The sequence below is a fragment of the Dama dama genome, chromosome 10, assembly GCF_033118175.1.
Source record: "Dama dama isolate Ldn47 chromosome 10, ASM3311817v1, whole genome shotgun sequence".
Lineage (NCBI taxonomy): Eukaryota > Metazoa > Chordata > Mammalia > Artiodactyla > Cervidae > Dama > Dama dama.
This window is the reverse complement of record NC_083690.1, coordinates 42,641,970-42,702,500: the sequence shown is the minus strand read 5'-3', so window position 1 is coordinate 42,702,500 and position 60,531 is coordinate 42,641,970. Positions and strand designations below refer to the sequence as shown.

General features: G+C 40.5%; 1 protein-coding gene across 1 annotated transcript; it reads left to right on the top strand.

Annotated features, from left to right (window-relative positions):
• Positions 1-17,097: 17,097 nt before the first annotated feature.
• LOC133063261 (patched domain-containing protein 3-like) lies at positions 17,098-54,217 on the top strand. The gene is made up of 6 exons (XM_061152376.1): positions 17,098-17,112; positions 17,199-17,693; positions 41,624-42,616; positions 43,698-43,819; positions 50,103-50,248; positions 52,713-54,217. Exons 1-6 carry the CDS (start codon positions 17,098-17,100, stop codon positions 54,215-54,217), a joined length of 3,276 nt encoding a protein of 1,091 aa, XP_061008359.1.
• The last annotated feature ends 6,314 nt before the right edge of the window (positions 54,218-60,531 follow it).

Below are 60,531 nucleotides of genomic sequence, written 5' to 3'. Positions count from 1 at the left end.
ATGGCTACACACAATTCATTCAGTTTTAGGAACTACCAATGAATAACCTCACAAGGAATTTAAAGGCAGATGACCATTTCAAATGTCATTTTCAGGATTTAATAGCTTTGATGTATGAACAAGACTGTAAGACAGAAAATTTAGAAGTATGACTGAAATAAATGAAGTAAGTCCTCAATAGATATGAAAACATCCCATGGTAGTGAAATTAATTAACATAGTTATTAGGACTTTAATGAACAGACACATTTCCAGATTCGATGTGATCAGAATTAACATCTGGCAAAAAATACAAAAGCTGATTTTAACAATCATATTATTCTCCTTTGTACCCCGAAAAGGAAAACAAACATGAAAAACTAAATCGAACTTGGAAACTCACATTTCCCAATGTCCCGTGTCAGTATACAAAGCAACAGCATGTCAAACTTTGTAATACTACCATTAACATATGCATGTAAATGAAATTGGATGAAATACCCCCAAAATAAACACATACTTCTAGACTCAATGTTTGACTAGCCAGATAACATTCAATGAATGAAACTGAGAGGGTTACAGGAAGGAAGGCCAGGGGTCTCCAAAGGGAAGAAATAGGCTGCAAGTTTCGGACATTTTTTCTCTCTCGCTTCAGAGTCAGGAGGAAACAAGCTAGTGTTATCTTCTTTCCCCTTCTCTATACAAATTTAAAAAGAGGTTTTTTCTTAAAATTCTGTGTTGCTATAATGACACTTGGTTCCACCTGAACTTAACTTTTCTCAGATCTTGAGCTAACCAAGGCATTTTTCTTATGGAAATGTTTGCCTTAAGCTATGTGAATGTACTATGTATTTACCCTAGACTCTATCTTCAAGTAGGTTCTGCCTAAAGGCTCAGAACTGACTTGACAAGCCAATATGCTTTACTCATAAATTCTTCTCCTAATCTATGTTAATGAAGCTATATATTTGCTCATGTCAATCGTTTTATGGCCCAGTTTGACTCACCTGGTGCCATCTCCATGTATCTTGTGAATGAGCAGCCTGCTGCCATTCCTTTCTCTAATTACTAGACTGCTAGTAGCTATATAACATCCAGCTAAAGACGAGTAGGGGGCACTCTTTCTGCCCCCTTCTGATGTCTATGTCAGAAGCTTTCTCTCTTTTATACTTTAATAAAACTTTGTGATACAAAACCTCTGAGTGATCAAGCCTCATCACTGGCCCTGCATTGAATTCTTCTCCTGAAGAGGCCAAGAATCCCAGCATCTTTCATGGTTAGGCAACAACCTTTCAAAACAATGGTCTTCTCAAAAAATGATGAAAAGTGATCAGCATACATATGCATATGAATGAAATGGGACCTGTGTCTCAAACCACATAAAAATAAATCTTCCCTCAACATAAATACAACACAATCAGCCCTTCATATGCATAGATTCTCTAACTATGAACCCATACAAATATGGACATAAAATATTGTAATAAATTCCAAAGTTTAAAAGTGGTGAATATTGACTTTCACCTGCTGGCACTTCTTTCCGTGTCATCTCCATTATATTAGCTATGACAATGAATCACGTGCTGTAGTAAGTCACTTACACTGTGTCCAACTCTTTGGGATCATATGGACTAGGGCCCACCAGGCTCCTCTGTTCATGGGATTCTCCAGGCAAGGATACTGGAGTGGGTTGCCACGCTCTCCTTCAGGAGATCTTCCTGCCCCAGGGATCGAACCCATATCTCTTATGTCTCCTGCTTTGGCAGGTGGGTTCTTTACCACTAGCACCACCTGGGAAGCCCCAAGACACATGAACATCAGTGGATTTGGGGATCCACGTGGTATATACAGAACCATTCCTCAAAGAAAACTGAAGAATGACTTTAAAATCTTAAACAAAACATGACTATACGTGTTTACAACCTTCGTGTAGCAAGGGTTTCTTCAACCTGACAAGTGCCATGGGCCGATGAAAGACTATGTGAAGAATCCTTCAAAGTCGATTTGGCAAACACAGCCTAAGTGGGCTATATTCAGTCCTCAAATGAATGAGAATGTCATTAGTAGTGGTCGTTTCAAATAAGTAGCATATGAAGCTATTTACACTTATTGTGATTCGCGGTATACCACATTCACAAATTTCAGTAACATTTGTGCAAAAACTATACATCTCACTGGAACCTTCTACATGAACTGTTGAGATCAGAGCTCTAACTCATACAGGCAGACTTTTACTTTTTAAATGATCCTGCGTGATAATCAAACAAAACACTGCATTAAGACCTAGACAGTGTTTGAGCTCTGTACTAAATGATTTTAAAGCTACTAGATGGAATGAGCTGATGAGGAAGACTACGAAGGAGTCATCTTCTTCAACTTCGTCAAACTGCTGACAGTCATACAAGTTAATGAAAAGTTAAGCCTGTTCTCATTAAATCAGTTTAAAAGAAATAGAATAATAAAACAAATTAGTAAATCTTGCTTTCTTCATAAACACTGTATTATTTCTGCACAGCTGTGTTACTGGCATTAATAGAATATCTTCAATAATAACTTGTCACAGTGAAATGGATTCACATTCTATATCTATTCACATCTATAATTGATGCCATAGCTGTTTGATACTATTGCTTGAATGAATACAACTTATGTGACTTCACAAACTACAAACTACTACTAACATAATAGGTATTAAAATGCCTTGAGTGACATAAGCGTTAAGACTTAGTAGAGTTGCTCTCATGAATAATGACAGTATTATTCACTGCAGCCATAGTACTGGAATCTGTACATTAACACCCCTGCAAAGGAAACTGAAAGGATAGAACAATACTAAAGGAACTTCATAACTATAAATTTAATCCTACCATAATCATTCAACATTGTATGTTTTCTTTTAAACTAACTTTCGTATTTGGTCTACTCTAACTTCTTCTGCGTTCACGTTATGCTATACTTATTGCTAACAGTAAAATTACCACAGGAGCTCTAATTATTTTTTTTTACTTGTAATGCTAGTGATAGAACCAAAGGCCGATATCTACATCAAACAGGAGAAATGTAATGGAAACTGTAAACAATTTTATGTAATAACATTGCCGTGCTCCTATACAGTCAAATGGACATTCAAAAGGACGTGATTTTTCTGAATGTTTATTTCAGAAAGTTAGAATTGGATAACTGCAAACAATAAAACTAATAATATATTAATACATAATATTAATACTATACAGTTGGTCATTCTTTTCCCTATTCTACCACAGCTAACTGACTGGAAGTCAGTTTAAGTAACTACTACTAACATAAGACCCTCACCAATAAGTGAAGATATATAGGAAAATCCATAATAGATCTAAAAACCATCAAAGATAAAATGATGATAAAAAAAAATACAGTGACATTTTAGTTGGTATAAGAAACACGATGATTATGAAAGCAAAACCAACAATCATGTACAGGCCTTGGAAACCTGTGTCTGTCACAAGTGTTGACTTTTATCCTTCACCTGAGGTTGTAAAAAGTGCTTTGTAAAATCCTGAGGTTTGCAGCAGTTGTAACCTCCTGAAAAGACTGCAATAAAAACGGTTTCCAGAATGTCCTGACGATTTCCATCTACTAGGCTGTGGCAAGCTGAAGGAATACATACTCCAGAGGATAGAAGACAGACAGGTTGGGAAGACTTCTACTGCACTTAGGGAGAAAGGGCATGTTGCTACTCAGCCTAGTACAAGTGTAGAAGCAACACCTCAGTGATTAAACCTTTAAAGACTCGACAAATATGAGAATGACTGGTATGAATAAACCTTCAGAAGTGCCTTCTCAGACCTCCCGTCATAAGCACGACCATAATAAAACACTGAGTTTTCATGGTCTCACACAAAATTAGACTCACTTATGACTTTGCTTTGAGAGGACTTGAACTACTCATTGTTAAAGAAAAATGATCCTTTCTTCTCTGAATATTTGTTAATCATTCAGTTGGGTGTGGTGAATAAAATACTTAAGGATCTAAAACATAAAAATGCAATAGGCAAACCACATAGAATTTTTGTTCCCTTTCTCAAAGGATAGAATATTTTGTATTTGCACTGCTTTTATGTCTTGACTCCATGTACAATTATATATTGATATTTTCAGTTGAAATACAATAGGACTAAAAATATTGATATAATACTAATAAATCATGTTCGTATGTGTGATTGTCACATATGATTCACAGGAGATTTAAATTCACAGTTGTCAACATAAAGAATTATTGTTATTTAGCTTCTTCATTAATCTATACCATGAATGAGGGGCTTTTCTCAAAATATTTCACTGACGGAACTACAAGGATGATAGGCATAATACTATGCTTCAACTCATGGATTTCTAAGTATTGCTCACAATACAGATCTGATTTTCAACATGAGGGTTCTCTCAGTGTCCTTAAACAGCATTTGTTTTTCTGTATACAGAAGGCAAAAACTCATGAGTATCCAACTTGTTCACGTAAAACAAGTGTATGAATTGTTATCTTCCTGATGCAGGGATCAAACCCACATCACTCCCATCTCCTGCACTGGTAGGCAGATTATTTACCAACTGGACCACCTAGGAATCAATATACATTTCAGTAACCGCTGCCATCAACTTCTACTGTTCATGACCGAAGTAGGAGAAAGAACATTGGAAGAAGTACTCATAAGTCAAGGAACTGTTATACTGGGTACTCCAGTTATTACTGGGACAAGTCACTTCCTCTAATGATGATGGGTATAACTGAAAAATTATTACAAATTCATAGGATGCGAGGTCTACATGATAAACGTGTTCCTCTTATGCTACTGCTTCAGGTATGCCTACTTCAGCATGAAGGACTGAACTTAAAGAGATGCCTACTATTCCAGCTCAAGCAACAGATAGTGAAGTGCAGATCATTGTCCTTTGTTGGAAACAATCAGCAGTTTGTCAACATGTAACATGCCAGAGCAAGCCTTGGGGTGGAACTCTAAACACAGGTTAGGCTCTCTTTTTGCCAAGCCCTGCAATAAAATACAAATCAAAAAAAGAAAAATAGCAACAATTCTGTCAGGACTTCCTCACCTTTTCTTTCTGGATAGCAGGAAGCAGACACTGAGGCCAGATGACTGCAGGATTTAATTGTCAACTAAAACTGGGTGGGGTGGAAGCTCATCACTCTAGTAAGAATGTGGCTCAATTAAACTACTTGACTTACATTCACTTCATGTACATAGAGTTCTATAATCCTTCATTAACGAATTAAATAAGTTATACTTCCTTACACCTTCACAATCTCTTGGTTTACCCTAATGTGAATTCCTAGTCCAGCATTTATACAATGAGTGTTACAGGTAGGAATAGTGCATAAATGATGATGAGCAATAACAGGAAGTTTATTCTCTGTTTGAATTCTCAATTTTTTATATAATCAATCAGTGAAATATACTTACAGATGTGAATATTTTAGTGGCATGTACAAATATACATTGAGTAGTGCTATGATAACTCATAGTGCTGGCACAATAATTATCAGGACTATTATGTCTTTTTCATATATTCCTTTTGAGATTCTATTCCATTATACATTATCATAAGATATGCAATACAGTTTCCTAAACTGTACAGTAGGTCCTTGTGGTTTCTTTCATATATAGTACTATATATTTGTGAATAATTCAAACAAAAACTGGTACACAAATATTCATAGTGACATTATTCACAATAGCCCAAAGGTAGAACCCATTCAAGTGTCCATCGGTGGGTGAATGAATACGCAGCACAGGGTATATTCAAAAGCTTGAACAGTATTCTACCGTACAAAAAAGTAAACTGAAATGGCTCGGCCACTGTGCAAGACATTACAGAAACTACTCCAAAACTAACACATGGAATAAATACATAGTTCAAGTCTAATTCATGCTATGTACCCAAAAGGTTTGGAAAAGGGGGCTGAAAAAATACATATTTCTGCAGTCATAGTCACAACAGCATGATTCACACTGGCCAAGAAACAGAAGCAATCTAAGTGTCCATGGCAGCCAATTCCATAAACAAACTGTGGTATACACACAATGGAATATGATTCCACCCTTAGAAGTTGGTAATTCGGACAATGCTACAATGTGGACAAAACTTATCATCATTATATTAAGTGAAATAAACCAGACCAAAAAAGAACAAACATTCTGTGATTCCACTAGTATGAGATATCCAAACAATTCAAATCCAAGCCCAGAAAAAGCAGACAGTGATTCCCAGGGATCGAAGACTGTTCATGTTTCATGGACCCCATCCAGTTTCCCTTGGGGAAACTGACTTCCCATGACATTTCCAAAACCAATTATACAAATAATTGGAAGCCATATCCAATCAAACGAATGTAGACATAATTTTACAATTTACACCAACCTCACTCAAACTTCTCAATAGACAAAAAGCAAAACTGTATCTATGATACCTCAGCTTTGCTTAAAACTGTATCTAGAATACTTCAGTTTTGCTTATGAAATTTAACAACAAGGAATCGGGTGGAGAGGGAGGTGGGAGGGGGGATCGGGATGGGGAATACATGTAAATCCATGGCTGATTCATATCAATGTATGACAAAACCCACTGGAAAATAATAATAATAATAATAATAATAAATAAATTTAAAAAAAAAAGAAATTTAACAACAACAACAAAAAGAAAAAACACTAAAGTCTATCCAAAAAAGGATATAAAACATATATAACATGAACCTTATAAAATTAGAAATTTAAACTGTGAAAAACCTTATTCACAAAACTTAAACACAAGCCACAGAAAAATATATTTCCAAAATACCTATCTGATAAAGGATTGTACTCCAACTATACCAAAAAATCAGGAACAATCTCATTAAAAATGTATAAATCTGAACACCTGGCCAAAGGAAATATACAGATAGTAAATAACCATATCAAAAATACTCAAAATCATATGTCATTAGGAAATTACAAACTAAAACAACAGTGAGGTAGCACTGCACACCTATTAGATCCAGTAAACTCAAAAAAGGCGGGGGGGCACTTTTCTGGTGACTCAGGGGTAGAGACTCTGCCTGACAATGCAAGAGACTCAAGTTTGATCCCTTACCCAGGAAGACCCCACATGCCAGAGAAACTTAGCTGGATTCTTCCACAGCTAAACAAGGCTCACCTGTGACCTGCACACTACACATCTAGCACTTGGTAAACACCTTTGAAAAAGCGTCCAGACAAACACTATCACACAACTACACACAACAGCTCTACCTGTAACAGCTGAAACCTTTCAAATACCAGGATGTCTTCGGTAGATGACTGTGTAAACAAATTGGGATACAGCCAAACTGAAGGGGAGCAAATGCTACCCCAATACATGCTGCTTCAGCATGAGAATTTGTTGGACCTAAGTAACTTTTTTTCTAAGAGGACACATAATCATCTCTGAAACCCAAGTACAAGATGGCTCTTCTTTACCAGAGAAATCTCATTTCAAAGGAATCCTGGGTATATATCAGGCAAAAGGATGACAGTCTTGCAAAACTCTTTTTTTTATCAATATGAAAAGCTAAGACGTAAATCTGTACAACAACCATACCCTTCCTTTCCTTTGGTTTTACTTTTTTTTAATATTTGTTTTTTTATTTGGCTGTGCCAGGTCGACCTTCGTTGAGGCAAGCCAGATATTTAGCTACAGCATGCAAACTCTTCGTTGTGGCATGGGAGATCTAGTTCTCTGATCAGGGATTGAACCTGGGCCTCCTTCTTTGGGAGTGTCCAGTCTTTGCCACTGGACCACCAGGAAGGCCCTGTTTTGTTTTTAGAAGATGGTATCTAAGGTGATATCTTGGGCCATTTCAGTCACTGACTCAGTTTCCTGAGTTTCTCCAAAGCACGCACAAGGTACACATTATTAAACTGGTTTGCAAAACAAGTAAAGGTTGTTTGCTACAACATTGTATGCTTACAAATATCTAAATGGTAAATAGCATGTTATTTATTTTTAATTACTATGAGAGAAAAAAAGAATGCAGTATTCATACATGTTACAGCATGAATAAACATTAAAACCATCTTTAGTGAAAAAAAAATACATATAGAAAAGGCCACCCAAATCCCATATTCACCATGTGTGCTTTAAATCCATCAAGTGTGTCCAAATAACTGAAAATCTCAGTAACACTCTAAAAAAGAAAAAAGGATGAAGATGGAAAAAAGATATATTCATACAATTGAACAATTGCTGAAAGTGGAAGTGGTGCTGTGGATTACATTATAATGTACAAACCACATGATTTCCTGATTTTGGAGGTTATGTGCTGGTTCTGCAGGAGAATGCACACATTTTGGATAAAACACATAGAGTATTTTAGATGATGTGGCAAATGTGAGTGCTTTTTCCCATTGCTAGGAGTACGCTGTCTGCACATTTTAAATTACTGGAAAGTAAATTATGTTTCAAAACAATCATGTCAATACCACAAAAGAAAATCACATTAGACAGGCACGAAACTTTCTTATACAGGCCAAGACTTACACAGACAAAGTGCAAGGGAAGCTGTGATGCTCACCGCCCTTGAAGGAGTCCACATGGAATGATGAAGTACTGTGGGAAGTCTACTAGTAACCACCATGTCTTCAGTCCTCTGGATGACCTATTGCAGGAGAAACAGATTTTACAAATAAAAATTTCCACATCACTTCACAAAAAGTTTTTAGACTACATTCAGTAAAACTGAATCATTTCAGATCAATTTACAATCATATAAAATACTACAATCTACAATCCCAATCAATATAAAAAAATCAGTTGCATTTCTATACACTAATAACAATCAGAAACAAAAATTAAGAAAATCCCACTTATAATTGCATCAAAAAGAATAAAGCATCTAGCAACAAACTTAACCAAGGACATAAAAGACCAGTAGTCAGAAAACTAGAAAGCACTGATAAAGAAACCAAACAAAACACAAATAAACAGAAAACTATTCCACGCTCATGCCCTGAAACAATGAGGAATTAAAATGTCCACTCCATCCAAAGCCATCAACAAATACACTGACTGCAATCACAGAATAACATTCAATGGCATTTTTCACAGAAATAGAAATACTCCTAATATTAGGCTGCTAATATTGAACAGGCCCTTAAACAGCCAAAAAGACTCTGAGAAAGAAGAACACAGCTGGACGCATCTTCCTCTCCGACTTCAAACTACATCACGGAGCGGTAGGAAGCACCACAGTGAGGATCTGGCAGGAACACAGACACGTGGACTCGCGGAAGACATAGAGAGCCCAGGAGTGAAGCCACATGTACGGGGTCAGTTCATGAACATCAAACCGGGAACGAGCGAAGAGGAAAGGACAGTCTTCTCAAGAAACAGTGACAGGAAAACTGGCCACCTGCACTGAAGAACATCACTGGTCATCCTCCAGATCATCTAACAGAAATCTAACTGAAAACCCGCCGTTTTGCACATGGAGCTCTCCCCCCGCGCCCGAGTCCTCTGAGATGGCCCTCCGGTCAGCGCTCAGCTGGACACAGGAAACGTCTACTTCGTCCTCGTTTTTCCCTCCTGCAGCGCCTCCCTGCTGGGGCACTGAGGCAAGCCCGCTCCTCTCAGCCTGGACGCAGCCCCGTTTCCAGAAGCCCGAGCCCTGACGGCCCTGAGGAGAGAAAGCTCCCGCCAGCTGGTCCCCCAGCCCAGTCTGAGGGCAGAGCGTCCTGCGCCCGCGGGTCAGAGGGGGCTTTGGCGCCCCCTGCGGGCCGCCGGACAAGAGCGGGCAGCCCCGCGCTCACACAGCCCAGAGGGCTCCCCCAGAAGCAGCTCTGCGGGAGCGCTCACACTGGAAGCCCAAACCCAAATGGAGCCGAATAGCTCCACGACCCTCCTCAAAACACGGTAAGGAACAGTCAGAGCCTGCATGGAATGCGGCCACAAAAAGGATCACATTTGAGGCACTTCTAATGAAGTGGATGAACCTAGAGCATATTAAACAGGGAAGTCAGTCAGAAAGAGAAAAACCTGGACTCTGGGAGGATGGTCCTGACAAATCTGTTCACGTAGCAGCAGTGGAGATGCAGACATAGAGAGCAGACTTACGGACAAGGATTGGGAACAACAGGGAGAGGGTGAGGTGAACGGGGAGAGCAGCACGGATGCATGCACACCAACCTTGGCAACTAGACAACCACTGGGCATTCGCTGTCTGCCTCAGGGAACTCAAACTGGGGCGCTCTTATAGCCCAGAGAGGTGGGAATCGGCGGGACGTGGGAGGGAGATTCAAGAGCGAGGGGCCACACGCACCCCTACGGTACATTCATGTTGATGTATGACCATCAAACCAATATTGTAAAGCAATGATCAATCAACTAAAAATAAATGTTAAAAAAAATATGGAATAAAATGAACATAAATAAAAACTTTGCAACACCGTAATTCCATTTAAAAAGCTATAAAAATATTAGAAAACAACAAAAGATCTACATGACCTTTGGTCTGGTGATCAGTTCCAACACACAACAAAAAAGCCAACTTACCAATTATTAATATAAATTATTTAAAACATTGACTTTTATAATTTTATACATTTACTCTGTGGAGGACCTTACTCGAGAGAACCAAAAGACAAACTGTTAAATGAACCACTGACCACCCACCCTTGCCAAGCAACAGAGAAGAGAAAACATTTGCAGTAATCATCTTACAAAAGGAGGTCCTGGTAAGGAACGAGGAACTAACAAGCTACCACCACCAACCAGAATTCTGGAGAGGTCAAAAGGAGATGGGAGACTCCAGTCCAGAGGTCCTACCAACCTCCCAGGATGCTCCTTGATGGAATCCATCTCCACTAAGTGATGTATGTGCCCCCAGGAAGGATCCCAATTCAGAATGACTGGCAAGAGACAAGCCAAAAACGAGTCCAATGACCATAAACCCTGAGATTATGAGGCACGTGGCAGACCAGTTCTCTCCATTTCCCTCACCCTCCTGCCCTCCATCCCAGCAGCCCTTCCCAGTAAAGCCTCTCACTTGGACAGCACTCCTCTCCTCGGACCATTCATTTCCAAGTGTCAGACAAGAACCCACTCTCAAGCCCTGGAAGGGATCCCCTTTCCTTCATCAAAACCACAATCCAGGAGAAAATACCTTCAAAATGCTATCTTGTAGAGAAGGAAATGGCACCCCCTCCAGTATTCTGTTCTCAGAAATCCCAGGGACAGAGGAGCTTGGTGGGCTATAGTCCCACAGCAGGGCATTTCTGAGGGGAGGAAACAGTCCCAGGGAAGTTGAGGCGCTCGCCAAAGGCCCCAGAACTTTTGATGGCACAGCCAGAACTGTGGCTGACGATTCCCAGGTGCCAGGCCTGTTGATCCCGGCCTCTTTCACCAGATACATGTCTGGAAAACTAGAATCTAAAATATGCCCTGGTGGCTCCGTCGTAAAGAATCCGCCTGCCAGTGCTGGAGATGCAGGTGTGATCCCTGGGGTGGGAAGATCCCACATGCTATGGAGCCCGTGTGCCACAACTGCAGAGCCTGTGCGCTAGAGCCTGGAAGCCACAACGCTGAGCTGACACACTGCAACTCCTGAAGCCCTGAGCTTGTGCCCCACAAGGAGAGGAGCCGCTGCAGTGAGAAGCCCGCACACCACTAGTTACGGCCCACGCTCACCCAAACTAGGGAAAAGCCCACACACGAAGACCCAACACAGCCAAAAATAAATACAATCATTTCCCTAAAAAAAAAAATGCATGTCTGACAAAGAATCTGCACTCAAATTGTCCAAGAACACTAGGGCAAACAAGCCCATTCATAACTGGTAAAGATTGAAATAGACACCTGGCCACGGAGGGTATACTGATAGTAAACTATCAGACAAAAACATACTCGAGATACTGGTGGAATGCATGCACAGCCCCCTTTGGAAGACAGTCCAACAGTTTTTTCAGTAACCACATGGGACAAGCACTGAATTCTATACATGACAAGTGGTGGAAGCCAGGTATCTTACCACTGGAATGGGAAGTTACAGGTAAACAAAAGGAAAGGCTACAATATCCATGTCATGGTGGATCAGGTTGGAGACATCATCACAAATTACCTTTAACTGAATATGTTCAAAGGTAAGCTGGGGGGGGGGGTGGGGAAGGTAAGCTGGAATTCACGTATATATTTCCATGTATTGTCAGCTGAACATATTTAGCTCCTACATGTATGTTGTAAATATCGTTCTCTAATAAAAGGGAACAGGAAATGTCCCTGTTGACCCAGTGGTAAAGAATCAGCCTACCAATGCAGGGAACACGGGTTCAATCCCTGGTCCTAGAAGATTCCACATGCCCAGGGGCAACTAAGCCCCCATACAACTATTGAGGCTTGCACGCTCCAGAGCCCAAGTTCTGCAACCAGAGAAAGCACTGCAATGAGAAGCCATGGCACAGCACATAGAGGGCAGCCTCTGCTCAGTACAACCAGACATCTAGCAACAAAGCCCCAGCACAGTCAAAACTAACTTAATGGTAAAGAAATAATAAAAGGACAGAAGTTCTTTGAAGAAATGACTGAGACTAGGGGTGAGACAGTAAATATATGAGCCAGGGTAATCTTAATTTATGAGAAAGTAAAGACAACTATCAAGCTGTCCAAACTGATAAAAATGAATGATTACACAGTTTTATCTGTATACACTAGCAAATAACAATCTGAAAATGAATTTAAAAAAACAATTCCCTTTCAATAATGTCAACATTAATAAAATACTTTGCCATGGATGTAATGAGGATGACAAGACTGGCACACTGGAAATTATACACGATTGCTGAAAAATATCTTAAATACATGCACACATATTCCATAGTGATGGAAAGACTTAGAATGACAATACCATGGAATGCATCCTCAATCTGAAATGAAGATTCAATATGAATTACAAAAGACTGAGTTGATGCTAAACCACAAATGATGCCAGGATTCTTGGCCTCCAGAGGAGAAGCATTCAATCCAGGGCCAGTGATGAAGCTTGATCGCTCACAGCTTTTGTGTTGTAGTTTTATTAAAGTATAAAAGAGATAGAGAAAGCTGCTGACATAGACATCAGAAGGGGGCAGAAAGAATACCCCCTGCTAGTCTTTAGCCAGATGTTATACAGCCACTAGCAGTCTGCTAACTAAAGAAAGGCAATGTCTCAGAGAATGGCACCAGGCCCCTCACGCACAACATGCATTGAGATAACATTGGCAGCAGGTGAGTAATCCCTGGCCATAAAATGATTGACATGAATCTTGAAAAAAGGCAGATTTCCAAGCAAATATATAGTTTCATGAACATAGATTAGGAGAACAAGGTATGAGTAAAACATACTGGTTTGTCAAGTCGGTTCTGAGCCTTTAGGAGGAACCAACTTGAAGACAGAGTCTAGGGTAAATACATAGTACATTAACATAGCTTAAGACAAACATCTCCATAAGAACAATGCATTGCTTAGCTGAAGGTTTGAGACAAGTTAAATTCAGGTGGCAGACAAGGCAATGGCACCCCACTCCAGTACTCCTGCCTGGAAAATCCCATGGACGGAGGAGCCTGGTGGGCTGCAGTCCATGGGGTCTCAAAGAGTCAGACACGACTGAGTGACTTCACTTTCACTTTTCACTTTCATGCATTGGAGAAGGAAATGGCAATCCACTCCAGTGTTCTTGCCTGGAGAATCCCAGGGATGGGAGAGCCTGGTGGGCTGCCGTCTATGGGGTCACATAGAGTCAGACACTGAAGTGACTTAGCAGCAGCAGCAGCAAATTCAGGTGGAGCCAGGAGTCGTCATGGCAACACAGAATTTTAAGAGAAACCTCCTTTTAAATTTGTATCGAGAAGGGGAAAAAATGTAACACTAGTTTGTTTCCTCCTGCCTCTTAAGAGAGAGATTAAAAAAAAAAAAAAAGTCTCACACAGCCCATTTTCTCTGTCCGGAGACCCCTGGCCTTCCTGCCTGTTACGCTCTTGGGGCCTTTAGGAAGCAATACACAAGCTGACCCTGACATACACATGGAATGACAAGGGACTCCAAGGAGCCAAAACAATCACGAGTCTGCAGCTCAAAGGTCCTCTCGTATGCTGCACTAAGTCGCTTCAGTCACATCTGACTGTCAGAGCCCATCAGGCTCCTCTGTCCATGGGAATTTTCCAGGCAAGAATACTGGAGTGGGTTGCCGTACCCTCCTACAGGGGATCTTCCCAATCCAGGGATCGAATTCCTGCATTGACAGCTAGGTTCTTTACCACTAGCACCACCTAGGGCAAAAGTGCCTAAATGGAGATCAGGGAAACCCAGTTAGGACAAGGGACTCAGAGCAAAGGAAGTGAGGGAAGGAGACTCTTGGTCACATTCAGAGAAGCCCAGCAGGTAGTTCTGCAGGTGGAGGAGGAGGAGGAAGCAGGCTGGAGCTGTGTAGAACATGAAAGAGGGAACTAAAGCAGGGGCCAACCTCTATGATCTAATGCCTGATGATCAGAGGTGGAGCTGATGAAATAATAATAGAAATAAGTGTTTGGTCACTCAGCCGTGTCCAACCCTTTGTGACCCTACGGAATGTAGCCCACAAGACTCCTCAGTCCATTGAATTCTTCAGGCAAGAATACTGGAGTGGGCTATCATTTCCTTCTCCAGGAGATCTTCCCGACCCAGGGACTGAACCCGGGTCTCCCGCATTGCAGGCAGACTCTTTACCAACTGAGCCACCAGGGAACAGAAAGAGAAATAGAGTGCACAATAAATTGACTGCACTTGAAACATCCCAAAACCTCCCTTGTCTGTCAAAAAACTGTCTTCCTAAGAAACTCCCAAGGTCAAGGAAGGAACTTCAAGTGTACTCAGCTGTCCCAGGTTGCTGGCTTAGGGAGATGCTGAAGCAGGGGTGTCCCAAGAGGTAGAACCTCCCTTGCATGGGGTCCTCAACAGACCTCCGATAGCCTTGGTGATGATCGGAGAGATATGTTTCATTTTTTTTTAATATCCTTGTGGGATAAACTTAAAACTTAGCAATTCTTTTACAGTTTTCCTAAGAAAAAGTTTTCTTTCTTTACTGATCCGTGAAGTACCAACTGTGATGATCACTGTTCTAATATACCTCATAGTGTTGCTGACACTATGGATATAATTATGTGAAATTGAACTTATTCAATAAAAATCACGAAGCATCTGCCCTGTGCCCACCACTTTCCAAGGGTTGGGGAGTATAATGAAAATACTCCATAAGATGCACAGCTGGTAGGCACATTCTTTAAAAAAGCCTTTTATACTTCCACCAATAGTTTATTCTCAATGTCAACACTTGCCAATTAATGACCATGCTGGGCAGGAAGCTCATTAAAAACCCAGGAGCCAGGTTTTCCCGGAAGGATATCCCATTCTCCCTTGGACAGTCCTCCAGCCTCTCTGGGTCTCAGTTTCCTCATCTGAAAAATCATGGACCACTGACTATAATTCATTCCTGGAACACAAGCCTATTGACAGGGATGGGAAATATTACTCCAAGGCCTGGATGACAGACCAGATTTAAAGAAAAATATGTCATTGCTGCTTTTCACTCAAACACACAAATACAATGAAGGAAGGAGCCTCTGGCCCTGTGGGATTTGCCTAGGGGTCTAGTCTGGGAAATTATTACACATCAGGAGATGGCTCTGGGCTGGATTTCTACAAACAAGAACATGCATGCAGAGGACAAGCCTGCAAAGCTCTGTGCCCATCGTTCACAAGAGACTGCCTCCCAAAAGCCAGCAGCATTTACAAGTGACCTCCTAAGGCCTTCGCCAAACTACAGGGGCACCTCTGGGTTTTCTGTTTCGCTCACTTTTCTGACTCTTTTCTTAAAAAAAAAAAAAAAAAAAACCACAAAAAACGCACTTTTCTTCATAGAATGCCACAGTGGAAGGAAAATAGGCTTTCAATTCTTAGACCTCAATTTGCAAAAAACTTGGATTTTTTTTTTTTTTAAATTAAAGCAGCACATAATTTAAAAATTTTACACGTTCTAATTATTCAGTTCCAAAACACCACACTTATTGCACAGGGTCCCCATGGAAAGGCCCCCTCTCAGCAGGACAGCCACAGATTCCACCATGAAAGGGCAGCAAGGTGCTCTCCTCCCTTCTTTTCTGCCTGGGTAGCCACCAGGTTTTTAAATCCGTGCACCTTGCAGGTGATTAAGGGCCCGCTGGGCTGCAAACTGCCAGTAGCAGGGCTGGGCCAGCCGGCCAGAGTACAGATTGTGGAGTCCCAGCAATCAGGACAGGATAAATCGCCTGGACTTCCTGGGGACCTCGCTGCTTGGGAAAACGGCGTGGGTCTGAGCTTTATGCCAAGGGGTAAAGTGGTAAAGGCCTTGACCCCAATGGCGAGGCCTTTCTGCGACCTCCAGGTTGGGGGGCTCCGAGACTATGCCAACAGAGAGGGCGGAATACGTGGTTCCCTGCTCCACACTACGCCACCAAGTCCCAGTTCCCTTACCTGTGGTCCGTACCCCTCCGCTCCGCTCACTGGATGCTGATAGATGGGGATCCAGGAGCCCACGAAATGGGCATTCCCAGTTGCACTGGAAGACCCCTGAGACCTGGGACCCACTGCCTAGGAGCTCAGAGGAGGCGCGCTCCACCCCCGAGGCGGGCCAGGTGTGCTCCGCCCATACGCCCACTTCCAGGAGAGGCCTGCGGGCCTCCCTACTGCAGCCAGGTGAAATCCATCCAGGAGCAAATCCACCCCACCCAGGCAACCCAAGCTTTTTATCAGCTGTGAAGTGAAGTCGCTCGGTCGTGTCCGATTCTTTGTGACCCCATGGACTCTAGCCTACCGGGCTCCTTCCTCCATGGAATTTTCCAGGCAAGAGTACTGGAGTGGGTTGTCATTTCCTTCTCCAGGGGATCTTCCCAACCCAGGAATCGAACCGGGATCTCCCGCAACTGCAGGCAGACGCTTTACCATCTGAGCCACCAAGGAAGCCCCATGCTAGGTACCTGGAAAGGGGGAGGCGCGCCCCGCGGGCCACTGCCGGGACGTCGACCACCACCGCGTCCCCGCCCGCGGGCCTCGGCGCTGCCGGCCCATAACGCATGGGGGACACCGCCGTGAGCCGGTCGACCGCCGCCCGGAGGTCCCCGCCGACGCCAGACGACCACCCCCACATCCCCCCCCCCACCCCGAAACGGGGCAGAGCCCTCCCCCACCACCTCGCACACCCGTACGGCCGCACCACCGGACCCCGTCCTCTCCTCTCAACCACCGGGGCCCCTACCCGCGCCCGCGTCCCAGGCACCCTTCTCCCCCCACCACCAAGGGCAGAGGAAAGGGGCTCCGACGGGAAGCGTGGCGCCAAGTCGGCAGGGGACACGACAGAGGAGAGAGAGCGAGAGAACCGGACAAGACAGCCGCGGGAGGCGTGGGGAGTGGGGGTTGGGAGCAAGCCGCGAGGCTCGGAGGGCGTGGGGAGGCGCCTGGCGACGAGCAGCGGGCGACCCGTCGGTCCAGGCACTCGGTCCAGGGCCAGCGGCGGGAGGCGACGGGCAGGCACGCGGACCCGCAGCGGGGAGCCGCCACCCGTCAGGCCGCACAGCCCGCGAGACGCCACCGGAGGATCCGCACCGTGCGGTCCGCGGCCGGGGGGAAGGCAGTCGTGGCCGGCGCCACGGGCAAAGGCGCGTGGGGTGCGGTGGGGGCGCGCTGAGCACCCCCTCCCCCCCGCCTCCCGCAACCCTCGGACCCAACCTCGAGGGAACGTGGCGGGGAGGTCGGGGAAAGAGGGACACCGGAGAACACGCCACCCGGAGCGGGGCAAGGGTGGCGGGACGCCCGGCCGAGGATGGAGGGGCGGGCGGGAAGGCGGAGGAGAGCCGCCTTTCCCACCCGACCCCCACTCTGCACGCCGCCCCCCACCTTCTCGCGCGGCCCCTCTTCCCCTACCTCCGGAAAGGCCACCAGACCCCACCGCCCGCCCGGGGCGTGCCGCCTTCCAGACGTCTTTCCCTCCCTTACCTTCCCATCCGGCGCCGCCGGGGTGGAGGAGAGGCTCAGGAGCCGGGCAGGGCGAGGCGAGACCACCGCGCCGCTCTTGGAGCCAACCACGTTAATGATCCTTCCGCAGGTTCAACTACGGAAAACTTGTCAGCTGATCTGTCTATAATTCAGGGATAAAACTATGACTACAGAAACGAAAGATGACCTGACCTAGGACGGCCATGATATTCTATAGAACCAGAGAAAATTGGTTAAAATAAAATTTTTTCTTGGAAACTGTAAAGCTGGTTCTTTTGCATATGCAATTAAAAACAATTAGCTTGTTAAAAAAGGCCAGCCTAGGGCAAAGCTTGAAGTTAATCCTTTCCTTGAAAAACACTGCCCACTTTGCCTGAGACCTCAGCCTTGGGAAAATGAGAACTTCAAACCCCATCCCCCCCAAAAAAGGAGGTCAAAGAGATATTTTAAATCTTAGGCGGAAAACTATATCTCTATCTGTCTGTGTGGATTTATGTATGTCTCAGTGTGAGTCTTCTGTTTTTTTATAATATTGCTGAAGTTGTGAGTTCTTATTTAAATAATCTAAAGAAAAGGAAGCCCTTACAAATCAAACAGTTCTAAATACAAGAAAATATTGACCTAAATGAATTTTGGATTCATGTGAACTGGGAAATACTCAATATTAAATATCTAGTATTTATTTTTTTTCACTACTCTAATATAGACATGTCTAAGAGTCATTAACATTGAGCATAAAATTTTCAAAGTGCCTAGGTTTATTATAAGTTAAATATTGCTATATTGTTATATCTGTCACAAACTTGTCAACAAAGAAAGTACCTCTAAAAACAAACAAAAAAAACTCCTAAAAATGTAGATGCGATATGACCTTTTAGAAAAACTATTAAAAATAATTATACTTTAAAATATCTGTCTATAATAGTCTCGATTGAAGGCAGAGGAGAAGGGGACGACAGAGGATAAGATGGTTGGATGGCATCACTGACTCAATGGACTTGAGTTTGAGCAAGCCCCGGGAGTTGCTGATGGACATGGAAGCCTGGCATCCTGCAGTCCATGGGGTCGCAAAGAGTCAGACACCACTGAGCAACTGAACTGAACTGAACTGAGCTGACAGTAGTTTCTCCAGATTTTGGTTACCTGAATTTCTGTCGTTGTGCTAAACTAAGTGATGACAGTGTATTGAATAGCTAGGTCATTTCCAAATAAATTAAGGTTCTGAAACATTCACTACTTGACAGGACCTTCCTCTTACACAGAAACTAAAGAGATTTTGACTATCCATGAATAGTGTCTGGTGCCATCCTAAGATGTTCACTATAAGAAAGCAATTTTTTTTTTAGATAGTATCACTGATAAGTATGTTCACCAATCTATACAATGCCAATATAAAAGTCACTTCTTGGTTGCTTAAGGAAAATGTATGTCTTGTTATTAAAGAACGTATGAGGGATGAAATTGCATTTTATGAAGGAAAACGAAGTAGTTCTGACTTACAGGTGGCAGTTTCAGGATGGGGGAAGCAAAGGAATGGGTACAGAAAGGGATAAGGAGGTTTTATGGAAAGTGGACCCCCAGAAAAGAGTTTTGTGCCTAGTACAAGCTTTCCTGAGATGTTGAACTGCCTTTGCTAATGGATTTTAAGTTTCTTTACCTCCTAAATGATCCGTCCTAGGTTTACCTTTGAAATCTTTTGTTAACTTTGGCTAAGTGGATAAGTGTTGTTTCACAGCCTACCTGACTGTTATAAACCCTTTTGATATTTATGAACAAACCTTCCTAAATAATTGACTTCTAGCTAACTTTGGGATGCTTCAGAGGGCCCCTGAGACCTCCCAAAGAGAGATATTAAACAACCTGAGTTCATTTGGCATGTTAAACTACATGGGAAGTGTTGTCAGAAGGAGTGATTGAATCTTCTCAACTTATATTGTATGGTTGATGATACTAATATAGATATCCTAGAAATTATGTGACATTCATGAAAATATGATATGTTCTGATAAAATGCTGTCAGTTATAATTCGAGTTACCATATTAAAGTGTTTCAAATCACAGCAATGACCAGATTACTTTGTCAATTTCAATTTAATCACATTTTAAACATACCTTCTATGGTTTCACACTGATGCCTTTGCAAAAATACTGCTACTTCAAGATGTATGGAAAATACTTTTCCAAGCTTACCCGTAAACAATTTTTTGTTTGTTTGTTTATTATCTGGTAAGCTGGTACCAGGCTGGAATTTAATCTACTCTCTAGGTTAAGAGAACACACTTTTCTTAGAATGCAGCTTTCAATCACAGATTATTTATTTCTTTACCTTTAAGTGATTTATATTTGTTTTTATAATTTTTTTTTTACTTCAGTAAAGTAAATAAGCATTATTTAAGATTATGGTACATGTAGGATGGACCAAGCTTTCCCCACTCCTGCAAATTCTCTTAACCCCTCATCTTCTTCTGATGGGACCAAGGTCTCACTTCCCTCCAGAGGGACAATCCAAGCTTTTTATCAGCTGATCTGCCCCTGATATCAGAGTCAATTTGAGCACTATTTGGTCTATAATTTAGGCATGAAACTATGACTACATAAAGGAGAGATGACTTTTTGATGCAGGATGGCCATGATGTTCCTTGGACTTCAGAGAAAATTGGTTAAAATGAAACTTTTTTTTTTTCCCTCGGAAACTGCAAAGCTGGTTCTTTTAGCATATGCAGTTGAAAACATCTAGGTTGTTAGGTCAGTTTTCATTCCAGTCCCAAAGAAAGGCAATGACAAAGAATGTTCAAACTGCTGCACAGTTGCACTCATCTCACACGCTAGTAAAATAATGCTCAAAATTCTCCAAATCAGACTTCAACAATACATGAACCATGAACTTCCAGATGTTTAAGCTGGATTTAGAAAAGGCAAAGGAACAAGAGATCAAATTGCCAACATCCACTGGATCAAGGAAAAAGCAAGAGAGTTCCAGAAAAACATCTATTTCTGCTTCACTGACTATGCCAAAGCCTTTGACTGTGTGGATCACAATAAACAGGAAAATTCTGAAAGAGATGGGAATACCAGCCCACCTGACCTGCCTCTTGAGAAATCTGTATGCAGGTCAGGAAGCAACAGTTAGAACTGGACCTGGAACAACAGACTGGTTCCAAATAGGAAAAGGAATATGTCAAGGCTGTATATTGTCACCCTGCTTATTTAACTTATATGCTGAGTACATCGTGAGAAATGCTGGGCTGGATGAAGCACAAGCTGGAATCAAAATTGCCAGGAGAAATATCAATAACCTCAGATATACAGATGACACCACCCTTATGGCAGAAAGGGAAAAAGAACTAAAGAGCCTCTTGATGAAAGTGAAAGAGGAGAGTGTAAAAGCTCAACATTCAGAAAACTAAGGTCATTGCATCTGGCCTCATCACTTCATGGCAAATAGATGGGAAAACAGTGGAAACAGCAGCAGACTTTATTTTGGGGGGCTCGGAAATCACTGCAGATGGTGACTGCAGTCATGAAATTAAAAGATACTTGCTGCTGCTAAGTCACTTCAGTCGTGTCTGACTCTGTGCGACCCCACAGACGGCAGCCGACCAGTCTCCCCCATCCCTGGGATTCTCCAGGCAAGAACACTGGAGTAGGTTGCCATTTCCTTCTCCAATGCATGAAAGTGAAAAGTGAAAGTGAAGTTGTTCAGTCGTGTCCGACTCTTAGCGACCCCATGGACTGCAGCCTACCAGGCTAGTCTGTCCATGGGATTTTCCAGGCAAGAGTACTGGAGTGGGTTGATATTGCCTTCTCCGAAAAGATGCTTATGACTTGTGCCTTAGCCAGACTACTCTGGGTTAGAGGGTGTTTTTGAGTAGATCAAGTGGGGAGCAAATCAGAAGGCTGTTGTAGGTGTCCTGGTATGTGACCTCAGGACCTGAACAAGGATGGCAGTGGGGATGGAGAGGAGCTGCAACGGAGAAAGATTTTAGTGAATATGACTTTACAACTCAGTAGTTAATATGAAAATATGGGGAAATATGAGCAAGAGGCAAAGAATGATGGCAGGCTTCTAGCCTAAGGAACTGACAGCAAAGCCTGGAACCATACTTGCGTGGTTGAGATTCAATCAATGAGTAACTTGTGCTCAAGCAACTTTCTCCAAGGGGAGTAATTCCACCATAAAACTGTAGAAATACTGTTCCTGGGCCCTCATACGTGCAAGTCCCTGAGCACTTTGCATTTCATGAGAATGACAATCGCTCTTTATCTGGTCATCCAGGAAGGGTGTGGGTTTAGGAGCGGGGATGGGCTTGTTTTAAAGGGTTTTTAGAGCCTTGCAGGATCTTGGGCAATCAAATACCTTCCTGAGCACTGACATTTATTTCTTAATTTTTAAATTTACAATTCATCCAAATCTTGCAGTCCAAAAAAAAAAATGTGAAAACATCACAGAAAAATAATATCTGAAAATATCTGATTGCCGTGTGATTCATAGGGGATAAGCCTAAACTGCCCTTGAAATTGAGGGACTAGTGAATATTGGCCCTCAGATCTCATCATAATCAACGATGAGCAACTTTTTAAGAATTGCCAGAAGTATTTTCAAGTTCGGTGACTTCCCCTGAAGTCAAGATTGCCAGCTGTAATGATTTAAAAATCACTAATTGATAAACACATCAATAAAATTTATTAACATCCACATAGCCAGTTTGTACAGAGCCAGGCATAACAGAGTCTAAATTAATAAGATGGGATTCCTATTTTGCAGTGCAGTTGATGAGACAAGTTACACAAGATAGGGGATAAGATAAATAAAAATTTAAGCTATATGAGCAGTGCTTTGGGGAATAAATACTGATATATAAATCATCACTTCAGCAAAGGATTATTTCATAGTTCCGGCCTATGATTTCTTAATCTGCTCGTAGAAGTCAGTGTTTAAATAAGGGTCTTTACTCCAGATGAAGCAAAGTGTGAATTTTCCAGATCAGTCAAATTTAATCCTTCAAGAAACAAATAATTTTCTGAGTCAACTTCTGTTTGAGATCTCTGAAAATTGAATTCTACATTACAAAAAATTCTAACATTTCTGCCTGAAAAATCAGAGTATATGGAGCTGTGGTACCCATTAGGAATATTCCTAAGTACTCAGCCCATGGAGGACTGCACTTCCCCACTCCCTTGGAAATTAAGTGTGATCACTGACTATCTTTGGCCAATGAAATATGAGTCTAAGTGTCTCTGTCGCTTCTGTTAGAAGCCTCAAGGGTCAGCGTGTAAGTAACACATTCCCCTCCTCAATACTGTACTTATTATGCAAACTGTGTGTGCAAATAAAGCCTCCCTCAGACTGGGTCTCTGAGACATGCAAGGGCAGAGACCCCTGCTGACCCACACTGACCAAGTAACATGAGCTAAAAGTTATCTTTAGTTGTTTCAAGATCAGAGTTTTGGAGGGGTTGCTTATTACTGAAGGAAAACCTAGCCTGTATTATATTGGAATTCTATTTAACCATTAATGGACAGAGCAAGGTCATTAACATCATGGTGGTGTTTGAAACTGGACACTTCACATTAAAATCTAGATTTCTGGCGCCTGTTGACAAAAACCCTGACATGTTTATACATAGTTGATCCCTTGAGCACATCAACAAGCAGGTATATATTCTCCAGCTCATGACAGCCCTCGTGACTCACTATGACCATACCTGAGCAGTCTTCCTCCCTGAGGAGGGTGTAGATATTTGACTTTCATCCTCTATCCTAAACGGTCTAAGCATCATACACGTACTGTGCTGGCTGTTGTCTACTAGAAATGCATCTCATTTCCAGTTACAAACTTCAGTGATACTTGTAGCAACACAAAAAAGTACAAATATCATCAATACAGCACAACAGTTAAGAAAATAGATTTTGGAATTCAGCTTCCTAGGTTCAAATACCAGCTCTACCATTTTCTATCTGTATCATCAGGGCAAATCATTTAGCCTCTTCAAATCCCAGTTTCCTTATGAACAGAGTAAGGATAATGACTATCCCAGCTTCAGAGTGTCTGATGAGCTAACACAGTCAAGGGCTTAGACAGTGCCTGACCCCGAGTAAGCATCCAGTATGTGTTGGATGGTATTCTTTTTACTAGAAACAGAGTGATTTCTTCATTTATCCAGTCATCAAGGAATTCAATAAACCTGAAAGATACAGTGGAATTGTTCTGCAGATCTGATTCCAACCAGGTCCTGTTTCTGGTAAAAATCAGGGCCCCAAAGCAGAAGCAAATTTCATTGAGTTTTGTTGTCTCATGCTAGATGCTGCGCTCAGACTCCTGGTAGGCTGTTCCTAGGAGCACGGGGACACAGGCATGTAAGAGAGCAAACTGGAAACACACTTGCAAAAAGTGTTTGTAGCCTCTGCCAAGTGAACATCAGGACTCAGTTCACTGATCCCGAGGCAATCAGAGAGGACCACACAGCTTACTTTCTCCCATTCTGACAACTGTGGATGGCCACAGCCACACTGTCCAGAAAAGGGAATTTATGTGAACATTACCCTGCTGAAGGAAAGATACTGAATTCAACTGAGAAGCTTGTGAGTCACTTCTGAAGAAACGCATACAATTCTTTTGACCTGAATGGCCTTGCCAGAAGAGCACTCAGCTTTCAGCAAGGTACCACCTGCACCAAAAATCCACTTGTCCAGCAGACTAATGAAAACATGTTAGGAAGCACACATTCTACCTTTTTTTTTTTTTTTTACCTTTTGGATCCTAGTTCCCCAACCAAGGACCAAACCTGCTCCCCACCCTCTGCATTGGAAGCATGGAGTCTTAACCCCTGAACTGCCAGGGAAGTCTGAGGAAGCACACATTCTAGAGGGACTAATTCAGCATTGAAAACAACCTTTATCCTGTGCACCTGCTCAGTCGCTCAGTCGCGTCCAACTCTCTGTGACCCCATGGACTGTAGCCCACAAAGTTCCTCTGTCCATGGCATTTCACAGGCAAGAATACTGGAGTGGATTGCCATTTCCTACTCCAGGGGATCTTCCTGACCCAGGGATTGAATCCAGGTCTCCTGCACTGACAGGCGGATTTTTTTTTTTTTTTTTTTTTTTTAACCACTGAGCCACCTGGGAAGCCCTCTTGTTATCCCAACTTAACCTATTATTATCTGCTCTGACCCCATCTTCCCCAGATAATCTACCACACTGCCACTTGAGTGACCTTCCCAGAGACCATTCCAACCAAGCTATTTCTTATAAAATTCTTCACTGGCTCCTCTTACAACTGTGAGAATCAGTTCATGATTGGTTTCCACCTACGTCTGCAGCCTCAACTCCTAGCGTTGTCCCACGGGTATTTTTTTCACGTCAACTCTACAGAATGAGTCAAAGATGCTTAAACACACCTTCTGTCACATCTCTTTACAAACTCTATTCTTCTGCCTGGTATTCTTTTCCTCATCTTGGTTTATGTAACTTTTACCCAATAAGTAAATAAGTCATTGCTCCCACAGGCCTCAAGTCTTCAAAGCCTCAGTGTCCAAACATTACCTGGATTGCATTGCTCCTCTTTAGCCCAGACTAAATTGTTTTTAGTGAATCAACAATTCACTGTCAAAAACTTGGAAAACTAAAAAGCATAATTTCACTGACCAAAAATAGCTATTATTATTATTTTATGAAAGATCCCAAAAGTTAACTGGTGGTTATAAAGGGAAATCATTGACAGCACATACAGTTAAAGAATAAAGTCATAAACTCCAACCTTTGGGAAGATTAGTCAACAGTAAACATCAAATAAGATGGTTTAAGAGTAGAAGAGAAAATAAGAGCGATTGGTTAGGCCACCAAAGGAGATTGGCTAGTCTAGTTTTGGGGTAGAAAAGGTGAAAGTTGGAGGGGGAAGAAAAGAGAGATGTGAGAAATTTGATAGAAGTACCAGGACAGTGACCACAACATGAATTCAGGAAGGTGACACTGAGAATTGTGGTGTCATAAACAGAGATGAACAGAAATAGCAGTTTGAATAACTAGTGGGTCTGGGAAGAACAATACTAGCTCATTTGAGAAAGGGTGAGGACAGGAGGAATTCCCATGATGTATTGGAGGAATCTGTGGAATCTCCCAGAATGGACATCAAACTTGAACCAGAAAATTCAAGATTGGAGGTTGAGACAGGAATAAAAAAAGAGAGACCAAGAGATATGAACAAACTTTGCATTTGTAAGTAGATAAGACTCATTCATTCAACCAGTTTTTAACCGAGGACGTTTGATGGGGACAGACATTGTGGGAGTACCGGAGTATGGCAGTGAGTTGAAATGCACGAGTTAAAAAGATAAAGAATGCCACAGTAGCTCAAAAGACAAGATCCAACTATGCTGTCTGAGGTTAGAATTGACTCAGCAATGGATTAGATGTGTAGATTGAAAGAGAAAAATCAAGAATTATTTTAAAAGTGGTACACATGAGCCTATCTGCAAAACAGAGACAGAGACATAGAGAACAAACATATGGACACCAAGTGGGGAAAAGGGGATGGGGTGAATTGGGAAATTGATATTGACACATATACACTACCATGTATAAAACAGACAACAAATGAGAACCTATTGTCTAGCACAGGGAATTCTACTCAATGCTATGTGTGACGTAAACAGGAAGGAAATCCAAAAAAGAGGGGATATATGTACATGTATGGCGATTCAATTTGTTGACCAGCAGAAACTAACACAACATTGTAAATCTAAAAAAATACTCCAATAAAAGTTATTAAAAAAAAAAAAAAGAATGAATCCAAGGTTTTGTGGTGAGTAGCTGGAGGCTGTTTTCTAAATGAAGGGATGCAAGAGAGAGAAGCTCATCTGATGAACAAGACCATGACTTCCTCTAAGCATATGAAGTCAGAGGTGCCTGGCAGGGTCTGACATTTAGTAGATGGTTAGGGTCATTTGCTACCGTTACTGCCATTTTTGTTATGACCATAATACAGCAGATGGAATAGTAAGCATTCACTATGCTTACATTTTTTTCCAGTGATCAAAGGAATGGAGTAGAATTTTATCTTTTCCCTACAATCCCCACACTGTCTCAGCAACCTGTCATAGTCCCCTGAGTTCTCACCCCCATTACAAGCTGCGGGGGGTTATACCTCAGCCACATTCATCACAGCTCTGCAAAGTCCTCTCTGAAAATTTTACTGGAGTACATTCACACTAATTACTTAGTAAATAAGTCATTGCTCCCACAAGCCTCAAACGATTAATCTAACAAGAGAATTAAGAGAACCTATCGATACCAAGAAACCAGTGGTTCTCAAGGTGGGGTACCTGGGCCGGCATCAGCAGCATATCCTTAGAACTTGCTAGAAGGCAAATTTTGAGACCTTCTCCCAGAACTTTTGGGTCAGAAGCTCTGGAATTAGGGCCCAGAACACTGCTTTTAACAAGTCCTTCACGTGATTCTGATGTATTTTCAAGTTGGAGAACCATTGATCTAGAAAAATCCACAAGTCATACATTACAATCTTTTGACTTTATATGGGCAAAATGATGTCCAAAATATGGACATCATTGTAGGCTGAACACTGCTGGGCTCGGAAGTCCTCTGAATCCAGAGGGTAGTCCTGAGGCAGAGAAAAAGGGCCAGAGGCACACTGCGAGGTGAGCTGGGCCAGCACAAGGCTGAACAAGTTCCCCTGAGTCCCATGAGAGCAGACCCCCACTTGCTTCTCTCCAGAAGTCACTTCATTCTTTTGCCGTTTTTTAACTTCGAAACAGAATCTTCAGTATGGATTTCTGTTACCTCTCTGATCATGGTATTTTAAATAAGTAAAACATTATCTTCAGGTAAGTAATACTCCTTAAAATACATTTTACATTAAAGTTCTCAAAGACAATATTTCGTCTGCATGAACAGAAGTACAGAAGACAAAGGTTATCTTTACTGACAGTGGTCGAGGCACTGGCTGGAGCCAGGCATCCGGAAAGCAGGTGTGGCTTACCTGGCAGATGCCACTGATACACACGCCCAAGGGGTCAGCGGTGCACCGAGTCCCATTGTCCCTGTGCCTGACACCTGAGCGTGCAGTGGGTGGCAGTGTGGCTGTACTGTGGAAGCCATTCATAACAACATCCCTGGTACTGAACATCATTATAGGCTGAACACTGCTGGGCTCAAAGTCTTCCGCATCCAGAGGGCAGTCCTGAGGCAGAGAAAAAGGGTCACAGGCACATCTCAAGGTGAGCTGGGCTAGCGCAAGGCTGAGCGACTTTAACCCACCTGCTTCTCTCTGAAAGTCACTTCACTCCTTTGATTTGCTTTTTTAACTTCAAAACAGAATCTTCAGTGTGGAATTCTACTGGTACCTCTCTGATCACTGACGGAATCACCTCACTTATTCTGATTGTTTTTCCACTCTGATAGTTTTTTTCCAGATAATTAAAGCTTACCTACGTAAATGCCAAATTCTGCTGTATTTCAACCATATTGAGTATTAATTTTCAAACACATTACACAACCTTCTCCTTTTTGAAACAAGGGGAAATGGGATTTTTTTTTTAGTTTTCCAGGTGACCTAAGGTCTTCATAGGAAATATTAATCATCATCCATGCTCTCAGGAGCCATTTCAATGTAAATGATTATTAGCCATTATTTTAACTGGCCCCAAACTGCTGCACTAATGTGGGAACTTGTGTTTGTTTCACTGTCTTTGTCATCTAGTTCATCGCCTTTCCTCTCTGGCTCTCAGGCCTCCAGCCATCACTCTTTCTTTACTGGTACCCAGTGCCTGCCTGGCACTGGCTCTAGAACATAAAGAGATAACATAGCTTTTTCAAATCCTGTCTACAACAAAAGCAAATAAACACACCCAAGGAGCTCTCATACTAACAATAAGAAGTGTTTGTACAAGACTTGATAACTCAAAGATCTTCTTCTTTAATTACTAAGCGATCTCATCAGATAGTTCCAAAGCAAGATACTGAATGACAAAAACATCACTTTACTCTTCAAAACTGAACACAGACTTCCCAATTAATGGGAATGAATTCACTTCCTAATGAAAGGAAACAGATACAGAAAGGTAATATTTTTTTTCATATTGTAAAAGAAATAAATGTTCACTGTAAATACTCTGGGAATAGTTTCTATTTTACAAAAAGAATAAATAACAAAGATTCTTATACATAAGTCTTTGAACAAATATTTTATTTCCCAAGGACAAATTTCTGGAAATAAAATTTCTGAGAAAAAGGGTATATTTCATGAGATTTTTCAACATATTGCCTCATTGCCCTCCAGGAAGGTCTTGATATTATTATCATCAGGCAACCTAAGTTACCTTTTCTCAGTACCCTCTTCTCAGTTTGGATATAATTTTCTAAAACTTTTTCTAATCATAAGTGTTAAATAGAGTTTCGGGGTTCTTGTTTTTTTTTTTTTTTTTTAATTTCAGTGCTTTAATTTGCATTTCTTTCTTACTTAGGTTTAATATCTTTTCATGTAATTTGCTTTTTTGCATTAAGTCTTCAAAATTTTCTTGTTTTCTGCTCTTCATTTGTTTATTGGAATGTTTGTGCTTTTATTATTTTAGCAGGTAAAGCTATTACATTTCATACATTTCATAGTGAAGTTATCAATTCTTTGTCATCTGTACTGGAAATGGTTTCCCCATTTAATTCTTGGTTTTGGTGCTTTGTGAAGTCAAGAAGTATTACATTTTTATGTAGTCAGTTCCTTTTAAGCTTTCTTTACTAATGAGATATGCTTTTCCCACCCTGACCTGAAAACAGATAAATACTTAAATATATTTTTCTAGTTCTTTTATAATTTAGATTAAGTGTAACTCTTTATTCCATTTGGAATTTATTTTGATCTATGGGGTAAGGTAGAACTCAAACTTTATTTTTCTGCAAATAGTTATTAACAGATAGCCAGCCAGAATTTTAAAGTATAATTTATTTTATTTATCCCCTTTTCCTACTGGATTTTTGTATTTTACTGTGTTTATGCTTTGGGCCTTCATAAAGTACCTCAAATCCTTTTTGAATGTAGGTAGGGAATAAATAAAATATAATTAATAAACTTTCCCCTGGAATTAGTTGTATTACTTTCTTGTGAATCAATCTAAAATCTCATATTGTGTCCACATTTTTCTTTGTTTTAGCAAGATTAACCCTTAACCAAGGTCACACCTATGGAAGAAAGAATCAAATTAAAGAGGATTAAAATTGGATGACATTTTTCTCTTGGCTTTGTCTTCCATCTAGCCATAGAGAAGATTATCAGTAATAAAATTATCTCACCCCCACTTTTCTCAACCATGGCCAATTTTCTCGATATCTGAGTCTTTGAAATCCCAACCAGAGGATATAAGAGAGCAGGGTAAAAATCACTTCTCCTGCATCAGGTTCACTTACCATCCTAAGTATGCTCCAGGAACTTCAAGTGCTAGCTGTCTGACTCTTGAACATCTTAAACCCCCCAAGCCAATCAAGCTTTACAAAATCAGCTATGTTTAATTAACAGAAAGCATCTAGGAAGGAACTTATATGCAGAGTACATCATGAGAAATGCCAGGCTGGGTGAAGCACAAGTTGCAATCAAGATATTTGGGAGAAATATCAATAACCTCAGATATGCAGATGACACCACCCTTATGGCAGAAAGTGAAGAACAACTGAAGAGCCTCTTGATGAAACTGAAAGAGGAGAGTGAAAAAGTTGGCTTAAAACTTATTCAGAAAACTAAGATCATGGCATCCAGTCCCATCACTTCATGGCAGATGGGGAAACAATGGAAACAGTGACAGACTTTAATTTAGGGGGCTCCCAAATCACTGCAGATGGTGATTGTGGCCATGACATTAAAAGATGTTTGCTCCTTGGAAGAAAAGCTATGACCAACCTAGACAGCATATTAAAAAGCAGAGACATCACTTTTCCAACAAAGGTCCATCTAGTTAAAGCCATGGTTTTTCCAGTAGTCATGTACAGATGTGTGAGTTGGACCATAAAGAAGGCTGAGTGCTGAAGAATTGATGCTTTTGAGCTGTGGTGCTGGAGAAGACTCTTGAGAGTCCCTTGGACTGCGAGGAAACCCAACCAGTCCATCCTAAAGGAAATCAGTCCTAAATATTCATTGGAAGGACTGATGCTGAAGCTGAAACTCCAATACTTTGGCCACCTGATGCGAAGAACTGACTCATTGGAAAAGACCCTGATGCTGGGAAAGATTGAAGGTGGAAGGAGAAGGGGACAACAGAGGATGAGATGGTTGGATGGCATCACTGACTCGATGGACATGAGTTTGAGCAAGCTCTGGGAGTTGCTGATGGACAGGAAAGCCTGGTGTGCTGCAGTCCATCGGGTGGCAAAGAGTCAGACACAACTGAAAGACTGAACTGAACTGACAAAAAGAATAAGTGAAAAGTAATAATGTGCCAAGAAGTATAAAGGAGGAAAATCTATCATTGAAAAATCCCATCATCAAGACTTTTACCTTTAATATTTTAGCATTTCCTCTTCCAGTGTTTCTGCCATGATTTATTTACAGATTATTTATAGCCCATTCAACTTTGTGTTCAGTTTAATCTAAAATTATAACCACATTCCCATTTTATTAATAATTCCTTGGAAAAAATTGCTTAATGACTTCACAATAATCCATTATAAATATATAATATCTGTCTTACAGCTTTGAAATTTCTTAAACTGTGGTAAAATACATATCACAAAAAATTTACCATCCTAACCAATTTTAAGTATACTATGCAAGACTATAAGTATTTTCACACTGTTGTACAGACACTGGGCTTTCCTGGTGACTCAGATGGTAAAGAATCTGCCTGCAATGCAGGAGACCCAGGTTTGATCCCTGGGTGGGGAAGATCCCCTGGAGTAGGAAATGGCAACCCACTCCAGTATTCTTGCCTAGAGAATCCCATGGACAGAGGAGCCTGGCAGGCTACAGTCCATGGGATTGCAAAGAGTCAGCACGACTGAGCAACTAATACACACACACATACACAGACATTACCTTTTGTGGGCACCTGTGCTGTCTCTTCATTTTCTCTACTTTTAAATTTTACATACAGTAAAATTTTTGAGGGGTGTTCAATTCCATGAGATTTAACAAACCCATACAGTTGTGCAAGCACTACCACAATCAACATGTGAAACAGATCCATCATCCCATAAATGCCCTCAGGTTGCCCCTTGTAGCCAACTTCTCTCCACACGCAGCCCTTGGGAACTACTGACTTGTTTTCTGTGCCCATTAATATTGCCTTGCCCTGTAAATGGAATCATACAGTTCATAGTCTTTTGAGACTGACTCCTGTCACTTAAAATAATACATGTGAAATCCATTCATGTTGATGTGTGTACCCGTATTTCATTCCATAATTGCTGAACAGTATTCCACTGTGTGTATCACAGAGTTTATTTACCTATATACCAGCTGGATGTTTGGGTTGTTTCCAGCTTTTAGCAATTATAAACACAAATGCCATAAACATTCACATATGGGTTTTGTGTGAACACAACTTTTCATTTCTCTTGGGTAAATACTCAGAAGTGGGATTGCTCAGTCTCCTTATTTTACATAACTTTTTCCTAAACATCTTCATGCTTTCATTTTTGTTCAAATATAGGATACATATCTAGAAATGGATAACAAATACCAGTCTTTTCATCTTATGACTTTTTCATGCATGCCTTTTTAACTCTTGGTTGGCTAAGTATTATTTGATTGGTTGTTTCTTCAAGAAGGGTAAATGTCTCCCACATTAGTGACCTTTGTACTTCACAGAAATGAATGCAAATTAGTTTTAAGATACAAAGATACAGCTCCAAACTGATGTGGCAAGTTTAATGATAAGCTTACATGGGACCTATAGAAACAAGTATCCAGGTATACAGTTCTCTTGACTTCTCACTGAGAACATCTTTCTATATTATCACAATAGGCTGATCCAGGCTTAGTATTTTCTAACACTGTATAGTTCCATCTTTGTGACTCATCAAAGGTATAAATTAAAATTTAAATTTGTGGCTGCAATCACCATCTGCAGTGATTTTGGAGTCCAAAAAACTAAAGTCTACTGTTTCCACTGTTTCCCCATCTATTTCCCATGAAGTGATGGGACCAAATGCCATGATCTTAGTTTTCTGAATGTTGAGCTTTAAGCCAACTTTTTCACTCTCACTTTCACTTTAATCAAGAGGCTTTTTAGTTCCTCTTCCCTCTTCACTTTCTGCCATAAGGGTGCTGTCATCTGCATATTGATATTTCTCCCAGCAATCTTGATTCCAGCTTGTGCTTCTTCTAGCCCAGCGTTTCTCATGATGTACTCTGTATATAAGTTAAATAAGCAGGGTGACAATATACAGCCTTGACATACTCCTTTTCCTATTTGGAACCAGTCTGTTGTTCCATGTCCAGTTCTAACTGTTGCTTCCTGACCTGCATATAGGTTTCTCAAGAGACAGGTCAGGTGGGCTGGTATTCCCATTTCTTTCAGAATTTTCCACAGTTTGTTGTGATCCACACAGTCAAATGCTTTGGCATAGTCAAGAAAGCAGTAATAGATGTTTTTCTGGAACTCTCTTGCTTTTTCGATGATCCAGTGGATGTTGGCAATTTGATCTCTGGTTCCTCTGCCTTTTCTAAAACCAGCTTGAACATCTGGAAGCGCATGGTTCACGTATTTCTGAAGCCTGGCTTGGAGAATCTTGAGCATTACTTTACTAGCGTGTGAGATGAGTGCAATTGTGCGGTAGTTTGAGCATTCTTTGGCATTGCCTTTCTTTGGGATTGGAATGAAAACTGACCTTTTCCAGTCCTGTGGCCACTGCTGAGTTTTCCAAATTTGCTGGCATATTGAGTGCAGTACTTTCACAGCATCATCTTTCAGGATTTGAAATAGCTCAACTAGAATTCCATCACTTCCACTAGCTTTGTTCGTAGTGATGCTTTCTAAGGCCCACTTGACTTCACATTCCAGGATGTCTGGCTCTAGGTGAGTGATCACACCATTGTGATTATCTGGGTCGTGAAGATCTTTTTTGCACAGTTCTTCTGTGTATTCTTGCCACCTCGTCTTAATATCTTCTGCTTCTGTTAGATCCATAACATTTCTGTCCTTTATCGAGCCCATCTTTGCACGAAATGTTCCCTTGGTATCTCTAATTTTCTTGAAGAGATCTCTAGTCTTTCCCATTCTGCTGTTTTCCTCTATTTCTTCGCATTGATTACTGAGGAAGGCTTTCTATCTCTCCTTGCTATTCTTTAGAAATCTGCATTCAAATGGGAATATCTTTCCTTTTCTCCTTTGCTTTTTGCTTCCCTTTTCTCACAGCTATTTGTAAGGCCTCTTCAGACAGTCATTTTGCTTTTTTGAATTTCTTTTCCATGGGGATGGTCTTGATCCCTCTCTCCTGTACAATGTCACGAACCTCCATCCATAGTTCATCAGGCACTCTGTCTATCAGATCTAGTCCCTTAAATCTATTTCTCACTTCCACTGTATAATCATAAGGGATCTGATTTAGGTCATACCTGAATGGTCTAGTGGTTTTCCCTACTTTCTTCAATTAAAGTCTGAATTTGGCAATAAGGAGTTCATGATCTGGGCCACAGTCAGCTCCTGGTCTTCTTTTTGCTGACTGTATAGAGCTTCTCCATCTTTGACTGCAAACAATATAATCTGCCGGGAGCCATTGTGGGAGATCCCACCCATGACGAGGTCATGAGGAAAAGACCTGACAAGCAAGGCCGTTCAGGATACAAGGGGCCCTCCAGGTTGGCCCCGGCCTCTACCCCACCCTGTATCCTCCCCCCTTTTACTGCTGTTGTTCTTGTTCCCACTGCTGCAGATTCTTGTGTTGCCTGCCAAGAGTTCTCCTGCTCCTCTTTCATTGAATGAAGACCAACTTAAAACCCTAATTAATAAATCTCCTAGATGCTGGTACCCTATGATGGGGCCAAAGATGAAGGAAATGCTTTAATTCAAACCCTTTTGCTGGCACTCTGGCTTGTTTGGCATATGTGTGCTCCTATTGCAAAGAATGCTCATGATTGTTCTAAGCATCCTAAGCACAGTATGCTAACAAAAGAAACCATTAAGCATAGGTCCCTCTGCCGGGTGAGAAAGGCTCCACAAATAAAATAGCCACAAAATGTGCCTAATAGAAAATACTTTAGATAGAGATTAGCTGGTGACTTCTTGCAGGTAATTAACTTTTAGACTAAGAGTCTGTTTTGTGCTATATCTGCTGTTTTTGCAATCCTTCATGTTTCTGTTCTGTAAAAATGCAATCCTATCTAGTTCCCATGGAGATGATACCTAACAGAAAGAAAATAGATTAACCACAAGAAAAACAGGGTCGGCTACTGAAGTTGCTTAAAGTTACACCAGGTGCAATTCATAAAATGTCAACAGGCCTGAAGGCCAAAAGATATCATACATAGAGATTAACCATAAAAAAGGCCCTAATAGGCACAGAACCCTTCGGGGGGTGAGGAAGCCCTATTAGAGAACACAAAAATACTATTCTAAAAGTGGTTATAGTTAAGGACTTAGAAAAATAAGAGTTTAGCCCTAGTGCAAAAACAATAAGATAATTGTTAATTTTAACCAAGAGTGCTAAAACAGAGGCTGCCTCACCTGAGCGGCAGAGTCTTTGTGTGCTAAACTTTTTAGATAAATTTAGCTGAGAACTTCTGCAAAAAGACTGACCTTTGTGTTAACAGGATTGTATTTCTACTATGTTGTAACCTGCTGTACCATGAGACTGCCACTTTTCTGTTTTCTGCTAAGCTCAAGGCCAGAAGATAATGTACAAAAAATCTATGGGAAAACACTCTCATAAACAAAAAGGTGTGCAGAGCACACCTGGTTTCGTGAAGGACAAGCTGATGTAATGTTAAACTAAGTCTGTGTGCTTATCTTCCCCTTAGAAATGTACTAACTTAGGGTATAAAGGCTACGGTAAAAAAATAAAGCGCAGGCCAGACCCTGCTGCACACTCCCCAGTCTGGTCTCTCTCTCTCTCTCTCACTCGCCAACGCCGTTCATCCTGAGGGTACCCCTGGATCCTGCTGGGGCTGGACCCCAGCAATAATCAATCTGATTTTGGTGTCGGCCATCTGGGGGTGTCCACATGTAGAGTCTTCTCTTATGTTGTTGGAAGAGAGTGTTTGCTATGACCAGTGCGTTCTCTTGGCAAAACTCTATTAGCCTTTGCCCTGCTTCATTCCACACTCCCAGGCCAAATTTGCCTATTACTCCAGGTGTTTCTTAACTTCCTACTTTTGAATTCCAGTCCCCTATAATGAAAAGGACATTTTGGGTGTTAGTTCTAAAAGGTCTTGTAGGTCTTCATAGAACCATCCAACTTCAGCTTCTTCAGCATTACTGGTTGGGGCATAGGCTTGGATTACCATGATACTGAATGGTTTGCCTTGGAAACAAACAGAGATCATTCTGTCGTTTTTGAGATTGCATCCAAGTACTTCATTTCAGACTCTTTTGTTGACCATGATGGCTACTCCATTTCTTCTAAGGGATTCCTGCCCCAGTAGTAGATATAATGGTCATCTGAATTAAATTCACCCATTCCAGTCCACTTTAGTTCACTGATTCCTAGAATGTTGATGTTCACTCTTGCCATCTCCTGTTTGACCATTTCTAATTTGCCTTGATTCATGGACCTAACATTCCACGTTCCTATGCAATATTGCTCTTTACAGCATCAGACCTTGCTTCTATCACCAGTTACATCCACAACTGGGTGTTGTTTTTGCTTTGGCTCTATCCCTTCATTCTTTCTGGAGTTATTTCTCCACTGATCTCCAGCAGCATATTGGGCACCTACCGCCCTAGGGAGTTCCTCTTTCAGTATCCTACCATTTTGCCTTTTCATACTGTTCGTGGGGTTCTCAAGGCAAGAATACTGAAGTGGTTTGCCATTCCCTTCTCTGGTGGACCACATTCTGTCAGACCTCTCCACCATGACCCGACCGTCTTGGGTGGCCCCACACGGCATGGCTTAGTTTCATTGAGTTAGACACGACTCTGCTCCTGTGATCAGATTGGCTAGTTTTCTGTGGTTATGGTTTTAGTGTGTCTGCCCTCTGATGCCCTCTTGCAACACCTACCGCCTTACTTGGGTTTCTCTTACCTTGGACTTGGGGTATCTCTTCACAGCTGCTCCAGCAAAGCGCAGCCACTGCTCCTTATCTTGGACGAGGGGTATCTCCTCACAGCCACCCCTCCTGACCTTGAACGTAGAGTAGCTCCTCTTGGCCCTCCTGCGCCCACACAGCCGCCACTCCTTGGATGTGGGGTTGCTCCTCTCGGCCACCGCCCCTGACCTCGGACGTGGGGTAGCTCCTCTCAGCCACTCCTGCGCCATCGCAGCCTGTTGCTCTCGGTCGCCACCCCTGACCTTGGGTGAGGGGTAGCTCCTCTAGCCACACCTCTGCATGGTCCGTCGCAGCTTCTGACATAGACGTCAGAAGGGGGCAGAAAGAGTGCCCCCGTGCTAGCCTTCAGCAGTATGTTATACTCCTACCAGCAGGCTGCTAATTAGAGAAAAGAGATGTCTCAACACTCAGCATGGCACCAGGTCCCTTACCCACAACATGCATTTTGAGATAACACTGGCACAAGGTGAGTTGTCCCAGGCCATATAACAATTGACATGAATCTTGAAGAAAGGCAGGATTCCAAGCAAAGACATAGTCTCATTAACATAACCTAAGAGAACATTTGCATGAGTAAAACATACTGGTTTGTCAAGTGGGTTCTGAGTCTTAGGCAGAACCAACTTGAAGAAAGACAGTCTAGGGTAAATACATAGTTCATTAACATAGCTTAAGAAAAGCATTTCCATAAGAAAAATGAATTGGTTAGCTTCAGGTTTGAGAAAAGTTAAGTTCAGGTGGAACCAGATGTAGTCATGGTGACACAGAATTTTAGAAGAAGACTTCTTTTAAATTTGTATAGAGAAGGAAAAAAGTCTGACACTTGTAGTTTGTTTCCTCCTGCCATTTAAGAGAGAGAAAAAATGTCTGCCACTTGGAGCCTATTTCCTCCATTTGGAGACCCCTAGTCTTCCTGCCTGTTACCCTCTCACTCCCATCTTTGGTTACAGCAAAGTTGAGCTCAGCAAATACTGAAGTCTCTCTGCTACTGCAGTAGCCTGAATAAAATGTTTGGCCACCTTAAAAAATAAAAGTATACTTATATGTATAGCTGAATCAGTTTGCTGTACACCAGAAATTAAGACAACTATAAATCAACTATACTTCAACAATTAAAAAAAGGAATATATGTAAATTTTAAAGTAGATTATAATTGCTGCAAGTGAAAGTTGCTCAGTCGTGTCTCTTTGCAACTCCTTGGACTATATAGTCCATGAATTCTCCAGGCCAGAATACTGGAGTGGGTACCCTTTCCCTTCTCCAGGGGATCTGCCCAACCCATGGATCAAATCCAGGTCTCCCACATTGCAGACAGATTCTTTACCAGCTGAGTCACAAGGGAAGCTCTAGGTCAAGGGAAACAACTGTCTATTATGCAACTGATAGGGCCCAAATGGGGTCTCATTGATAACATGGTTCATTATGTTGACTTCACAAACGAAGAATAAAATCACAGTGATCTGTAAGACTGACCAAATTGCCCAAATGGCATCCTGTTATATCACTGGTGCCTATCTTCTCAAAGCTGTGGAACCACCAGATTCCAGAGCTCCAGCTACATGACCATCCCTTCAGAGTTCATTGGTGTGGTATAAGAAGGACTCCGTCAGAAAGGGAGGACACTGGTTCTCCTTAAGGGCCAATCACCCTCTCTTTCCCCTCTAATAAATTTCCCTTTTGTTGCCTGATTACCTGGCTTGCTCTCTTTTTCTCTGCAATCGCCTTACAGCAACAAAATCCAGAATTCATTTAAAAAATTAAGTTAATTCAACTACAAACAAAAGGCATGGTAACCAGCAAATGACATGGGAGAACAGGGTAAGGGGATATTCATCATTCAAAATACAGGAACAAGTGATTATTTCCTTAGTACATGAATAATTTCTATAGTAAAGAAGAAACTTTGAATAGTCCAAAAGGCAAGCCAGGAAAAGGTATAAGATGACAATTCACCCAAAGAGGAACTATGGTGACTGTAAACAACAAATTAAAAAAGTAAAATCAAAATAAGATACCAATGGCACAAATCAAACACTTTAATGACATTCTGGGATGGGCTGTGACCAAAAAAAGAACTGCATACACTGCTTATGAGGGTGTAAATTGATACAACTTCTATGAGCAACTGAATGAAGTCACTCAGTGATATCCGACTTTTTGCGACCCTATGGACTGTAGCCTGCCAGGCTACTCCATCCACAGAATTTTCCAGGCAAGGATACTAGAGTGGGTTGCCATTTCCTTCTCCACGGAATCTTCCCCACCCAGGGATCAAACCCACATCTCCTGTGTCTCCTGCATTGCAAGCAGATTCTTTACCCATTGGGAAAGTTCAACTTCTATGGATTTTATCAATAACTGAGAAATTTTAAATGGGATATCCTTTGGTCCAGTAAATCCCCTTCTACAAAATCATCTCACAGATGCATTTCTTATGCTTTAAGAAAAAGACATTTGTTCACTTAGCACTGTTCGTATCAGCAAAACATTCTAAACAACCTACAGACACTATCAATAGCATTATAGCTAATTTATGTTCCAGCAATACAAAATGGAAAACTATAAAACAATTCCAAAGAATAAGATAAATCTACATACAGTCACATGTTAAGATCCTTTGACGTATTTGGTGAAAAATGTAATCTGCATACACATTTTCTTTTTCTTTTTTTTCTTTTTCGCTCAGTCCTGTCTGATTCTTTGCCACCCCATGGACTATATGGTCCATAGAGTTCCCCAGGCCGGAATACGGGAGTGGATAGCCTTTCCCTTCTCCGGGGGGTCTTCCCAGCCCAGGGATAGAACCCAGGCCTCACATACAGATAGTGCAATAACGTTTATGAAAATGGACTTCCCTCGTGGCTCAGACAGTAAAAGCATCCGCCTACAATGTGGGAGACCTGGGTTTCGATCCCTGGGATGGAAAGATTCCCTGGAGAAGGAAATAGCAACCCGCTCCAGTATTCTTGCCTGGAGAATTCCATGGACAGAGGAGCCTGGTAGGCTACAGTCCATGGGTTCACAATGAGTCGGACACAACTGAGTGACTTCACTTTCACTTTCATTTGTGAAAATGATATATTTACATATATCTGGATATGCTTGCAAATGCAAAGAAAATGGTTTGTAAGGGTAAACTCCCACTTTTTAACACTTCCATTAAGAAGAGGAACATGATAGAAGGAAGTTTCAGGACTGGGTTTGGGTTCTTCTGGCCCCACTTTTTATTTTATGAATCTACTTGTAACTTTTTACCAGGAGAACATTATGTCTGTAAAGAATAAAAATAACTAAATGAGCTGCACCAGGTTCACCAAAGCCTTACCTGAGAAACATGTTTCTGGATGATCCCCTCAAAGGTAAAATCTGCCCCTTAGAACACAGGGGAAATCTGTGCCTTTAGTGTGCGGGTGTGTGTGTGTCAGTGTGTGTGTGTGAGTGTGTGTGTGTCCCTGAACAAATCAAATTCTCCCAGTCAGTTCTGAGTCGTGTACACACTCATTTCATTCGCCTTTAAGAAGTGTGTCTTGTATTAACTAAACCCTGAGAGGACAGGCACCAGGGACAAATTTGGGGCTAGTTAGAGCATGGAATCCGGTCCCATCATTACATGGCAAATAGATGGGGAAACAATGGAAACAGTGAGAGACTTTATTTTGGGGGGCTCCAAAATCACTGCAGATGGTGACTGCAGCCGTGAAATTAAAAGACACTTGCTCCTTGGAAGGAAAGCTATGACCAACCTAGACAGCATATTAAAAAGCAGAGACATTACTTTGCCAACAAAAGTCCATCTAGTCAAAGCTATGGTTTTTCCAGTAGTCATGTATGGATGTGAGAGTTGGACTATAAAGAAAGCTGAGTGCCAAAGAATTGAGGCTTTTGAACTGTGGTGTTGGAGAAGACTCTTGAGAGTCCCTTGGACTGCAAGGAGATCTAACCAGTCCATCCTAAAGGAAATCAGTCCTGACTATCCACTGGAAGGACTGATGCTGAAGCTGAACTGCAATACTTTGGCCACTTGATGTGAAGAGCTGACTCATTTGATTCTGGGAAAGACTGAAGGCAGGAGGAGAAGGGGATGACAGAGGATGAGATGGTTGGATGGCATCACCGGTTCAATGGACATGAGTTTGAGTAAGCTCCGGGAGTTGGTAACGGACAGGGAGGCCTGGTGTGCCGCAGTCCGTGGGGTCGCACAGTGTCGGATGCGACTGAACGACTGAACTGACCTCAACTGAACCACGTGACCGCCAACGAAGCTCCAGCATTGGCGGCGCGAGCAGCCCGGGGTCAAACAGACGCGCCTAGAACTTCAGGAAACCGTTGGTGGGTGCAGAGGGGGCTCCGTCCGGCAGCTCCTTTCTGATCTGCCGTGCTGAGAACGTGGGCTTTCCTTCCAGGAAATGAGCCTTAATCCCTCGAAGGTTGCGCCGGAGCCAGAGCCGGAGCGGGAGGCGGAACAAGAGCCTGGGTCCGAGGCCCAGGGGCCGGGGCCGGAAAGAGAGAGCGGGCCGCCAGCAGGGCCTGGCCCGGAGCCGGAGCCGCCCTCGGCGGCGGGGCCGAGCGCAGAGCCCCCTCCGGGGCCCGAGGCCCCGCCGCCCCTGCCAGCCTCGCAGTCTGAGAACCTTCGGGCCCCGCGGCCCCGCTGCCACACCAACTGCCTGGAGGCACCTCTGTCGCGGGCCTTCAGGCGGCTGGGCAGGAAGGTGGGCGCGCACCACTGGATCTTCCTGCTGCTGCCCATGGCGCTAACGGCCGTCCTGGGCACCGGCCTGATGTACCTGCCCCGGGATGGAGAAGAAGACCTGGAGGAGGAGTACACCCCGATCGGGAGCCCCGCCAAGGCAGAGCGGCGCTTCGTGCAGGGACATTTCACCGCCAACGACTCTCTCGTCTTCTCTATCTCCAGGAAGAGCGCCGAGGTCCCTTATGCCTCCATCCTCGTGGTCTCCAACGCCGAGACCCTGCTGGAGCCAGACATCCTAGAGGAAATCAGCAAGGTGGACGACACGGTGCAGGCTCTGACTGTGACCCAGGACAACGGAACCCAGATCCCCTACCGCGAGGTGTGCGCCAAGAACCAGGGCTCCTGTGTCCCCCCCAACCCACTCTTGTTCGCCTGGAAAAGGAACAAGGGCCTCAACCTGAGAACCATCACCTTCCCCATCTACAGCCTAGCCGGTCAGATCGTCTCCCTGGCCAACATCCTGGGAGGAACTGTCTTGGGCGAGAGTATGGGGCCGAGCCAGTTACTCCTCCAGGCCAAAGCCATGCGGCTGCAGTACTACCTGGAGACAGGAGGAGAGGAAAATGAACGTAGCAAGGCGTGGATGATCCACTTCCTGACGAAGGCGAGCAGCCTTGAAGAGAGTCTGGCCTTGAAGAAGATCCAGGTACCTAGTGGCTGGAGTTTATGGGAGGCCAGGAGAAGGTGGGAGGGATAAAAGGACTTGTTCCAAGGACGATAGCAGCAGCACTCCCAGATTATCACATAGAGTCCTTGACTGGAAGCTAGGTGTGCTCTGCTCTATTTGATCCTCAATTCAACTTTCTTAAAATAGCACACTGAAGAAAGCCACAGTAGATTCTAAAAAAGGGTGGATATGTGTATAACTGATTCACTTTGCTATATACATGAAGCTAACACAACATTGTAAATCAACAATACTACAATAAATTTTTTTTTAGCAAAGTAAAAAGAGGACTTTAAAAAAAAAAGGAGAAGAATGCCACAAATCTTAAAACCTTGGTAACGTTCTGATTAAAAACACAAATGGTACATTCTCAAGGTAGGTCTGTTCAGTACAGACATTGATATTCAGGTTTAGTTTGGTTTATCTGGTCAAATTACTCTGTAATTCTTACTTTCAGTTTAAGCCTTTGCTGTTTCTGGGAGCCCCCTAAACTTTGGAGTTGATTGGAATAAAAAAGCAAAACTTTAAATGAAAGTTCCGTGATGTTTTTGAGAAAGATGAGCATTTTAAAAGTAAATTATAGCATAGTGCCAGGTGCATATTTGCTCAGTAATTTTGGGGCTGGCAAACCTAATACTCTGAATGAAACTGGTGAAAATGAGAAGATATCTTCTGAGAAAAGTCTTTTAATACCCAGGCCTGTCTGAAATGATGTTTGTACAATTAAAATAGTAAAAGATAATGACTGAATAGAAGTTTAGAAAAAGTTATAAGTCTATAGTTATTAATGCTTTCAGTTTTATATAAGATTCAGATTTTGTGTATTCAGGAGTCTTAAACTTTAGATTTTTTGAAAGAAACTTTGAAAAACATGCCAGGGATTTGTGGGAAGAAGCAAATCTTTATTACCTTCTTTATTCTAAAATCATGATCCATATATTTTGACTTTTCACTGAATTTTAATGTTTAAATTATTAAGTTGTGGTGTTTCAGTATCATATGTAACTCACACACGATATCAGAATTGAAAGTCATTTACCTGAATATGTTTTTGTGGCAGGTTGTCTACTTTTCATCGCTTTCTAGACAACTGGAATTTGAGGCAACTTCTATGACAGTGATCCCCTTGTTTCACTTGGCCTACCTTCTAATCATATTATTTGCAATTGTATCATGCTACAGGTAAAACAATTTTAATAGTTTTTTAAACTCTAAAAAATATTTTATTGTAGTAATGTATATAATGTGTATATAACATTTATAACATAAAATGTGTCATTTCAAAAACCATTTTTAAGTGTACAGATCAGTGGCAGTAATTACATTATCAGTGTTGTGTAACCATTGCAACTATCCCTTTATGAATGTTTTCCATCACCCCAAACAAACACTGTAACCATTAAGTAATAACTCCCCACTGTCTCCCCCAAGTCTTGGCTAATTTTTAATCTAGTTTCTGTTTCCATGAATTTGCCTATTCTAGAGATTTCATATAAGTGGAATCATACAGTTTTGTCCTTTTGTGATTGACTTATTTCACTTATCATAATGTTGTCAACATTTATCCATGTTGTAGCATGAGTTCCTTTACATGGCTGAATAATATTCCATTTTATGTTTGTACCACATTTGTTTATCTACCTATCTGTTGATGGGCACTTGAAATATTTTTACCTTTGGACTATAGTGAATAATGCTGCAATGAAACCTGGTGTCCAAATCTCTGTTTAAACTCCTGTTTGCAGTTCTTTTCAGTATATACCTAGGAGTGGAATTATTGGGTTGTATGATAATTCACTGGTTAGCTTTTTGAAGAACCACCAAACTATTTTTCACAGAGGCTACACCATTTTGTATCCCACCAGCAATGTGTAAGTTTTCCAATTTCTCTACATTCTAACCATGATTATCTTTTTTATGTGGTTATTGGTTATTTGTATATCTTCTTTGGAGCTCCCCAGGTAGCACAGTGGTAAAGAATCTGCCTGCTGGTGCAGGAAATGCAAGACACTTGGTTTCGATCCCTGTGTTGGGAAGATGCCCTGGAGAAGGAAATGGTTACCCACTCTGGTGTTCTTGCCTGGAAAATTTCATGAACAGAAGAGCTTGGTGGCTAGGGGTCACAAGGAGTCAGACAACTGAGCTACTGAGCACACATGCATATCCTTTATGGAGAAATGTCTTTTCAAGTCCTTTGCCCTTTTTTTGGCTGCACGCCAAGGTTTGAAGAATCTTATTTCCCCGACCAGGGGTTGAACTTGGGCCCAGGCCCTTGGCAGTGAAAGTTTGGAGTTCTGACCACTGGACTGCCAGGGAATTCCCACCTTTGTCCATTTTTAGTGAAGCTGTTTGTCCTTTTGTTGTTGAATTCTGTTGTTGTTGAGTGTATGTTTTGGATATTAAATCCTTATCAAGTTATGTAATTTGCAAATATTTTCTCTCACTCTGTAGATTATCTCTTTACTTTCTTGATAATGTCCATTAATGTACAAAGGTTTTAATTTAGATGAAATTCAAGTTATTTATTTTTATTGCTTCTAATTGTGCTTTTGGTGTTACATCTAAGCTTCCATTGACAAGTAAGGTCATGTGCAATTGCTGTATGTTTCCTTCAAGAGTTTTATGGTTTTAGCTGCAATATTTAGGTGGTTACAATTTTTAATCATAGTTGTATATGATGTGAAGTAGGGCTCCAACTTCATTCTTGTACATGTGGAAATCCAGTCATCCCAGTGCTTTTTGTAGAAAAGACTGCTCTTTCCCAGTTGATTGGATTTGGCATCCTTGTCAAAAATCAATGGGCTGTAGATATATGGATTTATTTCTAGATGCTCAGTTCTACTCCATTGGTCTATATGTCTGTCCATATACTACTACCACTCTGATTTAAATACTGTAGCTGTGTTATAAGTTTTGAAATCTGGAAATCTCAGTCGTCCATTTATTTTTTCTTTTTAAGGTTATTCTGGAATATCCAGGGCTCCTTGTAATTCCATATGGATTTGAGTATTGACCTATACATTTCTGAATAAAAGCTATTGGAATTTTGATAGAGATTGTGTCTACTGTGTAGATCGCCTTAGGCGAGATTGTCATTTTGACAATATTAAGTCTTACCCCCCATGGACTGTGAAAGTCTTTCCATTAATTTAGGTCTTTTTTAGTTTCTTTCACCAATGTTTTGTAGTTTTCCATGTACCAGTCTTTCACTTCTTTGGTTAAATGTATTCCTAAGTATTTTGTTATTTTAAACACTAAATGAAATCACTTTCTTAATTTCCTTTTGGGATTGTTCATTGCACATGGATAGAAACAACTGAATCCTGTGTGTTGATCTTGTATCTTGCAGCTTTACTGAATTTGTTTACTAACTTTAGTAGCTTCCTTTGGATTCATTGGAGTTTTCATATGTATGATCATATAATCTGAAAACAGAGTTAAAATTCCTCCTTTCCAGTTTGAATTCCTTTAATTTCAAAGTCCTGTCTAATTGCTCTGATTAGCACTTCTAGTACATCTTTGAATATCACTGATGAAAGTGGGCATCCTTATCTTGTTCCTGATCTTAGAGGGAAAGCTTTCTTTTTTTCACCATTGAGTTTAACGTTAGCTGTGCAGTTTTCATAATTGCCTTTATAATTTTGAGGAACTTTCCTTCCATTCCTTGTTTTCGAGAGTTTTTATCATGAAAAGACATTGGGTTTTGTCAAGTGCCTTTTCTGTACCTTTTGAGAGATTCATATGGTTTTTTATCCTTTGTTCTGTTAGTGTGCTGTATTACATTGATTGATGCTCTCATGTTGAACCCCTCTTTCATTCCTGGAGTAAATCCCATATGGTCATGATGTATACTTCTTTTAATATGCTTATTGAATTGTGTTTGCTAGAATTTTGTTGAGGATTTTTGTATCTATATTGATAAGAGGTCTTATTTGTAGCTTCCTTGTGGTATCTTAGTCTGACATTGATATCAGTGTAATCATGGTCTCATCAAAAGAGTTAGGAAGTGTTCCCTTCCTTTAAGTTTTTTTGGAAGGGTTTGAAAAGGATTGGTGTTAATTCTTCTTTACAAATTTGATAAAATTCACCAGTGAAGCCATCAAGCCTGGACTTTATTTTGAAGGTGAGGGGAGGTTTTTGACTGTGGAACAGTCCTTTTTCATGTTCTGTTGAGACTTTCATCTTGAGTCAGTTTAGGTCTTTGTGTATTTCTAGGAATTTGTGTATTTTATCTAGGTTATCCAGTTTTTTTGGCATAGGTTGCTTATAGTAATGTCTTAAATCCTTTCTACTTCTGTAAATTCAGTAGTGAAGTCCCCATTTTCATGTCCCATTTAGTTCTTTGTATTTCTTCCCCTTTATCAACTCTAGATAAATGTCTTTCAATTTTGTTGATTTTTTTTTTTTTTGATAACCAATTTTTGGCTTTGTTGGTTTTCTCTGTTGTTTTTCTATTCTCAATTTTATTTATCACTGTTCTTATTTGATTCCTTCTGTTAGCTTTGTGTTAGGTCTTCTCTTCTTTTTCTGGTTCCATAAGGTGTTTAAATCGACAAAGTGTTTTGAGAGCTTTTCTCTTTTTTTTAATGCAGTATAAATTTACCTCTGGGCACTGATGTCACTACATCTCATAGTTTTATGGTATTTTGTATGTTTTCATTTTCCTTATAGATTATCTGCCTAGATGTTTTACCCATTATTGAAAGGGAGATATTGAATTTTCCAACTTTTATTGCAGAGCTATGTATTTCTCTCTATAATACTGTTAATATTTGCTTCACATATATTGGGTCTCTGTTATGAGATCCATTTACGTTTATAGTTGTTATATCTTCTTGATTAATTCACCCTTTTATAAATATATGATTCCTTCTGTCTCAAAACTTTTAACAGTTTTTGAAATAGTCTATTTTGTCTGTTATTAGTATAAGCACTCCTAGTCTCTTTTGGTTACTATTCACATGGAGAATCTATTTCAGTCCTCTTATCAATCTATTTATGTCTTTGGATCTAAAGTGAATCTCTTGTAAATAGCATATAGTTGAATCATGCTGTTTTATCCATTCTGATAATATCTGCTTTTTGATTGGAAAGTTTAATCTGTTTAGATTTGAAATAATTGCTGACAAGGAAGGACTTATTTCTATTGTTTGGGTATTTAATATTCTGTATATGTTAGAGCTATTATCCTTCATTTCATCCATTTATACCCTTTTTTTGGCCAAACCCGGGCCGTAGCAGTGACAGCGCTGAGGAGTCCTGACCACTGGGCCCCCAGGGAGCTCCTGTCTCATGCCTTCTTTAATGTGTAGTTTGTCAGCTGTCTTGATTGATCATTTTGCTGCCAGTGATTCCCAAGTCAGCCTGAACACTGGAATCACATGAAGAAATTTTTAGACACATGGATTCTGCAACTTCCCTACAAACTGTAGATCAGAGTCTGCAGAGCTGTGTTCCAGGACTGCAGGAATCTAAAGTTGAGACTCTCCCAAGTCATTCTGATAAACTGCTTAACCAAAGTCCTTCTTGGGGACTAGAAAATCTGCAAGTGTACTCACTGGTGTTCTGCATTCACATCTTTCCTTCCATTGCCTATAGAAGATTAAAATAAGGATCATTTAGAGAGTCAACACAGCGACTAGTCGAAGTCAAATCACTCTAGCCAATAATATACTTCACTCCCTCCATCCTCTGAAAAATTTATACCAACAATCCAGAAACTTGAAAGAGGGAATAGGGCTAAGCATGTCATATGTAGCTTTTATCCTGTTAATCATTCTGATTTCAAGGATCATTTGTGTTACTTTTATCTTAAATTCCTGTAAATCAATATTGTTGCTTTAAGAAAGTATTGTGTGTATGTGTTAGTCACTTAATCGTGTCCAACTCTTCATGACCCCAGGGTCTGTACCCACCAGGCCTCTCTGTCCATGGGATTCTCCAGGCAAGAATACTGGAGTGGATTGCCATTTCCTTCTCCAGGGGGGTCTTCCTGACCCAGGGATTGAATCCAGATCTCTTGCATTGCAGGCAGATTCTTTACCATCTGAGCTCTAGGGAAGTCCACAAGAAAGTAATGGTTGTAATCAAATTTTGTTTTGTAATCAAAACAAAATACTTTTGTTTTGGTGCATGTATGTATGTTGATTTCGGGCCCTGAGTTTAACAGATAGCACCAGCAGTTTGAGAAAAAGTGAAATACAGGCATACATAGTTGTTTTAATAAGAAAGTTTGGTTATTTTAATGTGGCCTTGCATGAATAAGGTCTTTAGTTATATTTTTGTCTTTGGGAATCAGCAGCTCCATTTCCACAGTTGACTTTCCTAGTCTTCAAACCAAACTATTTCTCTCTCCTACTAAAAGTTTCTAGAGGCAGCTGTCAGTCATTTGTTTTGAAGCAGTTGGCAATGAAGTAAAACAGAAACCTAGAGATTGTCGTCACTACTTTAAAGTTGTGGTTGTTGGGGAGTTAAAGTATTAAATCCAGTCTTTTTAAAATGCTATATATATATTCCCATTTTTGTTGGTCCAACCAAGAAATAGACATAAGTTGTATTATTCCAAATGGAGTATATGTTACTTTTTTTTTTTTTTTTTTGCAATTAGTAGCCGCTTTTCTTGGGCTTCCCTGGTGGCTCAGCGGTAAAGAATCAGCCTGTAATGCAGGAGACACAGGAGACACGGGTTTGATGCCTGGGTGGGGAAGATCCCCTAGAGGGAAGGCATGGCACCCTACCCCACTATTCCTGCTTGGAGACTTCCGTGGACAGAGGAGCCTAGTGGGCTACAGTCCATAGGGTCACAAGCCGTCAGACATAACTGGATTGACTGAGCACACACACACACACACACGCACACACACACACACACACCCTCTCTTATAGAGCACACTCCTTTAGCAGAGGAGAACCATGAAAAACTTTTAGAAGGAGGCTTTCATTCTTTTTGTTAGCCACAATATATATTAAACCAGCTTTGACATACAGGAGGTATTTAGGATTGTGTTCATGGCTAATGGGAGTCATAAGTGGGTGAGAAGGTACCTGGACATGGGCACTTTCATGCTGCTTGCTTCTGTTCACACTCCTTTGGAGATCAGAGTGGAATTATCTATTTGCAATGTTTTAGTATCTTTTTGTGGCTCTGAAAGGCCAGTCAGTGGATTCATGCTTGGCTTACTGCATAAGAATCAACCAGTATAGTTTGGTAAAAGTACAGATTCCCAACTTTTCTGTCCCAACCCCATCCCCCAGCCCCACCCACCCCCCACCCACCGCCCTTTGTTTTTGTTCAGTTGGTCTGGGCTAGTGCCTGGAAATTAAAGTTCTCCAACAGACAGGTATGGGGATTATTGTCCAAGAGGGCTCTGAAGAGGTGTCCGAGTCAAGAATGTTATGAATTGCTGGAATTTCAGTATGGAAGCTACCACCACAAGTTCCATGACTTTTCCCTCCAAATTTACAGGTGTGACTGTGTACAGAACAAAATGTGGGTTGCAGTCTTTGGAGTCATTTCTGTTGCCTTGGCAGTGGTAAGCGGCTTTGGCCTGATGTTGTACATTGGGGTGCCATTTGTGCTCATAGTTGCAAATTCACCATTTCTTATCCTAGGTGAGTAAAACAAAGCGTGAGGCTGCACACTGTGTGTGTGGGGGTGTGGGGTGGGTAAAGGAAGGGTATTGTGTTAGACTAAGCAAAATAATTATCTGTAGGTGACTTTACAGATCCAAAATGAGGTATCAGGAGAAAAAGAAAATCAAATGGAATTATATGCCTTTAGAGTTGGAAAAATCTGGTACCCCAAATGGAAAAACGCAGACCAGGGACATGAACAGGCATTTCACACACACACACACACACACACACACACACAGAATCCAAAATACTAATCATTGAAAATGTAAGAAAGAAATATTTGACCTTTTGATTAATCAAGGAATGCAAGTTAAACCAAAAGTGAGATACTTTGTCTTCTTATTAGATTAATGAATATTATAGCAAGATTGAAGGTTTGGGGAAGGTTGTATGCAAGTGAACTCTCTCATATTCTGCTAAGGGAGATTTGTAAATTGGTGCACTTTTAAGATATAACTTTGCAACAAATCAAAAGACTTAAAAATCTAAAATGGAATACGTTTGACCTGCCAACTCCACTTTTGGGAATTTGCCCTAGTTATTGGACAGGTTTTCACAAAATAAAATAAGCATGTTCATTTTAGTGTGATTTAGAATAGGAAAAAACAAGCTAATCCTATATCAACATGGGACTGATCTGCTCATATCACATTAAAGTTTTGGAATCCTATTCAGTCTTTCAAAAGAGGTAGATATAAAGTGTTAAATGAAAAATGCTGGTTATGAAACAAGTTGTTTAAAACAGAGAGATACACAAATATGCATGTATATTTGTATAGAGCAAATTCTGGATAGATAATACTTAAAATATTAGCAAGGATTATCCTTGACAGCTGGAATTACAGTTGTTTAAAGGTTTTCTTTGTATTTGCCTGTACTTTCAGGATTTATTTTACAATAAGCATAAGAAGGCAAATATGTTTCTATTTTGGGTGGTAAGCGACTTGGAAGAATTAATCATTGGTTTCCTAGGGAAGATAGGGGAGGAACTGTGCACTGGATGTATGCCTTCCTAGCACACACTCACGCTTAAGCACTCAATGTTCCCACAGCCATAAACAACTAAAGTGTAGACAACTGATTTCATATCAACGTCTTCATATTATCTGTATATACATAGACATGTTAGTGTAGGGGAGTATGTTTGGGGGGGGGCTGTGATTTCAGTAGCTCAAGAAATGTGTGAGGACAGTTTCTGAGCCAAGTTCCATAAATAATAAAACCGGCTTTTAAATACCTGTTGCATATCAAAGAGTTTATTTGTGGCCCTTAGTACTTCAGATTCTTGCCCTTTGTCCAGCTCAATGCAAGCAAAATCCAGAAAGCTGGCTGCAGGGGGCGTGTCAGGATGCAGTTTGTGACAGACTACACAAGGCCTGTGTCAGTGCAGGCCTTTTGCCAGACCATACACACAGAACATCCGAATTAGAAGCAAAGTGCAATTCCCAGTACCTTCCCGTGTAATCCACGGAGAAGATCTTCCAAAGTTGATAATAAAATCAATTAGCACCTGGTTCCAAGTATTGATTTTGTATCAATACACACAGAAACAGGTGTACAGGAGTGAAAGCGGTAGGGAGCTTGAGGGAAGTGAAATTTATCTGCAACGTGCTTAGGCTGTCCTTGGGTGATCCCCTTTCTTCTCTGTGGTCCTCCTCTCCTAACCTTCAGTGATGACTTCAGAGTCCTCAAATGTTCTCCTGGCCTCTTTATTCCAAATCAATCAGGAAACATCACTGTGGAAGAGACTGGTTACTTTAGTAATCACTTATTATGTAAGGGATTCTTAAGTTTTACTTTGGTACATACCTGTGATCTCAAGGGTACCTGCATGTTACTGACTTAATGCCTTAACCTGGGCAAGTGAAGTTTGAATGACAGCGTTCTGGGTGTCAGAACTAGACTAACAGAAAACTACACGTGTATGTATATCTGTGTGTGTGTGTACAAACTATGGGGTGCCTTTAAAATCATACCACATTGATAGCTAGATGCTAACTGGAGAACAGATAAATCCAGCTCATATTTTAAATAACAGGATGCTAACTCAGTATTAGTGCCTTAGAGTCAAATGCTTTATAAGAGAAAATGGTCTCTCAAATGTTCTGATGGAATCAGAGATGCATGGCTAATCCTGCTTCACCTAATACCCAGTCAGCCAGGTTTCCTGACTCTTCATTGAAACACCCTGAATGATGACTAGGAGTAGAGTGTACTGTGCTATGTGTACAAAGTGCAGAGCTATTACAGAGCAAGGAGTGATGAGTTGTGTTGTGGATTCCGCGGCAACCAGAGAAGGTGTCAGAGAAAGCAGTATCCAAACACAGACTCCACAAGATCAATGAGACCTTGAGAGACGGGCAAAGAAAATGGTTTGAGTTGATCTGGTTAATTTTTAATGGATGTTAAAATGTACAAAGACTGTTTCTTTCTCTAACAGGTGTTGGGGTCGATGACATGTTTATCATGATTTCTGCCTGGCAGAAGACCAGCCTCATGGATAACATAAGCGAGCGGATGTCTGATGTCTATTCAAAAGTGGCAGTATCCATTACCATCACCACTGTCACCAATGTCCTGGCCTTCTATACAGGAATTATGACCTCTTTCAGATCCGTTCAATACTTTTGCATCTATACAGGAACAACCCTGCTCTTCTGTTATTTTTATAACATCACCTGTTTTGGAGCATTTATGGCCTTGGATGGGAAAAGAGAAGTAGTCTGTCTACGCTGGTTGAAGAAGCCAGAAACACCTGACCAAAAATGTTCCTCATTAAAAAAGTCCTGCTGCCTCCCTTGCAATTCTCTCCAAGATGAATATAAAGCTGACATCCATCCAATGAATCTGTTCTTTAGAGACTATTTTGGTCCTTTTCTCATAAGCACCAAGTCCAAGATTTTTGTTGTGCTCCTATACGTCTCGTACATCATAGCTAGTGTATATGGGTGTTTCCATGTGCAGGAAGGTTTAGACCTCCGAAATTTGGCAAGTGACGACTCCTACATCACACCATATTTTAATGTAGAAGAAGACCATTTTTCTACTTATGGTCCCAGGGTTATGGTAATCGTTACTGAGGCTATTGACTACTGGGATAAAGATGCTAGGAAAAAACTGGAAAACTGTCTGGCAGATTTTGAAAACAGTGAGTATGTAGATGAAAACCTTACAGAGTTTTGGTTACAAGAATATATAAAATATATGGAAAACCTCCGTCAAGATATAAATGATAAGACATCGTTTCTAAGCAATATTCCCACTTTTTTAATGGATTTTCCACTTTTTGCATATGATATTAATATAACATCATCACAGGAAATCATTTGTTCCCGCGCCTTCGTTCAAACCATAGGTATTTCTTCTTCAACCAATAAGAAGCTGATGTTACTCCAGTTCCGAAACATGGCTGAGAAGTGTGAAGTTCCCCTAATGGTGTACAACCCGGCATTCATATATTTTGATCAGTATTCTGCAATAGTAGAAAACACTGTTCGAAATGTGGTTGTTGCATCAGCAGCTATGTTCATTGTTTCCTTATTATTAATTCCTCATCCCCTGTGTTCTTTGTGGGTAACTTTTGCTATTGCTTCTGTGATTGTGGGCGTCACGGGTTTTATGGCCTTCTGGAATGTCAACCTTGATTCCATATCCATGATTAATCTTGTCATTTGTATAGGGTTTTCTTTTGACTTTTCTGCTCACATTTCCTATGCATTTGTTTCCAGTTCAGAGCCCTCAGTAGACCGAAAAGCCATTGAGGCACTGTATCTGCTAGGCTACCCCGTGTTACAAAGTGCAGTTTCAACAATAATAGGGGTGTGTGTCCTGTCTGCAGCTAACGCATACATCTTCAGGACATTTTTCAAGATTATGTTTCTTGTGATGATATTTGGAGCTGCTCATGGTCTAGTTTTTATCCCAGTATTCTTAACCTTTTTTTGAAAGTTACTTTGAATAGTCACTAACAAATCAAAGACCAATTATAGAATTCCTGATTGGCCCAATCCAATCTGATTACAATGCACTATTAAGAATAGTCAATAAACTAAAAACAAAGGCATGTTTCCTTGGCTTGTAAATACCGTTTTAAAATGTTATTTAAAATATCCTGAGAAAAATTAATGTCTCGCATTAAAATATTTTTACTAAATTAAGAAGTGTTTTCATCTTTATTACGGTCTATACAATCAAGCATAAGTTTCCAATTATTTGTCCTTTTATTTCCTCATTAGTAGTTTATGCCTGGAATTCAAATATTTTATGTATTATACTCTAAAATGGAATATTATTTTCATTGTACTTCTCATATGCATTATTGTATAAAAGTGTAACTATTATTTATTCTCCTAGTCTGGGGTTTTTCTATGCATTTTTTTTTAATGGTGTATTTTGATGAACAGAAGTTTTTAAAGTTTTGGAGTCAAATTTATCTTTTTTTTTTTATGGTTAGTGTTTTCTGAGAAATCTTTACCTAATCCAAGATTATAAAAAATCATCTATATTTTCTTCTCAAAGCTAATAGTTTTATATTTACATGTTATATTATATTACATATGAATCATAGACCTGTGTTTGTTGGGAAGTATGGGTAGAGGTTCGTTTTCTTCCCATTATAGTTATCCAGCTGTCCCGGGATCTGTAGTGAAAAGACTGTCCTTTCACCATAGGGACTAACTTGGCACCTCTGTCAGAGAACCAAGTGACAATTTATGTGTGGCTCTATTATCTGTTTTTCTGTAATAAAGTGGATACCACACTGTATCGATTACTGAAGCTTTATATTAATTATGGAAATTAGGTTAGGTAAGTTATCCAGCATTTTCCCTCTTTTCCAAATTATTTTGGCTGTTATAGGTTCTTTGCATTTAGATACTAATTTTAGAATCACTTGTCCTTATATCAAAAAAAAAAAAAAGGTTTCTGGGATCATAATTAGGTCACGGTGAGTCTACAGATCAATTTGGGGAAAATAGATATATTAGCAATATGAAATCCTCCAATCTGTGAACATGGTTTGTCTCTTACATATTATCTTATTTCATGTTTTTCAGAAGTATCTTATAGATATACTTGGATTTACTTTCTAAGCGTGTTAATATTTTAGCACTGTAAATATTTTGAACCCCTTTTTCATTTTTTTTCACTAATACATAAAAATACAATTGGTTTCGGTATACCTACCTTATTATGTGTAATCTTTTTAGGTTCACTTATTCATGTAGATTTTTGTAGTTTTTTTAGTAGCTTTTAATCTACGCAATTATGTCAAGATCACATAAAGACCATTTTATTTCTCCCTACTTAAATTTTATCTCTTACTTACCTTATTGCACAGGTTTAAAACGTCCAGGAAAATAGAGGAAAGCATAGTGACATCATTGCCTTGCTGTCAGCTTTGTAAGGAATGGAATCCATATTTCATCAAATATAATGATTACCTGGAAGTTTTTCATAGCCATCTTCTGTCAGATTGTGGAAGCCCCTTTCTACTTCTAGTTTTCTGGCATGTTTTAACATGAATGGGTATTAAGTTTTGTCAAATTTCTCTCTGTCAACTGAGATTATCATGTCTATTTTTCTATTTTAGTCTGTGGAATGTGACAACTTACACTGAATGATTTTTTTAAATCAAATCAACTTACATGGAATCATTTTATACTAGCCTTGCATTCCTAGAATAATCCACATTTGGTCATGGCATGTTATTATCTTCATATATTGCCATTTTTGTTAATATTTTGTCAGTGATATTTGTTCCTATGTTCATGAGGCATATTGGGTCTACAGTTCCCTTTTTTGTAATGCCTTTCTCAGGTCATGGTATCAGGAAACAAGCCAATAAATATTCTTTCTGTTCTGTTTTCTGAAATATATGATGTATGGTTGACATCATTTTTTCATTTCTTATCAAATGTTTGGTAGAATTCATTAGTGAAGTCTTTGGGTGTGGAGTTTTTCTGAGAAGGGCTTTTATTTCATATAAACTTTCTTTAACAAATGGAAGGCCATTAAAATGTTCTTTTTCTTCCCGGGTCAATTTTGGTATGTTTGTTTTGTATGGAATTTGACATTTTTCCAATTGGCTATAAATTTCCTTCTAGCTACTATTTTCACTGTATCCACAAAATTTATGAGAGATGTTCATTATCATTCATTCCAAAATAAGCTCCTATTTCCCTTGTGATTTCTTCTTTGACCATGAATTAAACAATACCTTTATTTTCTCTTCATTTTTGAAGAGTAGTTTAAACAGATATAGATTTCTAAGTTGAGAAGACTTTTTTCTTTCAACACTTTAAATATGTCATTGCATTGTCTTCTTGATGCAGTGCTGATGAATTCAGTCTTCACTTTCACATTGATCTTCTCTATGGAATATGCCTTTTTCCCCTCTATATTCATTTAATCTTTTTTTTATTACTGGTTTTCAGCAATTTGACTATGATGAGATTATATGTGTTTTTTTTTTTTCTATTCAATCTTCTTAGATAGCTTTAAGCACTTAGGACCTGTGGCTTGATATTTTCCATCATATTTGGAAATATTTTAGCCTTTATTTCTTCAAATGTTTTTCTGTCACATTGTCTCTCCCCTTTCCTTCAGTGACTTTAATTATAAATATGTTCTCATTATTTTCAGTTGTCATAAAATAGTAATAGTCCCCAAGATTGCATTTTATCATTAATAAATTGAAATTTATGGATACTTCCAAAAAACTCTTCTCTGTAACTCATATTTTGTTGAAAAAAATTAATTCTTTCTACATATGTTGAGATTCCTGGTAAGCTCAGGAAAATTCTCAGTGAAGGTACATAATTAAGCTTTTATGTATGGAAATGTTTAAATATTTTAGTCCAAATATTTTCATCATATCATTTGTATTTCATTAACACTCATTCTTAGACAAATATAACACAAAACTCAACAGTATTGTCTCCATTTCTAATTATCCTGAATACTTTGCCAAACAAAACAGAGATGTCACAAAATAATAGGGCTTTTCAATTTCATTGTATTCGTTACAAAATGTAAATATACCCCCAAATGGAAGCTCATTCAAAAGTTCTCCTCACAAGGTATGAAATTACAAGCCACAGATATGAGGGTTCAGTCAGGCACACCGCGCCCCTCCTCTCTGATCGTGTCGCTCCGCCCGCACTGTCCTGTGACAAGTTCCGTTACTTCCTGTTTATGTACCATGTTCTCAGGAACTCCATTTTGCTAAGGTCTTCAAAACTTTGTTTCTATGGTGTTCCCTTCACTGAACATTCTGATTATTCACACTGATTTTGAACAAATTGCCACAAAAAAAGAGTAGAGGACTCTATTCAGAAACTAGTCGCAGTTTTACAAACTAGATCAATAACTTTGCAGGGCAACAGCTTGATTTTCAAAGCAGTTCCACAAAAAATCAAGTATTTGCAAACTCTGTCTGATACTGGGCAGCTAAGAGAAACAACTGTGTACTGTCATGACTGAATATTTTTAATAAAATCTCAATTGCCAAATATTTGTTGTTCAGTCACAACAACAAATATTGTTTTATTAGCTCGTCCCCTCCTTCTTCATGTATTCCTCCAGATGTAATCTTGGGTTATCCATTCGCATTTACAGATGAGGCCTATTTTGCTTAATACAGGTCATTGATAAATTTCCTACAGAATTGTGAATTCTGTCTCCAGCAGCCAAAATTCGTTCCTACTGTCATCCTGGTATACCACCTATTTTCAGTTTGTACTGGATGCCTTGTTTTAAAAGAAGTATTATTATTAAGAGATGAATTAAAATAAGCCTGAATTGGTTTGATATACCTCTGCTTTTTATGTTCAGATTTTTCCACAGTCCAGTCTAGTGATGTAGATGACACATGTGTACTGAATAGAATTTTCACTTTAATGTGTAGTTAATTATGAAAGTCACCTACTGATAAACCACCCCCCTTCCCAATCCCTTATGAACATTATGTAACTAACATTTCCTGTTCATTGACAGTGGGCAGAGTGCTCACTGAATACAACGAAGTGTGCTCAGACACAAGTGCTCAGGAACGTTAGCTCCTCTCTGGATTCTGTATTACTGAAGCTACACTGGCCACTTCAGTAAATAAACCCCAACCTTGTAGTGCCTCACCGCAATGAGAGTCTAATTCTCACTTGTGTAACAGTCACTGTTGATGTTCCTGGTCATGAGTGGCTATCTTGACCTCTGTAAATCGGGGACCCAGGTTCCTGCCAACTGCTGGTGTCACAATCCAAATGGCCTCTTCTGTTGCCTGTGTCCAGATGGCGGACGGGACAGAGAACTTCTTAAGGTCTTAGCCTACAGGTGACACACACCATCCCCATGTACATTTTCTACTGACTACTGGTCACATGGCCACACATGTAAGTCAAAGGTATTAGAAAGTGTAGTCCTTGATTGGGCAGCCATATTTCAATTAAATTCCATATTATGAAAAGAGGGCACAATTTTTGTTTGAAGTAAGCTTTCAATATCATTGATTCTTAACCTCTTTACATTACTTTAAAATAAGTTTCCAGATGGATCAATATTTAAGTGTAAAAAGGTAGATAATTATAATCTCAGAAAGAAAGAGATCTGTCTACTGTGATGTAAAGTCCTGAATTCATTAAGAAGGAAAGAAAAAAAAAGCATTAGTTGATTCAATCACAAACTTAAACTATAGCAGCCAGAAGAAAGGTGTTAGGCAAGGGAGTCCTCACGACTCAACACACAGGAAAAAGTCAAGAAGAAAATTGTAAGTGTCCAAAAAAGGAAACCAGGAAAAGATGTAGGATTGTAGTTCACCCAAAGAGACATATGGTTAGTCTAAGCAACAAGTTAAAAGAATTAAGTCAGAATAAGATACCAATGGCATGAATCACTTTAATGGCCTTCTGAGATAGGCTGTGGCAAAACAGAGCACCAAATGCTATTTTTGAGGGTGTAAATTGATACAACCTCTATAGATTTTAATTTTCAATAGTTCTAAAAATTTTAATGAGGATATCCTTTGGCATACTAAGTCCTTTTCTTAAAAAAAAATCTCACAAATACAGTTCTTATGTTCTAAGTAAAGACACTGATTCACTTAGCACTGTTTATATCAGCAAAACACTAAACCTACAGATCTATCAATAGTTGCTCAGTTACTAAGTCGTGTCTGACTCTTTGTGACCCCTTGGACTGCAGCATGCTAGGCTTCCCTGTCCTTCACCATCTCCTGGAGTTTGTTCAAATTCATGTCTATTGAGCTGGTGATGGCATCCAACCATCTCATCCTCTGTTGCTCCCTTTTCCTCCCGCTTTCAATCTTTCCCAGCATCAGGGTCTTTTCCAATGAGTTGGTTCTTCATATTAGGTGGCCAAAGTATTGGAGCTTCAGCTTCAGCAGGGTTATGGTTAATTAATTTATGTTTCAGCCATACACTGGAAAATTATGTGTGTGTGTGTGTGTTATTAGCTCAGTAGTGTCTGACTCTCTGCGACCCCATGGATTGTAGCCCACCAGGCTCCTTTGTCCATGGGATTCTCCAGGCAAGAGTACTGGAGTGGGAAAATTATAAAGCAATTCAAAAGAATAAGATAAATCTACAAATAGAAGTCTACATACAGATGTTAAGATCCTTTGACATATTTGGTGAAAAATATATTCTGCATACTGAAATAGTGCAGTAATATTTATGAAAAAGATATACTTGCATATATTTTGATATGCCTGCAAATGCAAAGAAAACAGTTTGTAATGATAAACACCCACTTTTTAAATTTATGTAGAAGAGGAACAAGACAGAATGAAGTTTTAGGGTTGAGTTTTGGGTTCTTTTCTTTTTTTTTCACTATTCATTCTATGCATTTACTTCTAACTTTTTACAAGGACAATGTTATGTCTATTGTTAAAGAATAAAAATAACTAAATGAAGTCTACCAGGTTCCCCAAAGCCTTACCTGAGAATCATGCTTCTGAGTTATCTCCCCAAAGGTAAAAGCTGCCAGTTAGAACACATGAAATATCTATGCCTTGTGTGTGAGGGGTGTGTGTGTGTGTCCGTGAACAAGCCAAATTCTCCCAGTAAACTGTGAGCCATGCATGACAGCACTCATTTTGTTTGCCTTGAAGAAGTGTATCTTGTATTAAGTGTATCCTGAAAGGATGAGAACCAGGGACAAATTTGAGGTGAGTTAGGCTGATCTCGGGTGACCTCAGCCTGCAGTGGCTTGAAGCGGGCCTTGGGTTCCCAGCCAGAGACTGAGGC

Coding starts and splice junctions, on each gene's coding strand:
- LOC133063261 (XM_061152376.1), top strand. Junction 43,820..50,102: donor GCAATTGTATCATGCTACAG/GTAAAACAATTT, acceptor CCAAATTTACAG/GTGTGACTGTGTACAGAACA. Junction 50,249..52,712: donor TTCACCATTTCTTATCCTAG/GTGAGTAAAACA, acceptor TTTCTCTAACAG/GTGTTGGGGTCGATGACATG.